Source organism: Cherax quadricarinatus, unplaced genomic scaffold, assembly GCF_038502225.1.
Source record: "Cherax quadricarinatus isolate ZL_2023a unplaced genomic scaffold, ASM3850222v1 Contig10, whole genome shotgun sequence".
NCBI lineage: Eukaryota > Metazoa > Arthropoda > Malacostraca > Decapoda > Parastacidae > Cherax > Cherax quadricarinatus.
In genome coordinates, this window is record NW_027195036.1 from 873327 (window position 1) to 945415 (window position 72089).

At 42.6% G+C, this 72089-nt stretch overlaps 1 protein-coding gene across 2 annotated transcripts; it reads right to left on the minus strand.

The window, feature by feature from the left end:
• Positions 1 to 8704: 8704 nt before the first annotated feature.
• On the minus strand, positions 8705 to 45768 carry LOC138851134 (zinc finger protein 84-like). 2 transcript variants are annotated; one of them, XM_070079736.1, is made up of 2 exons: positions 45640 to 45768; positions 8705 to 13101 (listed from the first exon to the last, which is right to left on the minus strand). In XM_070079736.1, the coding sequence occupies exon 2, from the start codon at positions 10881 to 10883 to the stop codon at positions 9471 to 9473; it is 1413 nt and encodes a 470-aa protein (XP_069935837.1). In that variant the 5' UTR covers positions 10884 to 13101; positions 45640 to 45768; the 3' UTR covers positions 8705 to 9470. The 2 variants fall into 2 exon arrangements, with proteins under 2 accessions (XP_069935837.1, XP_069935838.1); XM_070079737.1 differs by having other exon boundaries at positions 45674 to 45766.
• Between the last annotated feature and the right edge of the window lie 26321 nt (positions 45769 to 72089).

Below are 72089 nucleotides of genomic sequence, written 5' to 3' on the forward strand. Positions count from 1 at the left end.
AAAGGTAATGAATTCTGTAGAATGGTTACTTACGTTTATACTTTGGCTACAATCATAAACAAATTATAGAGTAATGAGCAATTCACACTTCCACACCCGGTCACAACTGTAATGAGTTATTGGTGCAAATATTGATTGTTGAGTCACACACACACACACACACACACACACACACACACACACACACACACACACACACACACACACACACACACACACACACACACACACACACACACACACACACACACACTTTAGTTTAATATCTTTATGCACCCCATACCCATCCTGTGGGCGGTAGTCAACAACATAAAAAGTAAAGTAAAAAATGAAATACCAAAATACAACAATAAAATAAAATCATTACAAAAATGTGATGTTGATATTCAGTAGTAAGGTTTGAGTTACGTCCACTTCGACTTATGACCGGTTTGTCGGAACTGAACTTGGTCGTAAGTCGGATGATACTTGTATATATGTATATACACCTACCATCCGACTTACGACCTGCTCAACTTATGACCATATTTTTTATGCCAAATTTCCAGGAAATAAACAAGTGTTTGTGTTGTACACAGTGTTTATCCTAAACCTTACAGTATAAAATACAGTACAAACAGCATAAAAAGTAAAGTAAAACATGAAATACCAAAATAAAACAATAAAATAAAGTCATTACAAAAATGGTATGTTGATATTCAGTAGTAAAGTTCGACTTATGACCATTTTGACTTACGACCGGTTTCTCGGAACCGAACTCGGTCGTAAACCGGATGGTAGGTGTATATATATATATAGTGGACCCCAGTTATTGGCCTTAATCCGTTCCAGAAGGTTGGCTGAAATCCAAAATGGCCGAAAACCAAAGTAATATTTCCCATAAGAAATAATGTAAATCCAATTACAGTGGACCCTCCGTTATCATCGATCTCCATTATTGCCGATTTCGGTCTTGGCCGACTTTTTTTTGTCGATTTTTGGCTTCCATTTCCATTGATTACCTCCGTTTTCGTCGCTCATAGTGTTGTGCAGTCCATTATTTATGAAAAGGTAAGGCACTTGCATGAGAATCTCATAAAGAAACTGCCTGAAACAAGTGGTGATGAAGGTAAATTCAAGGCCAGCAAAGGGTGGGTCGAAAAATTCAAGAAGCGAATAGGCATATACAGTGTTATAAGACACTGTGAGGGTGCCAATTCTGACAAACAAGCGGCTGAAAAATTCGTGAGGGAATTCAAATGTTATGTATAGTCTGAAAAATTCCAGCTCCAACAAGTGCTCAATTGTGACAAAACAGGCCTCTTTTGGAAGAAAATGCCAGAGGACCTACATCACGCAGGAGGAAAATTCACTGCCAGGACACGAGCCTATGAAAGACAGGCTAACTGGTGTATCACTCTGAAAATCCCAGAGTGTTCAAGAAAACAGCATTGTGAAGAGTAAACTGTGTGTGATGGGGAAGGCAAACAGTAGGGCATGGGTCACCAGGGAAATTTTCCTGGAATGGTTTAATGAAGTTTTTGGCCCAGTGTGACAAAATACCTCCTAGATAATAAATTGCCACTCCAGTGCCTCCTCTTAATGGACAATGCTCCTGCTCATTCTCCAAACTTGGAAGACCAATTGTCTAAGGAATTCAGCTTTGTAACAGTGAAGTTCTTGCCTCCTTACACCACTCCTCTCATCCAACCCATGGACCAGCAGATCATTGCAAACTTCAAAAAGCTGTACACCAAAGTAATATTTCAAAGGTGCTTTGACATAACCTCGGATTCTGAATTGACCCTAAGAGAGTTCTGAAGAATCACTTCAATATCTTCCACTGCATAGGCCTTATAAATAAGGCTTGGCAGGGAGTGACTTCCAGGACGATGAACTCTGCTTGGGGAAAATTGTGGCCTGATTGTGTCCAAAAGAAGGGTTTTGAAGGGTTTGAAGCTGATGCTGTCGACCCTACACCTGTTGTGCAATTAACTGTGGCATTGGGGAATTCTATGGGGTTGGATGTGAGTGGCTACGATGTGGAAGAGTTGGTGGAGGACCACAATGAAGAGCTAACCACTGATGAGCTGCAAGAGCTTCATCTGTAACAGCAACAGACCACAACACAGGAAACTGATGCAGAGAAGCAGGAAGAGAGATGGAAGCAGGCACCTTCTTCAGAGATTAAGGAGATTTGTGCAATGTGGACTAGAGTGCATTCATTTGTGGAGCAACATCACCCTGAGAAAGCTGTTGCAATCAGTACTGGCAACTTTTACAATGACAATGCCATGTCCCATTTTAGGGAAGTTTTAAAGTGACTCCAGAAACAGACTTATCTAGACAGATATTTTGTGCGACAGGGGTCCAGTGAGACTCAAGCTGGTCCTAGTGGCATTAAAAAACAAAGGAGGGAAGTGACCTACAGTCCATATGGAGGGGATTTCCCTTCCAAAGAATAACCTGTCTTTCCTCTCCCCTCCTCCCTTCCTTCCTTACCTTCAATAAAGGTAAGTGTCATGTTTAATGTTCATTCTTTTGTACATGTAAATCTGTATTTAAGGTAAAAAAAAATTTTTCGGTTAATACTTCTGGGTGTCTGGAATGGATTAATTCCATTTACATTATTTCTTATGGGGAACATGGTTTCGGTTTTGGCTGATTTCAGTTTTGGCCGATGGCTCTGGAACGGGTTAAACACGAAAACCGAGGGTCCACTGTAATCCATTCCAGACACCCAAAAATATTAACAAAAAATACATACAGAAAAAATACATACAGAAAAAAATGCATACAGAAAAAAAATACATACAGAAAAAAATACATACAGAAAACAATGAGAGATATATAAAGCACTAATTTTAATGATAAATGAACATTACATACCTTTACTGAAGACTCTTGCTGGCATATGGAAGAAGGCAAGGAGGGGAGAGGGAGGAGAGTTTATTGTTTGGAAGGGGAATCCCCCTCCATAAGGACTTCAGGTATGAAAGCCCTCTCTGGGGTTACTTCCCTTCTTTGTCTTCTACTGCCACTAGGACCAACTTGAGTCACTGCATCCCTGTCGCACAAAACATCTGTCCAGAGAGCTCTGTTTCTGGCCTCTCTGTAAGATTTGCTTAAAATGGGACAAGACATGGCTTGCAACAGTTTTGTTAGGGTGATAATTCTCCACAAAATTTTGCAACTCGCTCCACTTTGCACATATGTCCTTAATAGCATTAAGGCACATTCTCCCCCCTCTCTTCCTCCTCTGCTGAGGTTTGTTGCTGTTCCAGTTGAAGGTGTTGCAGGTTTTCAGTGGTTAGCTCTTCCCAGTGGTCCTCCACCAACTCTTCCACATCCTCGCCACTCGCATCCAACCCCATGGACTTCCCCAGACACAATACATTCCACAATAGGCAGAGGGTCGTCAGGGTCAGCCTCAAGGACTTCAAATTCCTTCTCAAGGACACGATCTGGCCACAATTTTCTCCAAGCAAAGTTCAAAGTCCTGGAGGTCACTCCCTGCCAAGCCTTATCTATAAGGCTTATGCATTTGAGGATATTGAAGTGATTCCTCCAGAAATCCCTAAGGGTCAGTTCAGTGTCTGAGGTCACTTCAAAGCACCTTTGAAACACTGCTTTGGTTTACAGTTTTTTGAAGTTTGAAATGACCTGCTGGTCCACGGGCTGGATGAGAGGAGCATTATTAGGGGACAAGAACTTCACTGTGATGAAATTACACTCCTTAAAACAATAGGTCTTCCAAGTCTGGAGGATGAGCAGGAGCATTGTCCATTACCAGGAGGCACTTAAGTGGCAATTTGTTTTCCAGGAGGTATTTCTTCACACTTGAGCCAAACACTTCATTGACCCACTCATTGAAAATTAGCCTTGTGACCCATGCCTTATTGTTAGCCTTTGACATCACACACAATTTACTCTTCGTGACATTGTTTTTCTTGAACACTCGAGGATTTTCAGAATGATACACGAGTAAAGGCTTCACTTTGAAATCCCCACTAGCGTTACCACAGGACAAAAGAGTTAACCTATCCTTCATAGGCTTGTGTCCTGGCAGTGCTTTTTCTTCCTGCATGATGTAGGTCCTCTTTTGCATTTTCTTCCATAATAGGCCTGTTTCATCACAATTGAACACTTGTTGGGGGAGGAATCCTTCAGCCTCTACATATCCCATGAATTCATCAATGAATGCTGTGGCTGCACATTTGTCAGAACCTGCAGCCTCGCTATGCCTTACCACACTGTGTACGCCACTTCGCTTCTTGAATCTGTCAAACCAGCCTTTGCTGGCCTTAAATTCACTAACAGCAGCACTCATTCTCGGCATTTTCTTTACAAGATCCACACGCAACTGCCTTGCTTTTTCACAAATTATCCCCTCTGAAACACTATCTCCCGCTGTTTCTCGTTTATCCAAACCAACAACAACTTATCCATATCCTCGATGACAAAGTTAGACTTTTTCACTGAAGAGGACCCTGAAACAGTGTCTAGAGTAGCTGATGCCTTACCATCAGTTGTATAATGTACTGCAGGGTAAAATAGAACAGAATTTAAGCACACTCCAGTACAACCATTGGCTTCAGTACCAGAACCTCTACCATCCAACTCAGCCCAGTAGTGCCACAACATAACTCTCCACTCTTTTCACAATCATGGACTAACACCAGCACCCACAATTTAATGTAAGAAATACTATTATTATTTCTGTTGCAGTAAAACAACAACATAATACATCACGACAATAAACTACAATTATATATTCACTTTTATTTTTGTAAGATCTAGAGGTCTAAAAAAAAGTTGTTTGATGGGGAAGCTTACATCCTGAATTTTTGCTCATATCCAGAAACAAAAAATCAACTGGGCAACTGCTTGTATCCTGAAAAACTCGTATGGTGGGGCACTCATAAGCCAAGGTTCCACTGGATATACAGTGGAACCCCGAGTCTCGAACATATTAATTATCGAGCTTTTTGAGTTTAGAACGCTTTTTTCAAACCAATTTTGTCCTGATTACTGAACGCACCCTGTCTTTCAAACTGCCGGGCACCTGACCTGTCCACCAGCCCGCTCTGTCCGCGTCCCCGCACAGGCGTCGTGAGCTTGTCTGGCTTCGTTGATACTTGAGTGAACATTAACCTGCGTGCTCATTCAAATATTTCACTATTAATTCACTGTGTTTAGTGCTTGTGCGACTGTGAAATGAGCTACCGTGGGCCCGAAGAAACTTGCTAGTGGTACCCCTGTGGTAAAGAAAGTGAGAAACACCATAGATGTGAAGAAGAAAATAATACAAAAATATGAGAATGATGTGAGAATTGCTGAGCTTGCCAGGAAGTATGAGAAAAACAAGTCAACCATGGCTTCTATCCTATCAAAGAAAGAACAAATCAAGGAAGCTGATGTTGTGAAAGGTGTTGATATGCTAACCAAAAAAAGACCACAGACAGTCGATCAGGTTGAAAAGTTGTTGCTGGTGTGGATCAAGGATAGAGAGGGCAGGTGATAGTGTTTCAGAGACGATTATTTGTGAAAAGGTAAGGAAGTTGCATGCCGATTTGGTAGAGAAAACTCCTGGAGCCAGTGCTGATAGTGAATTTAAGGCCAGCAGAGGCTGGTTTGACAGATTTAAGAAGCATATTGGCATACACAGTGTTGTAAGGCATGGTGAGGCAGCCAGTTCAGACAAACGGGCGGCTGAGAAGTTTGTACAGGAGTGTAAGGGATACATAGACCTGAAAAATTCAAACCCCCAACAAGTGTTCAATTGTGACAAAACAGGCCTGTTTTGGAAGCAAATGCTGAAGAGGACCTACATCACACAGGAGGAAAAGGCACTCCCAGGACACAAGCCTATGAAAGACAGACTAACTCTTTTGTTGTGTGCTAATGCTAGTGGTGATTTTAAAGTGAAGCCTTTACTTGTGTATCATTTAGATAATCAAAGAGTGTTTAAGAAAAACAATGTCATTAAGAACAAATTGTGTGTCTTGTGGAAAGCAAATAATAAGGCATGGGTCACAAGGCAAATTTTCAAAGAGTGGGTCCTTGAAGTGTTTGGCCCCAGTGTGAGAAAATACCTCCTAGAAAATAATTTGCCACTCCAGTGCCTCCTGTTACTGGACAGTGCTCCTGCACATCCTCCAAACTTGGTAGACCTACTGTCTAGGGACTACAGTTTCATCACAGTGAAGTTCTTGCCTCCTAACAACCACTCCTCTTCTCCAGCCCATGGACCAGCAGGTCATTTCTAACTTCAAAAAACTCTACACAAAAGCAGTTTGAAAAGTGGTTTGAAGTGACCACAGACACTAAGTTGACCCTAAGAGAGTTCTGGAGGAAGCACTTCAATATCTACAGCTCCATAAGCCTTATAGATAAGGCTTGGGAGGGAGTGACTTCCAGGACTTTGAACTCTGCTTGGAGACAATTGTGGCCAGATTGTGTCCAAAAGAGGGATTTTGAAGGGTTTGAGGCTGACCCTGACCCTGCTGACCCTCTGCCTGTTGTGGACTCTATTGTGGCATTGGGGAACACCCTGGGGCTGGAAGTGAGTGGAGAGGATGTGGAAGAGTTGGTGGAGGACCACAGGGAAGAGCTAACCACTGAAGAGCTGGAAGAGCTTCATCTGGAGCAGTATCAGACCACAGCTGAGGAACTTGCTTCAGAGGAGGAGGAGGAGGAAGAGAGTGGATGAGGTGCCTTCTTCAGTGATTAAGGACATGTGTGCAAGGTGGAATGAGTTGCAAACTTTTGTTGACAAGTATCACCCTGACCAAGCTGAAACATGCCATCTCTGCAACAAGTTCAGTGACAGAACTATGTCCCACTTCAGGGAAATGTTAGAGGCACCAGCAACAGAGGACTGTGGACAGTTATTTTGTGAGACAGGGGTCCAGTGACTCAAGCTGGTCCTAGTGGCATTAAAAGACAGAAAAGGGAAGTAACCCCATAGAGGGCTTTGATACCTGAAGTCCTCATGGAGGAGGATTCTCCTTCCAAACACTAACCCCAACTCCCTCTCTCCTCCTCCTTATCTTCCAGATGACATCACCAATCTTCAATAAAGGTAAGAAAATGTTATTTTATGTTTATTCAAATTTATTACTAATTGTACTATGTATGCTTGTTGTATGTAAAACTATAATGTAATCTCTATAAAATGCATTTTTTGTGAATATTTTGGGAAATATTGGTTCGACTTTCGAACATTTCAGCTTTAAAACTAGCTCCTGGAATGGATTAAGTTCAAAACTTGACCCCTCAAGGAAGGTTCCTTGATGTTGGTGAGGGGCTCTTGATTTAGGGAATTGGATCTGTGCTCCAGTTCCCCGAATTAACCCCTTCAGGGTCCAAGGCCCAAATCTGAAGTGGTGCCAGTGTCCAAGAATTTTCAAAAAAAAAATTTGTTATTTTTTCTTATGAAATGGTAGAGAATCTTTTTGTGAAGGTAATAAAACAAAAAGTACGAAATTTGATGGAACATTGACGAAATTATGCTCTCGCGAATTTTGATGTGTCAGCGATATTTACGAATCGGCGATTTTGCCGACTTTGACTCTCATTTTAGGCAAATTACATTATTCCAGTCAACCAAATTCTTAGCTATTTCACTAGTATTACTTCTATTCTATTGATTGAGCACAAGAAATCGCCAAGTCAACTGTTTCAACTACAAATTAAAGTGATCGGAAATTGTTAATTTGGCCAATTTAACACAAAGTTCAAGATATTCCAATTTCAAAATAGGGTCCAGAATAAACAATGTAGGTATTCCTGGAACTAAACTAACATTTCCTCTGTTCATTAGTTACGTTTTGAGGCTTTACAAATAAATTCCATTTTGATTTTTTATTCACATAATGAATTTTTATTCACACCAAAAAATAGAAGATTTACTGTTATGCAATACTGTAATAATTGTATAAATATCATCACCATATTTGTGAATGTATATTAGATCCACCAGCTGGTGTGTATTAGATGTGTGAGGTCGTTTGTTTACTCTTGAATATCGGCAAAAATTTAACATTTCTGCTACTTTGAGCTCAGTTTCAAGCCATTTCCAGTGCTAAAACCAATCAAAATCATCTCTATTTCTGTAATATGTCTTCCATTCTATCAAATGAGACCAAGAAATCGCAAATAGAACTATAAAAAACATACGAAAAAACACTGCAAAGTCGCTGTTTTAATCAAAAAATCATGATTTCAGTTTTTTTTCTCTCATTACACACAATGTGCTGCAGGATCTGTTTTATGTGGTGCACACATACCACATAGATGTATTCTCTCATATCTAGGCCCAAATGTACCACTCACAGTTTATCAGAGTGAGCTGAGCTCATGACGTAGATCTACGGTTTGGACCCTGAACGTAAAGCCGTAGATCTACGGGACGGGTTAAGCCTGAACGCCTTCCACATCCCCCCCCCAGGCGCTGTATAATCCTCCAGGTTTAACGCTTCCCCCTTCCACTGTATATATTTTATAAAGATGCTAACTAGCAAGAACAATATCTACAATCATAACCTTAATTTTGAAAGTGTTGGACGAGGTAGGCCAGCGGAAGGCCTCTGTCAGATAACCAAAAACTCCAGTAGTGGGTCATCAAATGATTACAACCAAAGTCAGGAAACACTTGTCCTGTTTCCTTACAAACCTTATTTAACCTAAGGATTAGCAGTAAGTTTTAACTTCAAACACTCTCATGACTCAAGATCTTTATTAAAACCAGACAGAGTAGTTTTCTATGTACATTTTAAGAACCAATTTTTCTTTCATTAAAAATCTTATCCCTTATGTGAAAGTAACAGAATTACACTAAAATACATAAACATTAGCAGCATACAAATCTTGGTAAATAGCATCATACAATATCTTGTATAGTCTAGTTGAAATTACAGGTTCATACATTTTACCTCTGCAAACAGAAGCCTTCATAATTAAAACTGTTTTGAAGTGGTAAAAAAAAAAAAAAAATCATCAGTCCAATTATAAAAAAATGGGATTAGCGCTTCTTTTTTATTATTATAATAATAATAATAATAATATAAAAAAATGGGTTTTTATTATAATCAACTAGAAAAACAAATTTCCGGACATACTGAAGATGCAGCCATCCTACACCACTACCAGAAAACTTCACATTATTTGTCATGAAGTTTTACTGACAATGAGAAAAGATATACTTTTTTTTTTATGTTTACCTGTGCTTCTATTTTAGATTTGCACAAATGATTTTTTTCCATACCTGGAAGACTGATCCAACTTTCCTCGGGTAACACTGCTGTATCTTCTAATCACATTTCATGCTGCCAAGGTTTCCCTCTGAAGTAACTAACCTCTAAGTTACAGCAAATTAGATTATTATAAGAAGTCTTTCAGAAACTGATCACTGATATATCCTGTAACACTGAATTCTCATGTAACCAGTATTATATTTAAGTTTTTAAGAGTGTGTGATCGGGTTCCCTTCAAGGATGAACTATCATGTGATCTATTAAACGACATTTCTGAGAAAAGTCTTTCAGACACTTTGAACATTGATACAGTTTCTCTCCAGTATGAATTCTCATGTGTCTTTTCAAATTAGATTTATCTGAAAAATCTTTTAGACACACTGAACACTGATGTGGTTTTTTTCCTGTATGTACTCCCATGTGATTTCTTAAATGGGACTTTTGTGAAAAGCCTTTCTGACACACTGAACACTGATATGGTTTTTCTCCACTATGAATTCTCATGTGTATTATTAAATTCTTCTTCCCAGCAAAATCTTTCAGACACACTGAACATTCATACTTCCTTATAAAATGAACTCTCATGTGACTTATTAAATAATGTTTTTGGGAAAAGGCTTTTCGACACTCCGAACATTGGTATGGCTTCTCTCCAGTGTGAATTCTCACTTGTCTTAATCTAATTTTGGGGGAAAGTGTTTTTGGACATTCTGAATACTGGAATGGTTTCTCTTGTGTATGAATTCTCACCTGTCTTAATGAATTACTTTTTTGGGGAAAGTCTTTTGGGCCCTCTGAACACTTGTATATTTTCCCTCCAGAATGAGTTTTCATGTGATTTTTTAAATAAAGATTTTGAGAGAAATATCTGTGACATACTGAACACTTGTGTGGTTTCTCTTCCCTGTGAATTCTTGCATGTAATATTAAACTAACTTTTTTGTTAAAGACTTTTAGACATTCTAAACACTTGAATGGTTTCTCTTCATTGTGAGTTTTCATGTGCTTTATAAACACAGATTTTAAGGAAAATTCTTCTAGACACACTGAGCACTTATGTGATTTCTCTCTAGTACGAATTTTCTCTCTAGCGTGAATTTTCATGTGATTTTTTAAGAGAGAATTTTTTGAGAAGTCTTTGAAACACACTGGACACTTACGAGGTTTCTCTTTAGCATGAATTTTAATGTGCCTTTTTAAATTTGATTTATCAGAAAAATCTTTCAGACACACTGGACACTGATGAGGTTTCTCTCCTGTATGAATTCTCATGTGAATTTTCAAATGAGGCTTTTGGGAAAACTCTTTCTGACACACCGAGCACTGAAATGGCTTCTCCTTGGTATGAGTCCTCATGTGATTTTGTAAGTGAGGTTTTTGAGTGAAGTCCTTTTGACACACTGAACACTGATATGGCTTCTCTCCGCTGTGAATCCTCATGTGCGAGACTAAAGCAGATTCTTTGAAAAAATCTTTCAGACATACTGAACATGAATATGTCTTTTTGCCTTTAAATCTCAAATGTGATACATGCTGAGATTTTTGTGATAAATCCTTTATACATTCTGAATATTCATATAAATTATTTCCTGAGTGAACTATGATTTGTTTTCCCTGATCACACTCAATTTCCAGTATTTTAGACATGATGAAAACAATGATGTAACAACTTTCAAAGTGAATTATAAAGTGCCAAAGAAAAATAAATTTTTTGCCAATGTTGGTTTACAGTGAAAACCAGTAATTCTCTAATTCTATATTCTTACAAGCATGGGCAAGCACTAAACCTGTATGGGTTATAATTGCCTTGGAATGGAAGAGGTGTTTGAGGAATGGTAAGAGGGATCTAATTTCTTGAAGATTTCTGAATATAATAATAGTGTATATAAAATTCATAAATTTCTCACTACAGTTTTGTGGCGAGGCAGTGTTGTGAACCCTGGCGAGGCAGTGTTGTGAACCCTGGCGAGGCAGTGTTGTGAACCCTGGCGAGGCAGTGTTGTGAACCCTGGCGAGGCAGTGTTGTGAACCCTGGCGAGGCAGTGTTGTGAGCCCTGGCAAGGCAGTGTTGTGAACCCTGGCGAGGCAGTGTTGTGAACCCTGGCGAGGCAGTGTTGTGAACCCTGGCGAGGCAGTGTTGTGAACCCTGGCGAGGCAGTGTTGTGAACCCTGGTGAGGCAGTGTTGTGAACCCTGGTGAGGCAGTGCTGTGAACCCTGGTGAGGCAGTGCTGTGAACCCTGGCAAGGCAGTGTTGTGAACCCTGGTGAAGCAGTGTTGTGAACCCTGGTCCCTGGTGAAGCAGTGTTATGAACCCTGGTGAGGCAGTGCTATAAACCCTGGTGAAGCAGTGTTATGAACCCTGGCGAGGCAGTGCTATAAACCCTGGTGAAGCAGTGTTATGAACCCTGGCGAGGCAGTGCTATAAACCCTGGTGAGGCAATGTTATGAACCCTGGCGAGGCAGTGCTATAAACCCTGGCGAGGCAATGTTATAAACCCTGGTGTGAGGCAGTGCTAAAGCTACCAACTAAGTGTTTTCACCACTTAACCACATAAATATAATGATACAAGTTTTACTGCACAGAAACTGTAACACATGTCACTAAAGTACTTTTACAATAACCTTCAGCTTACAAAATATTGAGCTGTTTTCTCTAATACAGTGTACATGCTTCCAATACTCTCAACTTATTGCTACAACAGTCACTCTACTTCCAATGCACTCAAATTATTGCTACAATCTTTGCTACAATCTCTACAACAATCCCTGGTGTCATTATCACCCTACATCGCATAAAACTGACTTAAAACATGCACACAGTATGTATTTTGTAACACGCACACAAACAGGGCATTTTTGTTTAAATTCTGTATATCAATGAGTACTGAATGCAGGAATGAATCAAGTTGTCATCAACAATATCAGGTCTTCGTATACATCATTTTGATTACTGACATAGTATGTAGCTCAAATATAATTATTTATATAAAAACTGGAACTTTAACAGGTGTCAGACACATTATTGTTCAGTGTTTTTTAAGTAGGGGGAAATTAGATTGATAAAATCATATTAATTCAGAAGGTTATATCTGGGAGTGCTGCATGAGCCTTGTGGGTTTAGTGCTTGTTATAACTGTAATAATAATAATATCTGGAGCACTAAGTTAATATAGGTATCTGACAGTGAGAGAAAACAGAGGAATAAAGTAAGTTAGAGGAGCAAGAGACTCAAAATTTACCTTATACAGTGCAGTCATTTATATTACCACTGCACAATAATCACATAAATACTAACTTACTCATAATACCCACTTATACACTTTACTATTGCACAATAGTCACATAAATAGTATATTACCCATAATACCTAGTGATACACTTTACTATTGCATAATAGTCACAAACAGTACATTACCCATAATACCTAATTATACACTTTACTATTGCACAATAGTCACATAAATAGGATGTTACCCATAACACTCAGTTATATACTTACTACTATTGCACAATAGCCACATGTTTAATAATCTATAAGAAAAACATCTTGCTACATCAGAGGTGATGCTGTACATAAAATCTAAATGAGAAGAATGGTTGTCAACAGTTTGTTATGTTGAAAGTTTAACAGTCACTACATGGCTGCAGTACTGTTACCACTGTAATGTTGTAACACTACTTAGTGTCAACTACTTAAGTTATACCATACAGCTGTTGTCTAACACTGCTTACAGTGTCATCTGCATAAGTTGTAGCATACTGCTGTTGTCACTGCATATATTTTCAGTATTTGTGCCTCTTACACGAACTTTCTGACACTGAATCCTGGTAAAACAGGTGAAATTTCTCCGGTGTCCCGATGACCTGAAAAAAATACCAAAAACAAAAAGAACATTAACACATTGTCTATATAATAACATTAAGTATAATTGTTATTTAAAGTTTAACTTCAAGAATATTCACATTAAGAAGTGTAACTATGTTGTGGAATATGTGTAGTGAAAAATGTAATCTGACTGATTCTTATATAATTATCATTATTATAGTATAACGTTAACAATAACTGCTAAATATGTAATGTGTTATTCACTATTATTTTTTTTTTTTTTTTGAGATCTTTCACTCTGGTGTTCACAGTATCTTTCACTCTGGTGTTGACAATATCTTTCACTCTGGTGTTCACAGTATCTTTCACTCTGGTGTTGACAATATCTTTCACTCTGGTGTTGACAATATCTTTCACTCTGGTGTTGACAATATCTTTCACTCTGGTGTTGACAATATCTTTCACTCTGGTGTTGACAATATCTTTCACTCTGGTGTTCACAGTATCTTTCACTCTGGTGTTGACAATATCTTTCACTCTGGTGTTGACAATATCTTTCACTCTGGTGTTGACAATATCTTTCACTCTGGTGTTGACAATATCTTTCACTCTGGTGTTGACAATATCTTTCACTCTGGTGTTGACAATAAAACTTCCACCAAAAACTCACACTCTGGAGAGGACCTTTATGATGACGCTCTATTCGTCCTTGATCACTGTCAAGTCTAAACTGTGACAAGAAAAGTAGAGAATGCCAGAAGGCAGTATTGGGAGGGGACAGGACAAGGAGCAGGAATAATAATGTGGTGGTGGTGGTCATAGAATTAGTGGAAGTGGTGTAGTGGTAGTAACAGTGGTGTAGTGGTAGTAACAGTGGTGGTAGTGTTAGTAACAGTGGTGTAGTGGTAGTAACAGTGGTGGTAGTGTTAGTAACAGTGGTGGTAGTGTTAGTAACAGTGGTGGTAGTGTTAGTAACAGTGGTGGTAGTGGTAGTAACAGTGGTGTAGTGTTAGTAACAGTGGTGGTAGTGGTAGTAACAGTGGTGTAGTGTTAGTAACAGTGGTGGTAGTGGTAGTAACAGTGGTGTAGTGTTAGTAACAGTGGTGGTAGTGTTAGTAACAGTGGTGGTAGTGTTAGTAACAGTGGTGGTAGTGTTAGTAACAGTGGTGGTAGTGGTAGTAACAGTGGTGGTAGTGTTAGTAACAGTGGTGGTAGTGTTAGTAACAGTGGTGGTAGTGGTAGTAACAGTGGTGTAGTGTTAGTAACAGTGGTGGTAGTGGTAGTAACAGTGGTGTAGTGTTAGTAACAGTGGTGGTAGTGGTAGTAACAGTGGTGTAGTGTTAGTAACAGTGGTGGTAGTGTTAGTAACAGTGGTGGTAGTGTTAGTAACAGTGGTGGTAGTGTTAGTAACAGTGGTGGTAGTGGTAGTAACAGTGGTGGTAGTGGTAGTAACAGTGGTGTAGTGTTAGTAACAGTGGTGGTAGTGGTAGTAACAGTGGTGTAGTGTTAGTAACAGTGGTGGTAGTGGTCGTACCAGTGGTGGTAGGTAGTAACAGTGGTGGTAGTGTTAGTAACAGTGGTGTAGTGTTAGTAACAGTGGTGGTAGTGTTAGTAACAGTGGTGGTAGTGTTAGTAACAGTAGTAACAGTGGGTAGTGTTAGTAACAGTGGTGGTAGTGTTAGTAACAGTGGTGTAGTGTTAGTAACAGTGGTGGTAGTGGTAGTAACAGTGGTGGTAGTGTTAGTAACAGTGGTGGTAGTGGTAGTAACAGTAGTTAGTAACAGTGGTGGTAGTGGTTAGTAACAGTGGTGGTAGTGGTAGTAACAGTGGTGTAGTGTTAGTAACAGTGGTGGTAGTGGTAGTAACAGTGGTGTAGTGTTAGTAACAGTGGTGGTAGTGGTAGTAACAGTGGTGTAGTGTTAGTAACAGTGGTGTAGTGGTAGTAACAGTGGTGGTAGTGGTAGTAACAGTGGTGGTAGTGGTAGTAACAGTGGTGGTAGTGTTAGTAACAGTGGTAGTGGTAGTAACAGTAGTTAGTAACAGTGGTGGTAGTGTTAGTAACAGTGGTGGTAGTGTAGTAACAGTGGTGGTAGTGGTAGTAACAGTGGTGGTAGTGTTAGTAACAGTGGTGGTAGTGGTAGTAACAGTGGTGGTAGTGGTAGTAACAGTGGTGGTAGTGTTAGTAACAGTGGTGGTAGTGGTAGTAACAGTGGTGGTAGTGGTAGTAACAGTGGTGTAGTGTTAGTAACAGTGGTGTAGTGGTAGTAACAGTGGTGGTAGTGGTAGTAACAGTGGTGGTAGTGGTAGTAACAGTGGTGGTAGTGTTAGTAACAGTGGTGGTAGTGTTAGTAACAGTGGTGGTAGTGTTAGTAACAGTGGTGGTAGTGTTAGTAACAGTGGTGGTAGTGGTAGTAACAGTGGTGGTAGTGGTAGTAACAGTGGTGGTAGTGTTAGTAACAGTGGTGGTAGTGGTAGTAACAGTGGTGGTAGTGGTAGTAACAGTGGTGGTAGTGTTAGTAACAGTGGTGGTAGTGTTAGTAACAGTGGTGGTAGTGGTAGTAACAGTGGTGGTAGTATTAGTAACAGTGGTGGTAGTGGTAGTAACAGTGGTGGTAGTGGTAGTAACAGTGGTGGTAGTGTTAGTAACAGTGGTGGTAGTGTTAGTAACAGTGGTGGTAGTGTTAGTAACAGTGGTGGTAGTGTTAGTAACAGTGGTGGTAGTGGTAGTAACAGTGGTGGTAGTGGTAGTAACAGTGGTGGTAGTGTTAGTAACAGTGGTGGTAGTGTTAGTAACAGTGGTGGTAGTGGTAGTAACAGTGGTGGTAGTGGTAGTAACAGTGGTGGTAGTGTTAGTAACAGTGGTGGTAGTGTTAGTAACAGTGGTGGTAGTGGTAGTAACAGTGGTGGTAGTGTAGTAACAGTGCTGGTAGAGTTAGTAAGAGTGGTGGTAGTGGTAGTAACAGTAGTGGTAGTAGTAGTAACAGTAGTGGTGGTAGTAGTAGTAACAGTAGTGGTAGTAGTAGTAACAGTAGTGGTAGTAACAGTAGTGGTAGTAGTAGTAACAGTAGTGGTAGTATTAGCAACAGTAGTGGTAGTATTAGTAACAGTAGTGGTAGTATTAGTAACAGTAGTGGTAGTATTAGTAACAGTAGTGGTAGTATTAGTAATAGTGGTAGTATTAGTAATAGTAGTGGTAGTATTAGTAATAGTAGTGGTAGTGTTAGTAACAGTGGTGGTAGTGTTAGTAACAGTGGTGGTAGTGTTAGTAACAGTGGTGGTAGTGTTAGTAACAGTGGTGGTAGTGTTAGTAACAGTGGTGGTAGTGTTAGTAACAGTGGTGGTAGTGTTAGTAACAGTGTAGTGTTAGTAACAGTAGTTAGTAACAGTGGTGGTAGTGTTAGTAACAGTGGTGGTAGTGTTAGTAACAGTGGTGGTAGTGTTAGTAACAGTGGTGGTAGTGTTAGTAACAGTGGTGGTAGTGTTAGTAACAGTGGTGGTAGTGTTAGTAACAGTGGTGGTAGTGTTAGTAACAGTGGTGGTAGTGTTAGTAACAGTGGTGGTAGTGTTAGTAACAGTGGTGGTAGTGTTAGTAACAGTGGTGGTAGTGTTAGTAACAGTGGTGGTAGTGTTAGTAACAGTGGTGGTAGTGGTAGTAACAGTGGTGGTAGTGTTAGTAACAGTGGTGGTAGTGTTAGTAACAGTGGTGGTAGTGTTAGTAACAGTGGTGGTAGTGTTAGTAACAGTGGTGGTAGTGTTAGTAACAGTGGTGGTAGTGTTAGTAACAGTGGTGGTAGTGTTAGTAACAGTGGTGGTAGTGTTAGTAACAGTGGTGGTAGTGTTAGTAACAGTGGTGGTAGTGTTAGTAACAGTGGTGGTAGTGTTAGTAACAGTGGTGGTAGTGTTAGTAACAGTGGTGGTAGTGTTAGTAACAGTGGTGGTAGTGTTAGTAACAGTGGTGGTAGTGTTAGTAACAGTGTTAGTAACAGTGGTGGTAGTGTTAGTAACAGTGGTGGTAGTTAGTAACAGTGGTGGTAGTGTTAGTAACAGTGGTGGTAGTGTTAGTAACAGTGGTGGTAGTGTTAGTAACAGTGGTGGTAGTGTTAGTAACAGTGGTGGTAGTGTTAGTAACAGTGGTGGTAGTGTTAGTAACAGTGGTGGTAGTGTTAGTAACAGTGGTGGTAGTGTTAGTAACAGTGGTGGTAGTGTTAGTAACAGTGGTGGTAGTGTAGTAACAGTGGTGGTAGTGTTAGTGTAGTAGTAACAGTGGTGGTAGTGTTAGTAACAGTGGTGGTAGTGTTAGTAACAGTGGTGGTAGTGTTAGTAACAGTGGTGGTAGTGTTAGTAACAGTGGTGGTAGTGTTAGTAACAGTGGTGGTAGTGTTAGTAACAGTGGTGGTAGTGTTAGTAACAGTGGTGGTGGTGTTAGTAACAGTGGTGGTAGTGTTAGTAACAGTGGTGGTAGTGTTAGTAACAGTGGTGGTAGTGTTAGTAACAGTGGTGGTAGTGTTAGTAACAGTGGTGTTAGGTGTGGTAGTAACAGTGGTGGTAGTGTTAGTAACAGTGGTGGTAGTGTTAGTAACAGTGGTGGTAGTGTTAGTAACAGTGGTGGTAGTGTTAGTAACAGTGGTGGTAGTGTTAGTAACAGTGGTGTAGTAACAGTGGTGGTAGTGTTAGTAACAGTTGTGGTAGTGTTAGTAACAGTGGTGGTAGTGTTAGTAACAGTGGTGGTAGTAACAGTGGTGGTAGTGTTAGTAACAGTGGTGGTAGTGTTAGTAACAGTGGTGGTAGTGTTAGTAACAGTGGTGGTAGTGTTAGTAACAGTGGTGGTAGTGTTAGTAACAGTGGTGGTAGTGGTAGTAACAGTGGTGGTAGTGGTAGTAACAGTGGTGGTAGTGGTAGTAACAGTGGTGGTAGTGTTAGTAACAGTGGTGGTAGTGTTAGTAACAGTGGTGGTAGTGTTAGTAACAGTGGTGGTAGTGGTAGTAACAGTGGTGGTAGTGTTAGTAACAGTGGTGGTAGTGTTAGTAACAGTGGTGGTAGTGGTAGTAACAGTGGTGGTAGTGTTAGTAACAGTGGTGGTAGTGTTAGTAACAGTGGTGGTAGTGTTAGTAACAGTGGTGGTAGTGGTAGTAACAGTGGTGGTAGTGTTAGTAACAGTGGTGGTAGTGTTAGTAACAGTGGTGGTAGTGTTAGTAACAGTGGTGGTAGTGTTAGTAACAGTGGTGGTAGTGGTAGTAACAGTGGTGGTAGTGGTAGTAACAGTGGTGGTAGTGGTAGTAACAGTGGTGGTAGTGGTAGTAACAGTGGTGGTAGTGTTAGTAACAGTGGTGGTAGTGTTAGTAACAGTGGTGGTAGTGGTAGTAACAGTGGTGGTAGTGTTAGTAACAGTGGTGGTAGTGTAGTAACAGTGGTGGTAGTGGTAGTAACAGTGGTGGTAGTGGTAGTAACAGTGGTGGTAGTGTTAGTAACAGTGGTGGTAGTGTTAGTAACAGTGGTGGTAGTGTTAGTAACAGTGGTGGTAGTGGTAGTAACAGTGGTGGTAGTGGTAGTAACAGTGGTGGTAGTGTTAGTAACAGTGGTGGTAGTGTTAGTAACAGTGGTGGTAGTGGTAGTAACAGTGGTGGTAGTGGTAGTAACAGTGGTGGTAGTGGTAGTAACAGTGGTGGTAGTGTTAGTAACAGTGGTGGTAGTGGTAGTAACAGTGGTGGTAGTGGTAGTAACAGTGGTGGTAGTGGTAGTAACAGTGGTGGTAGTGTTAGTAACAGTGGTGGTAGTGTTAGTAACAGTGGTGGTAGTGGTAGTAACAGTGGTGGTAGTGTTAGTAACAGTGGTGGTAGTGTTAGTAACAGTGGTGGTAGTGGTAGTAACAGTGGTGGTAGTGTTAGTAACAGTGGTGGTAGTGTTAGTAACAGTGGTGGTAGTGGTAGTAACAGTGGTGGTAGTGGTAGTAACAGTGGTGGTAGTGTTAGTAACAGTGGTGGTAGTGTTAGTAACAGTGGTGGTAGTGTTAGTAACAGTGGTGGTAGTGTTAGTAACAGTGGTGGTAGTGGTAGTAACAGTGGTGGTAGTGTTAGTAACAGTGGTGTAGTGGTAGTAACAGTGGTGGTAGTGTTAGTAACAGTGGTGGTAGTGGTAGTAACAGTGGTGGTAGTGTTAGTAACAGTGGTGGTAGTGTTAGTAACAGTGGTGGTAGTAACAGTGGTGGTAGTGTTAGTAACAGTGGTGGTAGTGTTAGTAACAGTGGTGGTAGTGGTAGTAACAGTGGTGGTAGTGTTAGTAACAGTGGTGGTAGTGGTAGTAACAGTGGTGTAGTGTTAGTAACAGTGGTGGTAGTGTTAGTAACAGTGGTGGTAGTGTTAGTAACAGTGGTGGTAGTGTTAGTAACAGTGGTGGTAGTGTAACAGTGGTGGTAGTGTTAGTAACAGTGGTGGTAGTGTTAGTAACAGTGGTGGTAGTGTTAGTATTAATGGTAGAAGTAATAGAATGGAGTGTAATAGAAATAATAGTGAAAAATTTGTATTAGAAGAAGATAAGAGCAATAGAACAAAGGAGTACAGCAGGTCAACTGGTCCACCCCAGGCTGGACTAGCCCGGCCTCTTCTTTTGTTCTTCTGTACTACTACACTATACAGTGGAACCTCAGTACTCAAACAGCTCCCTACTTGAACAATTTGGTATTCGAACGCTTTGTTTGGTAAAAAATCACTTGGTAGTCAACCATTTACTCGGCATTCAACCAAACAAACACAACCTGCCAGAACTTTGCTAAAAACTATTTTGCATTTCTAATCATTTTTTGATGTTTTTTTTATTGTATAATTTACTCTTTCAGAGTCAACAGGCCCTCTCCCAGACTTGTTCTCAGGGTCGCCCAAATTTAAAAAAAAAAAAAATTTCTTATGAAAAGATAGAGAATCTTTTCCCGATCATAATGACACCAAAAGTATGAAATTTGATGGAAAACTTATGGAATTATGCTCTCGCGAAGTTAGCAGTCTCGATGATGTTTACTCATCAGCGATTTTGCCCACTTTGAGCCCTATTTTCGGCCAATTCCAGTGTACTTGTCGACGAAACCCCTCAGGGAAGGTTCCTTGATGTTGGCAAGGGGCTCTTGATTTAGGGAATTGGAACTGTGCTCTAGTTCCCCGAATTAAGCCTGAATGCCTTCCACATCCCCCCCAAGGCGCTGTATAATCCTACGGGTTTAGCGCTTCCCCCTTGATTATAATAATAATTGTCGACGAAATTCATAACTATTTTGCTAGAACTCCATTTTTTCTATCGAATGAGTACAAGAAACCACCCACTTACCGATTTCAACTATCCAATACAATGGTCAGAATTTAGCAATTTTGCCAATTTCACACAAATTTCAAAAGATGCCAATTTCTGAATAGGGTCCACAATAAACAAGAAAGACATTTCTGGGACTAAAATAACATTTCCTCTGTTCATTAGTCATGTCCCCAGGCCCCTCTTACATTCTTTTGCTTTCCACTTTGAATTTTTATTCTTACAAAAAAATAGAAGATTTACTGTCATGCAGACTACTGCATTGGTGTAGAAATGGTATAAATAATATCAGCGCAATTGTGAAAGAATATTAGACTCACCAGTTGACGTGTATTGGACGCATAGCATGATTTGTTTACTTTTGAAATTTGGTAAAAATCGAACATTTCTGCTACTTTGAGCTCAATTTCAAGGTACTTTTCTTTGTACAACCAGTCAAAATCATCCCAATTTCTGTAATATGTATTCCATTCTATAAAATGAGACCAGGAAAACTAGAATACAACAATAAATACCATATGAAAATACAGTGCAAAGTCAGTGTTTTAATCCAAAAACACGGTCAAAGTTTTTTTTTTCTCATTACACACTGTGTGCTGCAGGATTTTTTTTTTATACTGCACACACTGACCACATAGACCCATTCTTTCATATGTAGGCCTACCAGCTTTCTCTCACTAGACTTGAGGGCGCTAGAATTTAGGCATAATAGTACGTCAAAAACCCTGGTGCGTAAGCCGTACTAGTATGGCCGAAACCCTGAAAGGGTTAAGTCTCCATGGGACCTAAGAAGATTAGTGACAACAGCCAACCAAACAGAAAATTGGTTTGGAAAAATTCATTTGGTACTCGAACAGATCAGCACTTGAACAGCCTCCTGACTAAATTAAGTTCAAGTACCGAGGTACTACTGTACTATTACTTCTACCAATACTACTACTACAACCACTGCTATTACTTTTACCACTATTACTGTTGTTAATTCTATGACTACCACCACCTCTACTGCTTCTACAACTACCACAACTGCTACTACCACTCCCTTCCTGACTCCTCCCACAGTGTCACCCAAACTGCCAACTTTGTGCCTGCGAAATACTGTAAGCATTCCATCAAATTTTGCATTTTTGGTGTCATTACTTCAAAAAAAAAAAAAAAAAATTACCATTTCAGAACGTTTTTAAACAGCAACACTCAGCATTTTTAAGTTTAGTGGCTGCAACATAGAAAAGCTTAACTAAACACAATACATAGAATTTATTTTAGAAGCTGCACCCCTCCTTTTAACTCTCCCTTCTATTTAGAGTATACAGTGGTACCTCAGGATATGAAATTAATTAGTTCCAGAAGGCTGTTTTAGTGCCGATACCGAACGAATTTGTTCCCATAAGGAATTATGCAGAGTAGATTAATCCGTTTCAGACCCCCAAAAATACAATTACAAGAGCATTACATAAATACACTTACATGATTGTTCGAGTTTTGAGCTGTTCATATACCAAGGTACCACTGTACTTGTATGATATAGAGTGGGACGTAGTCAGGGGCAATGCTTGAACTACAATACTGGAGAACTTAGTAATGACTTCCTGCTTGGTAGGAGAGGCTAGACTTGTTCTGAAGCAGCATTATTATTATTGATTTTATTTGATAGCTTTGAGGGCTGCACCTCCCCCCACCCCATCCTCTCTCCTCATCAACGTTCAATGTAATATTTTTTCTGTCTTCCTCTACCTTCACCTTCCTTGTAACATTTTACTTCTTTCATTAACTGCAAATTTTATTTGCTCCAAAGGTTTTCTCAGTTTATTAATTGCTCTCTTGACCCTTTGACTGTCGGTGTCGTATAAATACATCTTACAAGCCAGTCTTTTTGACATATTAAAATGCCAATATTCTAGCGGCTTCATATCATGTGGGAGAAAGCTGGTAGGCCCATATGTGAGAGAATGGGTCTGTGCGGTCAGAGTGTGCAGTATAAAAAAAAATCCTGCAGCACATAGTGCATAATGAAATAAAAAAAAATCCGACCGTGTTTTTGGATTAAAATGCCAACATTGAGGTGTATTTTCGTATGGTATTTACGCTGTATTCTCGTTTTCTTGGTCTCATTTGATAGAATGGAAGACATATTACAGATAGAGAGATGATTTTCATTGGTTTCATGATGAAAAAACCTTGAAATTGAACTCGTTGCAGATGTTCAAGGGTAAACAAATGACGTCACCATCCAATAATTGTCCAACTAGCCATTCTAATACACAATCACAAATGGGTTGACATTATTTATGCAATTATTACAATAATGCAGTAGTCTGCATAACAGTAAATCCTCTATTTTTTGTGTGAATAAAAATTCAAAATAGAAAGCAAGAGGGGGGCCTGAAGACATGACTAATGAAGAGAGAAAATGTTGTTTTAGTGCCAGGAATGTCTGCATTGTTTATTCTGGACCCTATTTTAAAATTGGCATCCTTTTTAACCCTTTGACTGTTTCAGGCCCCTCTCTGAAACTGTCATTCTATGTCGCTCAATTTTTGAAAAAAAAAAAAATTATTTTTTCTTATGAAATGATAGAGAATCTTTTCCCGATGGTAATGACACCAAAAGTTCGAAATTTGGTCGAAAACTCGTGGAATTATGCTCCCGCGAAGTTAGCGGTCTCGGCGACATGTACGTATCGGCGATTTCGCCGACTTTGAGCCCAATTTTCAGCCAATTCCATTGCTCCAGTTGACCAAACTCATAGCTATTTCTTTAGAACTCCATTTTATCTATCAGCTGAGTACAAGAAACCTCCCATTTACTAATTTGGACTACCCAATATGGTGGTCAGAAATTGGCAATTTGGCCAATTTCACGCAAAATAAAAAAGATGCCAATTTCAAAATAGGGTCCAGAATAAACAAGGTAGACATTCGTGGCACTAAAATAACATATGCTCTGTTCATTAGTCACATCTCTAGGCCCCTCTTATATTATTATTGCTTTCTGTTTTGATTTTTTATTCATACAAAAAAATACAAAATTTACTGTTATGCAGACGACTGCATTATTGTAAAAATGGTATAAATAATATCAGTGCACTAGTGAAAGAATATTAGACTCCCCAGTTGACGTGTATTGGACGTGTGGTGTGATTTATTTACTCTTGAACATTGGTAAAAATCGAACATTTCCGCTACTTTGAGCTCAGTTTCAAGGTCGTTTTCATCGTAAAATTAATGAAAATCATCTCTATTTCTGTAATATGTTTTCCATTTTATCAACTAAGACCATGAAAACGCGAATACAATGATAAATACTATACGAAAATACACCTCAAAGTCGGCGTTTTATTCCAAAAAAACGATCAGAGTTTTTTTTTTCTCATTACGCAATGTGTGCTGCAGGATTTTTTTTATGTGGTGCACACTGACCACACAGACCCATTCTCTCACATGTGGGCCTACCAGCTTTCTCCCACTTGATTTGAAGCCGCTAGAATTATTGAGTATATATACGTCAGAAACATTGGCTCGTAAGACGTATTTATACGTCGAAAACAGTCAAAGGGTTAATTAGCATAAAATTGGCCAAATTGTGCCAATTTCTGACCACTTTATTGGGTAGTTGAAATCAGTAAATGGGGGGTTTCTTGTACTCAATCGATAGAACAAATGGAGTTCTAAAGAAATAGTTATGAGTTTGTCCAACTGGAACAATGGAACTGGCCAAAAATAGGGCTCAAAATGGGCGAAATCACAGAGGTGTATATATCACTGAGAACTCTAACTTCGCAAGAGTGTAATTCCGTAAGTTTTCCATCAAATTTCGTACTTTTGGTGTCATTACCATCAGGAAAAGCTTCTCTATCATTTTACAAGTTTTTTTTTTTTAATAATTTGCGACACAGAGACACTTCAGGACTTGGGGTGTTGACAGTCAAAGGGTTAACAAATTTCACTGATAAAGTCTCCCCCATTTTCTCTTTTACTCTCCTTTTGCATTCTCTTACCATTTGTTAAACTTTCTTTTTTTCTCCATATACTGTGTTCCTTCATAGGTGTATCATTTTTATGTTGTAAAAATCCTTCATGCTAATTTTTCCCTACTGCCGCACACTTCACCTCATTATTCCACCAGCCATTCCTCTTCCCACCTGTACTCACTCTTCTATAACCACAGACCCCTGCAGTGCACTCTTGTGCTGGATTCTGAAATCTACCCCATACTTCCTCAACCTTCACTTCCTTACACTGTGTTCTCTAAAGCCTGCTTTTCTTGCAATAGTAATTTATACCTGCCACTAGCTACCCCTTCTTTAGTTCATCAGCTCTCACTTTTCTCCTACCACTGACATCATTCTCTTTTTATACCTTCTGCCTCTTACCCTTATTGTACCTGCCACTACATTATGAGCTTGCACAGCAATCACTCCTCTAAAAATATCCATCATTGGAAGTCTGTTATTCAACTTTCACTTCACTATGGAAAAACAGACACAAATGCAGTATAATGCAATCCTTTATTGACCATATTTTGCCCCACAGTGGGCTTTATAAAGTCACAAACAGATCTACCCGAGCAGAGAGTACATACAGGAAGCACAGCGATGTGAAGAGTCAGGTGGGAGAATGCTGAGAACAGGTTGGATTTGAGAAATATCATTCATCTCTTTCACTCCACTAATATACAGTTTAGCAAGATGCTGTCAATGCTTCATTTCTCATACACTTAGGATTTTTTCTTAAAATAAGCAGGGGTGACCTTGCTCAATGAACGATCACAGAATTTAATTTTGGATAACAAATGGAAAAAATATTCTGTATCTATTTAATGATCATTTACCCTACTCATGCAATGACCTCATGCCAGGTGGCTGTCACTAACAAGCAAATACAGGAGGGCTTTGCTTATACATCATATTAGGTTCTGGCTTATTGCTGTACAGGAGGGCCCTGCTTATACAGCAGGTTAGGTTCCAGCCTACTGCTGTACAGGAGGGCCCTGCTTATACAGCAGGTTAGGTTCTGGCCTACTGCTGTACAGGAGGGCCCTGCTTATACAGCAGGTTAGGTTCTGGCCTACTGCTGTACAGGAGGGCCCTGCTTATATAGCAGGTTAGGTTCCAGCCTACGGTGCCTCATGGCCTGGTGGCAAAATCTCTTGCTTCACATGGTGAAGGAAGGACCGGGTTTGATTTCCAATGATGGGGTGAAAACATTGGATGTGTTTCCTTACACCAGTTGTCTATGTTCACCCATCAGTAAAATGGGTACCTGAGTGTTAGTGGACTGGTGTGGGTTGCATCCTGGGACAAAACTGACCTAATTTGCTCGAAATGCTCTGCCTAACAAGCGGCTTTCTATATAGTAGTATGTCACTGATGTCAGCTAGGCCTGTATACCTTGTATATGTACTTGTAGTAAATAAAGATATATTATTATTATTATTATTATTATTATTATTATTATGATACTGCTGTACAGGATGGCCCTGCTTATACAGCAGGATAGGTTCCGGCCTATGGTTGTACAGGAGGGCCCCACTTATACAACGGGTTAGGTTCCAGGCTACTGCTGTACAGGAGGGCCTGTACACAAATAACCCACAAATAGAAGAAAGGAGCTTACAACAACCTTTCAGTCTGACTTGGACCATTTACAAAGTCACACTAACGAGAAGTAGAGCAGGAAGGGTATATATAAGCAGGAAGTGGTGGTGGTAATAATAGTAGTAGTAGTGGTGGTGGTGGCGGCGGTAGTAGTAGTAGTAGAAGAAGAGGTGGAAGGAGTAGTAGTGGGGAAGTAAGGAGGAGGAGGAACGGGTTATTTGTGTATCGTTCCAGTCACGGTATTGTGCCTTTTTTTTGTTATTCAGGAGGGCCTGCTTATACAGCAGGTTAGGTTCTGGGCTACTGTTGTAAAGCAAAAATCACTGTAAAGTGAAATATTGCCTTTTTTCACTTTCAAATGCATATAAAAGCTTAATAATATGTTTATACAATCATATATTAACCCTTTGACTGTCGCGGCCGTATATATACGTTTACGAGGTACCGTGTTTGACGTATATATACTCATAAATTCTAGCGGCTTCAAATCAGGCAGGAGAAAGCTGGTAGGCCCACTTGTGAGAGAATGGGTCTGTGTGGTCAGTGTGCACCATATAAAAAAAATCCTGGAGCACGCAGTGCATGAGAAAAAAAAACTCCGACCGTTTTTTTTAATTAAAATGCCGACTTTGTGGTCTATTTTCGTATAGTATTTGTGGTTGTATTCTCGTTTTCTTGGTCTCATTTGATAGAATGAAAACTATATTATAGAAATAGAGGTGTTTTTGATTAATTTTACTATAAAAAGAACCTGGAAATGGAGCTCAAAGTACGGGAAATGTTTGATTTTTGCCAATGTTCAAAAGTAAACAAATGATGTCATTGTCCAATAAATGTCCAAATAGTCATTCTAATATGCAGTCATGAATGGGTTGATGTAATTTTTACAATTATTACAATATTGCAGTAGTCTGCATAACAGTAAATCTTCTATTTTTTGTTTGAATAAAATTTCAAAATAGAAAGCAAGAGTAATATCACAGGAGCCTGGAGACATGACTGATGAACAAAGAAAATGTTATTTTAGAGCCAGGAATGTCTGCATTGTTCATTCTGGTCCTTATTTTGAAATTGTCATATTTTTTAATTTTCGTGAAATTGGCCAAATTGCAAATTTCTGACCATGTTATTGGGTAGTTGAAATCGGTAAATAGGCAGTTTCTTGTACTCAATCGATGGAAAAAATGGAGTTCTGAAGAAATAGCTATGAGTTTGGTTGACTGGAATAATGGAATTAGCCAAAAATAGGGCTCAAAGTGGGCGAAATCGCCGATTTGTAAATATCGCCGAGGTCGCTAACTTCGCGAGAGCATAATTCCGTCAGTTTTCCATCAAATTTTGTTTTTTTTTTGGTGTCTTTACAATCGGGAAAAGATTCTCTATCATTTCATAAGAAAAAATAATTTTTTTTTTTTAAATTTTGCGACGCCAGGAGACACCTCAGGATTGGGGGTTGCGACAGTCAAAGGGTTAAGTAAGCAATACAGCTAGGCCTAAAAAACGCATATACAGTACACACATTACTTACTGTAAAATATTTTCATCCTTATCTTATAGTGAGTAGTGAAAATATTTATTGTAGGAAGTCTGAATAAATGAAGAATGGGTATAATTGAAAACCACTGCGTTAGCAGTATACATCTGATATACCTATGATGAGTTCCGAGAGATTTTCTACTCCCAGACCCCAGCCTTGGGTCAGGCTCTTCTGGTGCTTGCCAAGTCAACCAGGCTGTTCTTGCCAGTAGCCAGAGCATCTGTTTTGACTTATGAAATTCACAAAAAACAAAAAATGAGCACAATGAGCCATGCCACATGTTTTATTGCTTGTCCCAGATGTCTAAAGCACATGGTATCTTTTACCTAAATTAATATGAACACTAAAAGACCACCACTAAGTGGTAAAGATTCCAATGGTGCAAAGGTTAACCCTTAAACTGTCCAAACGTACATCTACGTTCATATGCGTAGCTCTCCGACCTTTATTTTCCCCATTTGAAAGCATGTAAAAAAAATGTAGATCTACGTACAGAGCCCCTCGCACGTGAACGTAGATCTACGTTCGGAGCCCCTTGCACATGAACGTAGATCTACGTTTGGAGCCCCTAGCACGTGAACGTAGATCTACGTTCGGAGCCCCTTGCACATGAACGTAGATCTACGTTTGGAGCCCCTAGCACGTGAACGTAGATCTACGTTCGGAGCCCCTCACACGTGAACGTAGATCTACATTTAGACAGTTTAAGGGTTAAGGGAAAGAGCATTACTCTAGATACCAAAGTGAATATTTTTTAGCATGCTGATACTGGTGAGAAGGAATGTGATGTTATGAAATATTTTAGACTAAGTAAATCTCCAGAAGTAGTTACATTTAACTGTGATAGTAGAGGGTACAGTTAAGGCAGAGAGGCACAGTGAATATAAGGAAGTACAGTGAATATAAGGAAGCACAGTGAATATAGGGAGGCACAGTGAATATAAGGAAGCACAGTGAATATAAGGAAGCACAGTGAATATAAGGAAGCACAGTGAATATAGGGAGGCACAGTGAATATAAGGAAGCACAGTGAATATAGGGAGGCACAGTAAATATAAGGAAGCACAGTGAATATATGGAAGCACAGTGAATATAGGGAGGCACAGTGAATATATGGAAGTACAGGAGGGCCCCGCTTTACGGCGTTCCGCTTTACGGCGTTCCGCTAATACGGACATTTCAAATTATGACCAAAACTCACTATACGGCTCCCCCCACCTGACTTTCTAATACGGTCACCGTGCCCCACCCTGTTTGTTTACATTCTCCATGAGCTCAGTAAGCACTAAGTCTCTCCATTTTGTCTGGAAACTCCAAAATTTCAAATGTTTTTAAAAGTTATTTCATATTTTATATATACTCTGATAATTATACTTATGTATACCTGTACCTAAATAAACTTACATACATCAAGTCATTTAAATGTCGTATATTACGTTAATATACACATTTTCATTAATCCATCCATGATATTTTTTTCAAAATTATATAATAAACACGATGCATAACATATAAATAAGATAAATACACCCCACAGTAGAATAAATAAACATAAATGTGAGCTGTGTAGCAGACGACTTCCACAAGTGGTGATAATAACAATACTGAGTCTCATTAAATGTCGTATATTACGGTAATATACACATTTTCATTAATCCATCCATGATATTTTTTTCAAAATTATATAATAAACACGATACATAACATAAAAAGATGATAAATACACCCCACAATAGAATAAATAAACATAAATATAAGATGTGGGAGCCTGGTATAAATAAAGACAATAGAACAGGTCAGCAAACAAAGGGGGACAGCAGAGGGCAGCAAGGGACTAGCTCCCTTAAGGTTTACTATACTAATAGCAGGAGTGTTAGAAATAAGATAGATGAGCTAAGATTAATTGCAAGTGCAGGAAACATAGATATTATTGCTATAACAGAGACCTGGCTCAATCTGAAAGACAGAGAGATGCCCTCTGAATGTCACATACAAGGCTATAAATTATTCCACACTGACAGGGTCAACAGGAAAGGTGGTGGAGTAGCGATGTATGTCAGAGACAATTTAAATTGTTGTGTTAAAGATATTAAATTAGAAGCGTCAGCCACTGAATCTGTTTGGTTACAGCTTCTCGAGGGCCGAGAAAAACTAATTTTGGGTGTGATTTACAGGGCCCCAAATCTTGATAGGGAGTGCAGTAAACTTCTATGGGACGAAATTCGTAAGGCATCTACATACGAAAATGTTGTGCTAATGGGAGATTTCAACTATAGACAGATTGACTGGAGCAATTTGACAGGAAATTTAGAGTCGGGTGACTTTCTTGATACGATCCAGGATTGTTTTTTAAAACAGTTTGTGACAGAGCCAACTAGGGGAAATAACCTCCTTGACTTGGTTCTTGCCAGTAGGGAAACACTAATTAATAATCTTGAGGTTAATGATGAGCTTGGGGAGAGTGATCACAAATCACTCAGTTTTAACATATCATGGAATTCCCCTAATAATGGCAATCAAGTCTCCGTCCCTGACTTTCGCTTGGCTGATTTCATAGGACTGAAAAATTACTTAGGTGGGCTGAACTGGAATGACCTGACTAGGGGTCAGGTAGGTGGTGATGGTTGCCGATATGATGCTTTCCAGGGCATAGTTCTAGCTGCTCAGTCAAATTATGTTCCAAATAGGGAAATCAGATCAAACAAAAATGATCCTAAATGGATGAACAATAGATTAAAATATCTGATTGGTCAAAAGAGAGGCATATATAGGCAAATCAAAAGAGGAGAGGGGCAATTAAGAAATCGATATATTCAGTTAAAGAGAGAAATAAAAAAGGGAATTAGAAAAGCAAATAGAGATTATGAGGTTAAAGTTGCAAGAGAATCGAAGACTAACCCAAAAGGATTCTTTCAGGTATACAGAAGTAAGATCAGGGACAAGATAGGCCCACTCAAAAGTTCCTCGGGTCAGCTCACTGACAGTGATAAGGAAATGTGTAGAATTTTTAACACATACTTCCTCTCAGTTTTTACACAGGAGGATACCAGCGATATTCCAGTAATGATAAATTATGTAGAACAGGACGATAATAAACTGTGCACTATTAGGGTCACAAGTGACATGGTCCTTAGGCAAATAGATAAATTAAAACCTAACAAATCCCCAGGCCCTGATGAACTGTATGCAAGGGTTCTAAAGGAATGTAAAGAGGAGCTTAGCACACCTTTGGCTAATCTTTTCAACATATCACTACAAACAGGCATGGTGCCAGATAAGTGGAAAATGGCAAATGTGATACCTATTTTCAAAACAGGTGACAAGTCCTTAGCTTCGAACTATAGACCAATAAGCTTAACCTCCATAGTGGGAAAATTTATGGAATCAATAATTGCCGAGGCAGTTCGTAGCCACCTTGAAAAGCATAAATTAATCAACGAATCTCAGCATGGTTTTACAAAGGGGCGTTCCTGCCTTACGAATTTATTAACTTTTTTCACTAAGGTATTTGAGGAGGTAGATCATGGTAATGAATATGATATTGTGTATATGGACTTCAGTAAGGCTTTTGACAGGGTCCCACATCAGAGACTATTGAGGAAAATTAAAGCACATGGAATAGGAGGAGAAATTTTTTCCTGGATAGAGGCATGGTTGACAAATAGGCAGCAGAGAGTTTGCATAAATGGGGAGAAATCAGAGTGGGGAAGCGTCACGAGCGGTGTTCCACAGGGGTCAGTGTTGGGCCCCCTGCTGTTCACAATCTACATAAACGACATAGATGAGGGCATAAAGAGCGACATCGGCAAGTTTGCCGATGACACCAAAATAGGCCGTCGAATTCATTCTGACGAGGACATTCGAGCACTCCAGGAAGATTTGAATAGACTGATGCAGTGGTCGGAGAAGTGGCAGATGCAGTTTAATATAGACAAATGCAAAGTTCTAAATGTTGGACAGGACAATAACCATGCCACATATAAACTAAATAATGTAGATCTTAATATTACGGATTGCGAAAAAGATTTAGGAGTTCTGGTTAGCAGTAATCTGAAACCAAGACAACAGTGCATAAGTGTTCGCAATAAAGCTAATAGAATCCTTGGCTTCATATCAAGAAGCATAAATAATAGGAGTCCTCAGGTTGTTCTTCAACTCTATACATCCTTGGTTAGGCCTCATTTAGATTATGCTGCACAGTTTTGGTCACCGTATTACAGAATGGATATAAATTCTCTGGAAAATGTACAAAGGAGGATGACAAGGATGATCCCATGTATCAGAAACCTTCCCTATGAGGATAGACTAAGGGCCCTGAAACTGCACTCTCTAGAAAGACGTAGAATTAGGGGGGATATGATTGAGGTTTATAAGTGGAAGACAGGAATAAATAAAGGGGATGTAAATAGTGTGCTGAAAATATCTAGCCTAGACAGGACTCGCAGCAATGGTTTTAAGTTGGAAAAATTCAGATTCAGGAGGGATATAGGAAAGTACTGGTTTGGTAATAGAGTTGTGGATGAGTGGAACAAACTCCCAAGTACCGTTATAGAGGCCAGAACGTTGTGTAGCTTTAAAAATAGGTTGGATAAATACATGAGTAGATGTGGGTGGGTGTGAGTTGGACCTGATAGCTTGTGCTAACAGGTCGGTTGCCGTGTTCCTCCCTTAAGTCAATGTGACCTGACCTGACTAGGTTGGGTGCATTGGCTTAAGCCGGTAGGGACTTGGACCTGCCTCGCATGGGCCAGTAGGCCTTCTGCAGTGTTCCTTCGTTCTTATGTTCTTATGTTCTTAAATATTTTAAGGTAAGTAATGAGTGAACTGTATATACATTTTATCGCTCTGGGATGCTTAAATATCATAGAATAGTATGTGTGGGTGGGGTGGCCTGGTGAAATAGCCTGCCTATTACAATACATACCACACTTGATTTCTTACAATAAATACTACTTGTCTCACCCTAGATTAAGACTATAAATATTTTAAGGTAAGTAATGAGTGCACTATGTGTGTATTGTACCTTTTTATTGTTTTTTGATGCCTGGTTCTATTGCTAACTTAATATATGTTAGTGTAAACTTGTTATCTAGTGTTTGTATGCATTTATAAGTGGAAAAAAAGGGTGTTCCACTTTACGGCGATTTCCGCTTTACGGCGGTAGCCTGGAACCTAACCCGCCGTATAAGTGGGGCCTTCCTGTACAGTGAATATTAGGAAGCACAGTGAATATAAGGAAGCACAGTGAATATAGGGAGGCACAGTGAATATAGGGAGGCACAGTGAATACAGGGAGGTATAATGAATGTAAGAAGGCACATTGAATACAGGGAGGCACAGTGAATATTGAGATGCACAGTGAATATAATGAATGATAATGTGCTTACAATTCTTTTCAGGCTGCTGTTTAAAAAGACAGCTGCAACAAAACCAACAGCTTCAAAGAATAGGAAAAATGAGAGACGAATGTAATGTGTTCAATACGAAGTGGACTAATGATGTTTTTTGAGATACGTAAAGAAAAAGTTATCTGCTTGATATACAAAGAAAGCATGTGTATTTTTATGAAGTATAATGTTAACCCTTTGACTGTTTCAGCCGTATATATACACCTTACGAGACAGTGTTTTGGATGTATATACACTCAAAAATTCTAGCAGCTTCAAATGAAATGGGAGAAAGCTGGTAGGCCCACATGTGAGAGAATTGGTCAGTGTGGTCAGTGTGCACTGTACAAAAAAAATCTTGCAGTATGCAGTGCATGAGAAAAAAAATCTCTGACCGTGTTTTTGGATTAAAACGCTGACTTTGAGGTGTATTTTTGTATAGTATTTATGGATGTATTCTCATTTTCTTGGTCTCATTTGATAGAATGGTAAACATATTATAGAAATAGAGATGATTTTGATTAGTTTCACGGTGAAAACGACCTTGTAATTGAGCTCAAAGTAGCAGAAATGTTTGATTTTTGCCAATGTTCAAGAGTAAACAAATCACGCCACGTGCCCAATACACGTCAACTAGTGAGTCTAATATTCTTTTACAACTGCACTGATATTACTTATACAATTTTTACAATAATGCAGTAATCTGCATAACAGTAAATCTTCTATTTTTTGTGTGAATAAAAAATCAAACCGGAAAACAAGAGTAATATAAGAGGGGCTGGAGACATGACTAATGAACAGAGGAAATGTTATTTTAGTGCCAGGAATGTTTGCATTGTTTATTCTGGACCCTATTTCGAAATTTGCATCTCTTTGAATTTGCTGAAATTGGCCAAATTGCCAATTTCTTACCACTTTATTGGGTAATTGAAATCAGTAAATGGGCGGTTTCTTGTACTCAATTGATAGAACAAATGGAGTTTTCAAGAAATAGCTATGAGTTTCGCTGACTGGAACAATGGAATTGGCCGAAAATAGGGCTCAGAGTCGGCGAAATTGCTGATGCGTAACTACTGCTGAAATTGTTAACTTCGCGAGAGTGTAATTCCATAAGTTTTCCATCAAATTTCGTACTTATGGTGTCATTAGCATCGGAAAAAGATTCTCTATCATTTCATAGGATAAAATATTTTTTTTTTTTTTTAAATTTTGCAACATAGAATGACAGTTTCAGAAATGGGCTTGCAACAGTCAAAGGGTTAAAGAGTATCATGAATCACAAGAATTGCTCATTGTTTCAAGGAGAAAAAGCATGAAGAAATGAGATCAGTTCCCTCAAAATGTCAATGTCTCAAAATATCTTCAAAAGGTTTATTGGGGAAGATGTACCTGTAGTGCAAGCAAGCTTTCATGAGTGAGACCAGAGTGAAAGATCATTTACAAGTGGGCAGTTGTGAGGTAGTAGTGTCTGGGGAAAAATAATGGAGGAAAAGTGCCCGAACAACATTATGATGAATTAAGACAAGTGCAACATCTGGGTATCTTGTAAATGTTTCACCATCCAGTGGCTTTATCACTATATGGACATAACAGCAAATAGTAGAAGATGAGGTAATCAGTTGCTCAGCCTAGGAGCAGGTGATGAACATATCAAAAGAAGTGACGGCCATCTCACAGATCAATATACAGCCTCTCCTCACTTGACGCTGGAGTTGCGATCCTAAGACCACGTCGGTCAATGAATTCATCACCAAGCAAGGAGCATACTATAATGGTTGTGGATTTGTGTCAACCATCTTTGATATTGTTTTAATGTCACCTTTGAACCATTTACAGTCTCTCCTCACTTACCAATGAAGTTCCGTTCCTAAGACCATATCAGTAAACGAATTCATCGCTAATCAAGGAATCACCCCTTATTGATACTTCAAAAATGTCACCACCCAAAATTAAAACATTCAGTTTTATGTTTGCAGTGAAAATCTTTTCATTTACTTTTATTTTATTAGCACATCGGCCATTTCCCACCAAGGCAGGGTGACCCAAAAAAGAAAAACTTTCATCATTCACTCCATCACTGTCTTGTCAGAGGCATGCCTATACTACAGTTATAAAACTGCAACATTAACACCCCTCCTTCAGAGTGCAGACACTGTACTTCCCTCCTTCAGAGTGCAGACACTGTACTTCCCTCCTTCAGAGTGCAGACACTGTACTTCCCTCCTTCAGAGTGCAGACACTGTACTTCCCTCCTTCAGAGTGCAGACACTGTACTTCCCTCCTTCAGAGTGCAGACACTGTACTTCCCTCCTTCAGAGTGCAGACACTATACTTCCCATCTCCAGGACTCAAGTCCAGCCTGCCGGTTTCCCTGAATCCTTCATAAATGTTACCTTGCTTACACTCCAACAGCACGTCAAGCCCTAAAAACCATTTCTCTCCATCCACTCCTGTCTCATATGCTCATGCATGCTTGCTGGAAGTTCAAGCCTCTCACACACAAAACAACCTTTACCCCCTCCCTCCAACCTTTCCAAGGCCGACCCCTACCCCGCCTTCCATCCTTTCAATCTGTTCATTATTAATGATGATACGACATGAAATAAGTCAATAGCTTACTTCCAAGATATTCCAGGGAACATGCGCATAGCTGATTACTTGGGAAAAATAAATTTCGAGAAAATCGTACATTTTTCAGTGTTTGCATAAGATAAAAGTGATCTATAGCTACCCTTCAGGCGCATAACACACAACGTTTTCTGTAATGGTTGCAGTCACTTTTTTTTTGTCCCTCCCCACCCTCCCGCTGCCCACCCTACAGTACAAGATGAAGTTAGAAGTGCAGCAGCACTTGGAAGAGGAAAATGGAAGAAGTACAAAAGAAGTTCACAGTAAAGGGATTAGCTGGTGTGTTTGTCTGTGTTAACATTCTCTGGGTCTCTTGTGGCATCTTAATTAATGATTAAACTCAGTGAACAAGGTATGTCAATGGTGGTGGTAATAATAATAATAATAATAATAACAATCACTCTGGAGTGCTTTAAATGTCAGCTACCAAACCTATAGGAAATATCCATGACATTTAACCCTTTGAGGGTCGACAGGCCCTCTCCGAGACTCATTCTCAGGGCCGGCCAAATTAAAAAAAAAAAAATAATAATTTTTTCTTATGAAAAGATAGAGAATCTTTTCCCAATCATAATGACACCAAAAGTATGAAATTTGATGGAAAACTTACAGAATTATGCTCTCGCAAAGTTAGCGGTCTCGGCAATGTTTACGCATTGGCAATTTTACCCACTTTGAGTCCCATTTTCGGCCAATTCCACTGTACTAGTCGACAAAAAACATGAATATTTCGCTAGAACTCCATTTTTTTCTATCGAATGAGTGCAAGAAACCACCCATTTACCGATTTCAACAATCCAGTACAGTGGTCAGAATTTAGCAATTTTGCCAATTTCACACAAATTTCAAAAGATGCCAATTTCCAAATAGGGTCCAGAATAAACAAGAAAGACATTCCTGGAACTAAAATGACATTTCCTCTGTTCATTAGTCACATCTCAAGGCCCCTCTTACATTCTTTTGCTTTCCACTTCGAATTTTTATTCTCACAAAAAATAGAAGATTTACTGTTATGCAGACTATTGCATTAGTGTAGAAATGGTATAAATAATATCAGCGCACTTGTGAAAGAATATTAGACTCACCAGTTGACGTGTATTGGACGCTTGGCATGATATGTTTACTTTTGAACTTTGGTAAAAATTGAACATTTCTGCTACTTTGAGCTCAATTTCAAGGTACTTTTCATTGTAAAACCAGTCAAAATCATCTCAATTTCTGTAATATGTCTTCCATTCTATAAAATGAGACCAAGAAAACTAAAATACAACAATAAATACCATACGAAAATACAATGCAAAGTCGCTGTTTTATTCCAAAAAAACGATCAAAGTTTTTTTTTCTCATTATGCACTGTGTGCTGCAGGATTTTTTTTAGACTGTGCACACTGACCACATAGACCCATTCTTTCATATGTAGGCCTACCAGATTTCTTCCATAAGATTTGAGGGCGCTAGAATTTAGGCGTACTAGAATGTCAAAAACCCTGGGTTGTAAGCCGTACTAGTACGGCCGAAACCCTCAAAGGGTTAAAGCACTCCAGAGCAATTATTATTATTACTATTATTATAATTATTATTATTACTACCATCGACATACCTTTTTCACTGAGTTTAATAATTTCTTAAGATGCTACAAGAGACACAGAGAATATAAACACAGACAAACACATCAGCTAACCCCTTTACCGTGAATTTCTTTTGTACTTCTTCCATTTTCCTCTTCCAAGTGCTGCTACACTTCTATCTTGCACTATGGGGTGCACGATATAGGACAAATTTGTACAAATTTTGAGACTTTGAAAGCTAGTGTACTGAGTGGCTGTAGGAAGGAGATTGAGATGGCGCTAAGATACTGCGCTGCCCGTTTCCATGGCCCAAGTTCTCGTACAGCATACTATACCAACTCATCGGGGAGAGCCCATCCTAACTCTGAGTTGTCGGTAAACAAGTACATTAGTAAGTAAAGAGAGGCTGTATAACATTTTTAGCAAATTTTTAAATACACCTACCATCCGACTTACGACCTGCTCGACTTACAACCACTCGACTTACGACTGTGTTTTTTTATGCCAAATTTCTGGGAAATAAACAACTATTTGTGTTGTACACAGTGTTTATCCTAAACCTTACAGTATAAAATATAGTACTAACAGCATAAAAAGTAAAGTAAAACATGAAATGCCAAAATAAAACAATAAAATAAAGTCATTACAAAAATGTTTTGTTAATATTCAGTAGTAAAGTTCGACTTACGACCATTTCATCTTACGACCAGTTTCTTGGAACCGAACTCAGTCGTAAGTCGGATGGTAGGTGTATTTATACAGTAGTGTACTGCATATCGTAATAAACAGAATAGAGGGAATCAGGTCTATTTACGTATGTATTCTGAGTCGTCGGTATATGAGTATGTTGGTAAATGAGGAGAGGCTGTCCTTGCATTAAGAGGGAGCTTAACCCTTTCAGAGTTTCAGATGTACTAGTACAGCTTATGCACCAGGGTTTTTGACGTACTAGTATGCCTAAATTCTAGCGCCCTCAAATCTAGCGAGAGAAAGCTGGTAGTCCTGCATATGAAAGAATGGGTCTATGTGGTCAGTGTGCGCAGTATAAAAAAAAATCCTGCAGCACACAGTGCGTAATGAGAAAAAAAAACTTTGACCGTGTTTTTGGATTAAAACAGCGACTTTGCACTATATTTTCGTATAGTATTTATTGTTGTATTCTAGTTTTCCTAGTCTCATTTTATAGAATGGAAGACATATTACAGAAATTGGGATGATTTTGACTGGTTTTACAATGAAAAATACCTTGAAATTGAGTTCAAATTAGCAGAAATGTTCGATTTTTACCAAAGTTCAAAAGTAAACAAATCATGCTAAGTGTCCAATACACGTCAAATGGTGAGTCTAATATTCTTTCACAAGTGCGCTGATATTATTTATACCATTTCTACACTAATGCAATAGTCTGCATAACAGTAAATCTTCTATTTTTTGTGAGAATAAAAATTCAAAGTAGAAAGCAAAAGAATGTAAGAGGGGCCTTGAGACGTGACTAATGAACAGAAAAAATGTTATTTTAGTGCCAGGAATGTCTTTCTTGTGTATTCTGAAACCTATTCAGAAATTGGCATCTTTTGAAATTTGTGTGAAATTGGCAAAATTGCTAAATTCTGATCACTGTATTGGATAGTTGAAATCGGTAAATGGGTGGTTTCTTGTACTCATTCAATAGAAAAAATGGAGTTCTAGCAAAATAGTTTTGAATTTTTTTTGACTAGTACACTGGAATTGGCCGAAAATAGGGCTCAAAGTGGGCAAAATCGCCAATGCGTAAACATCGTCGAGACCGCTAACTTCACGAGAGAATAATTCCGTAAGTTTTCCATCAAATTTCATACTTTTGGTGTCATTATGATCAGAAAAAGATTCTCTATCTTTTCATAAGAAAAAATAATTTTTTTTTTTAAATTTGGGCGACCCTGAGAACAAGTCTGGGAGAGGGCCGGAGGACCCTGAAAGGGTTAAAAAAAGGATAAGAAAAGCTAAACAAGACTATGAAAGTAAAGTGTCAAATGATTCAAAAACAAACCCTAAAGGCTTTTCTCCAGGCACAGCAGGTCCTCGAATAATGTTTCGTTCAACATCGTTTCGTTATAACGATGAGGAAAAAACTGAATGAATACAATGAATACAAATTATTGTAAAATAAAAATTCATACACTATACTATAATCATACAAATGCATGACAATAAACAATGTGGTACGAAAGTACTCAGCAAGTCTGCCATATTTGTTATTGTGTGATGGAAGGTGGTTCTCCTTACAATTTTCACTTTGCAAACATTTATTTCTTGATTTAACCCTAATGCAATGAGTGCTAAAGGTACACTGTGCACCCTTGATGTTTGTGGCCACAAAAAAAAAAAAAAAAAAGAGAAAAAGTGTGACATCAGAAACAAAACCAGAAGTGTTAAAGAGGTCTGACGATGGACAGCAAGGTAAGGTTCCGTAATACTTTGTTTCAGTTAAAGTTGCAGTTTCCAAGAACCTAAAGACAATATTAAGTGAGGACTTACTGTATAGAGAACAAAAGTTGAATACCACTGATATATAACCTGACAAGATTGCTTATAAGTTTATCTGCATCTACAATCATGAGGAACACTGATGACATGGAAGAGACGTATAGCATGTTGACTGACAACTCAATATAATTTAAGCATTTCTCTCTGGCACTGGATTAAAGGACAACCTCGTACACATTGCTTAATTTCTAATTTTTACAAGGAAATTATTCTAATTTTGAAATAAGGGGGAAGTTGTGTTCACTGCAGAGTACTATGAAAAAAACATTACTGCAGAAAATGCTTTCATAATGATGTATGAATCTGTGAGCAAATTTAAAGTAAACTGCAAAAAATGCCTGAGATGTAAAGTATTTCTGTATGATTGCCTACTGACTCACCAATTTTAAACTTCACTTTTCCACTTGGCTTAACACATTACTGCAGGTGACATTACTCACTTATTTCTACACCTCAATTCTCTCCACTACACATATGCTCTGTCCACCTATCTCTGTGTGAACTGACAAAGATACAAGATGCAATTTAACAAAACAAGTAGTAGAGTATAGCGGTGCCAACACTCTGGTATAGTGTTGGCACCAATATAGTATGTATATAGGCTAGGTATACAGCCTAACATAAAGACATGATGAATTCAAATCCTGTGAAGAAATATTAAGGATATCCTAAGTCATCATAATGTCACATCTATATACATGTATCCCTTGTCTTCACGGACAATATGAAACATGTGTGACACTGAATGAACAATTTTTCTGTATGCTAAACTCATTTTTTTCCCTAGCTTGCTCATGAACGGTTACCAGCCCCTTAAATTATTTATAAAGCTATACATACGGAAGCCCGTAGCCTGGTGGCTAAAGCTTTCGCCTCCCACAGTGAGGTTCCGGGTTCAATTCCCAGCAAAAAGTGAAAGGATTGGGCATGTTTCCTTACACCTGTTGTCCCTGTTCACCCATCAGTAATAATGGGTACCTGGGTGTTAACCGACTGGTGTGGGTCGCATCCTGGGACAAAATTGACCTAATTTGCCTGAAATGCTCTGTATACCAAGTGGCTTTCTATAGTAGTATGTTATTAATGTCAGTTAGGTCTGTACACCTTGTACTTGTAAAAATAAAATTATTATTATTATTATTATTATTATTATTATTATTATTATTATTATACATACATGTACCATCCGGCTTACGACTTGCTCGACATACAACCACTCGTACTTACAACTGTACATCTGGCAGCAGACATATACAGTAGTAAATTATTTAGTAAAAAGTAGCATACGATATTACGTAGGCACTTTATATGGCAAAGGTTTGACATTATGCTCTACCCAGTATGTCGGCAATTTTTTAAGGTTCGACTTGCATCCATTTTGACTTACGACCAAGTGGTCAGAACCAAGCTCAGCCGTAAATCGGACAGTACTTGTACATACACACACACTATTACTATAGTAGCAGCAGTAGTAGTAGTAGGAACAGCTAATCATGGAGGAACACTTTAACCCTTTCAGGGTCCGTCCCGTAGATCTACGGCTGGTCGGTGAGTGTCCAAACCGTAGATCTACGCCAAAATTCTAGCGCCGTCAAATTTAGCGCGAAAGCGCTCATAGGCCTACATATGAGAGAATGGGTCTGCGCGGTGGGTGTGCGCCATAAACAAAAAATCTAGGCGCCTGCATAGCATTGTGGGAACGCCGGCTCAGTTTCCCTTGTTCACCATGTCTCGTCGCAAGTCAGCTCTCACTCCCCGGAAAATTGGGACTCTCCTCTTCCTGTCTGATAGTTCTGACACTGATGGAAGTGGAAATGAAGACGAATTCTACGGCTTTGATGAGTTAGTGACCGAAAATAATGACCAGGATATCGATAATAGTGCAGAAAACCCCGACGATCCTCGACCTTCTACCTCTGGTGTGGGCACTCGTGACTCACGGTCGGTTGTTCCTAAACGTAAGAGAAAACTAATATTTTCCCGTGGCCTGGCCTCTGACTTCAGTAATGACGATGATTCTGACGTGGATTGTGATTTTATTGCGCTCGACGATCATTCGAGTAGTGATAGTGAGGAAACATATTCACCAGTGAAGCGTCGGTATGTGCGCCGCCGCATGCGCTCGGGTAGTGTACCCTATGCTATGCCCAGGGGACGGAGTACATCCCGTAGTACATCCCGGAGTACATCCCGTGGCCCTACACCCGTTTTAGGTAGTGATAGTGAGGATGATGTGGCTACACTTGGCATGGATGGGCCACAGACATCAGTGGATGGTGTTAGTGGGGCTGGTGGTGGTAGTGGCACCGCCATGCGTGACTCGCTGTGCCACGCGGGAACCCACGCTGCTGACTCGTCAGTTCAAGGACAAAGCGGAGCGTCACCCACCAGCCCGCCACAACCACCCGTACAACCAGCCTATGATGTCCAGTATCCACCAGCAAACCGTATCTGGGATTGGCAGCAAAATCCCAATTTTGTTCCCAGCCCTCACCACTTTGATGACTCGCAAAGTGGAATTCTACCTACCTGTCCCCTTGGAACCACGGCCAATGAACTGGAATTCTTTGAATTATTCTTTGACCAGCCATTGATGGAAACTATTGTCAGGGAAAGTAATAAGTATTTTCAGTACACCATGGCAAATACGATCTTATCACCACAGTCAAGACTACACAGGTGGAAAGAGACGACTGTTGCAGAAATGTATTTGCTTTTTGCAACAATAATGCTTATGCCTCACGTCTATAAGCATAATATAAAAGCATACTGGTCCACAGATCGGCTAATTTGTACCCCATCCTTCAGTGAAATAATACCAGTGAACAGGTTTATCTTACTCTTACGTATGTTGCACTTCTCTGACAAAACCAGGCCTGACAGAAGTGACAGGTTATACAAGATTAGAAATGTTTTCATGTATCTCAAACAAAAGTTCAGGATGTACTTTTATCCATTCAAGAATCTTGTAATTGACGAGTCTTTGATTTTGTTCAAAGGTAGACTGTCATTCAAGCAGTATATACCGAGCAAGAGGAACCGCTTTGGTATAAAATTGTTTGTACTCTGTGATTGTGACAGTGGCCTGGTGTTGGATATTGTTGTATACACGGGTAGTAAAACATTGAAAGATACCAAGATGTTATTGGGTATATCAGGTGACGTAGTGAGAAACATGATGGCACCTTATCTTGGTAAGGGCCATACATTATATACCGATAACTGGTACACAAGCCCATTACTCAGTGATTTCATGCGAGTGAACAAGACAGATGTGTGTGGCACAGTGCGTTCTAATCGTAAACATATGCCCAGGCTCAACGCAGGTGTTCGTGGTGATGACGTGCAGGTGTTTACTGCCAATGACATCATGGCATTACGGTGGCATGACAAACGAGATGTCACATTGTTGACAACCATTCACCGTAATGAAATGCAAGACAGTGGCAAAGTTGATCGAGTGACTAATGAACGTATTCGAAAACCAGTGACAGTGATTGATTATACACAAAACATGCGCTTGGTTGACAAGTGTGACATGCAGATTGGTTTTGTTGACTGTGTTCGTAAGAGTTACAAGTGGTACATGAAACTTTTCTTCCATCTCATGGACATTTCAATGCTGAATGCATATAATATGTACCAAATAAAGACTGGTAACAGACCACCGTATGGTGAATTTTGTTTGTCTGTTGTCAGACAACTCATAATGAAGTACCAGGTAACAACACCTGCAATACAACATGGTCCTCGAATTCATCACAATATACCCAAGCGTTTGAGAAGAGAAGGTGATCATTTCATAATACAGCTTCCTTCAACTCAAAAGAAATTTGCTCAGAAGAGATGCATTGTCTGTGCACAAACAAAACGACGGCAACAAAGACGCAAAGACACTCGGTTTATGTGTGAGGAATGTAAGGTGCCTCTGTGCATGGTGCCTTGTTTCAAGGAGTTCCACAAGCTCCAGCAGTTCTAAAACCATGTCCAGTGATTGTAAATATGTAAATATATGATAGAACATTAGTATTATACAATATTTGTGCATGTTTATTGTAATAAACAACAGTGGTAAACAATAATATGATAATAACTTTAGTGCGGTTATTGTGTTCAATACAGTGAGTTTATATATATAAATTATATACAGTATTGGTCTCTCAGGCCCCAAATGTTAGTAGGAATAGAAAAAAATTGGAAAAGAAAAGAAAAAACAACTAAAACAACAAAATAATCTAATACGCGTATGTGGAATTCGTCGATGTTGCCACCACCACATCATTTTCTACAAACTTCTTGGCACTGTATCTCGGTAAGTACTGATCAGATTCTAATTTTTTTTGTTTTATTACCTTCACAAAAATATGCTCTTTAATTCTGTAAGAAAAAATAATTTTTTTTTTTTTCAAAATTTCTTGGACACTGGTGCGTGACTTCAGATTTTGGCCTTGGACCCTGAAAGGGTTAAGCCTACTGGCCCATGCTAGGCATTTCCAACACTTTTCAACCATACATACATGTGTACAACAGTGTCAACGTGACTCTTCACTTCATGATTTTTATATACGCTTGACCTTTCTCTCAAGGTATATCTCCCTTGATAAAGCAGATATACCTAAATGAGTACAAATAAGAAGTGTGTTCATCAAGCATTCAGCAGACGGAGGATCAAGCCTCCACCATGTCTTGTGTCAACTGACCCACACGGGTTTAGTGCTTACCATGGATTAAAGGGGAAAAAAAATGATGAAGCTAACTGTATGGGTTGAAACACCATCAATAAAGGTAAGCATTGCATTGTGTTTCTTTTTCTCCCCATACGAGCCTGGCCCATGGCCGGGCTCAGAGAGTAGATTGTTATTATAATCAAAAGGAAGCGCTAAACCACAAAGTCAGAGTAGAGAAGCTCTTGAAACTCTAAAAAGGTATATATCGAAGGTAAATTGTATCAAAGTGGAGACCTGATAATGGTCCAGGACCATTGTGGAGCCACCTGGCAAATTTCATGACCACCTGGCAGGTTTCACGACCACCTGGCAGGTTTCACGACCACCTGGCAGGTTTCATGACCATCTGGCAGGTTTCATGACCACCTGGCTGGTTTCACGACCACCTGGCTGGTTTCAGGACCACCTGGCTGGTTTCACGACCACCTGGCAGGTTTCACGACCACCTGGCAGGTTTCATGACAACCTATCAGGTTTCACGACCACCTGGCAGGTTTTACGACCACCTGGCAGGTTTTACGACCACCTGGCAGGTTTCATGACCACCTGGCAGGTTTTACGACCACCTGGCAGGTTTCACGACCACCTGGCAGGTTTTACGACCACCTGGCAGGTTTCACGACCACCTGGCAGGTTTCACGACCACCTGGCAGGTTTTACGACCACCTGGCAGGTTTGACGACCACCTGGCAGGTTTGACGACCACCTGGCAGGTTTGACGACCACCTGGCAGGTTTGACGACCACCTGGCAGGTTTGACGACCACCTGGCAGGTTTGACGACCACCTGGCAGGTTTGACGACCACCTGGCAGGTTTGACGACCACCTGGCAGGTTTTACGACCACCTGGCAGGTTTCACGACCATCTGGCAGGTTTCACGACCACCTGGCAGGTTTGACGACCACCTGGCAGGTTTGACGACCACCTGGCAGGTTTGACGACCACCTGGCAGGTTTGACGACCACCTGGCAGGTTTGACGACCACCTGGCAGGTTTGACGACCACCTGGCAGGTTTGACGACCACCTGGCAGGTTTCACGACCACCTGGCAGGTTTTACGACTACCTAGCAGGTTTCACGACCACCTGGCAGGTTTCACGACCACCTGGCAGGTTTTACGACCACCTAGCAGGTTTCACGACCACCTGGCAGGTTTTACGACCACCTAGCAGGTTTCACGACCACCTGGCAGTTTTTACGACCACCTGGCAGGTTTGACGACCACCTGGCAGGTTTCACGACCATCTGGCAGGTTTTATGCGCCATCTGGGAGGTTTTACCCAATAAAAACCTGTTTCTATCATACTTACATAACCAACAGGTAACAGGTTCACTGTTATATACCGTTAACTGTTAACATAGCGGCGTTAACCGTTGTTAAATAACAGGTGACAACAGGAGACGCCAGCACCACTGTTGTTGTTGGGGCGATAAGGGCGGCTGGTACTGTGAGCCGTACTGAACCCTGGTGTCTGCTGTCCCGGGTGTGAGCCGTACTGAACCCTGGTGTCTGCTGTCCCGGGTGTGATGTACTGAACCCTGGTGTCTGCTGTCCCGGGTGTGATGTACTGAACCCTGGTGTCTGCTGTCCCGGGTGTGAGCCGTACTGAACCCTGGTGTCTGCTGTCCCGGGTGTGATGTACTGAACCCTGGTGTCTGCTGTCCCGGGTGTGATGTACTGAACCCTGGTGTCTGCTGTCCCGGGTGTGATGTACTGAACCCTGGTGTCTGCTGTCCCGGGTGTGATGTACTGAACCCTGGTGTCTGCTGTCCCGGGTGTGATGTACTGAACCCTGGTGTCTGCTGTCCCGGGTGTGATGTACTGAACCCTGGTGTCTGCTGTCCCGGGTGTGAGCCGTGCTGAGCTCTGGTGTCTGCTGTCCCGGGTGTGATGTACTGAACCCTGGTGTCTGCTGTCCCGGGTGTGATGTACTGAACCCTGGTGTCTGCTGTCCCGGGTGTGAGCCGTGCTGAGCTCTGGTGTCTGCTGTCCTGGGTGTGATGTACTGAACCCTGGTGTCTGCTGTCCCGGGTGTGATGTACTGAACCCTGGTGTCTGCTGTCCCGGGTGTGATGTACTGAACCCTGGTGTCTGCTGTCCCGGGTGTGATGTACTGAACCCTGGTGTCTGCTGTCCCGGGTGTGAGCCGTACTGAACCCTGGTGTCTGCTGTCCCGGGTGTGAGCCGTACTGAACCCTGGTGTCTGCTGTCCCGGGTGTGATGTACTGAACCCTGGTGTCTGCTGTCCCGGGTGTGATGTACTGAACCCTGGTGTCTGCTGTCCCGGGTGTGATGTACTGAACCCTGGTGTCTGCTGTCCCGGGTGTGATGTACTGAACCCTGGTGTCTGCTGTCCCGGGTGTGATGTACTGAACCCTGGTGTCTGCTGTCCCGGGTGTGATGTACTGAACCCTGGTGTCTGCTGTCCCGGGTGTGATGTACTGAACCCTGGTGTCTGCTGTCCCGGGTGTGATGTACTGAACCCTGGTGTCTGCTGTCCCGGGTGTGATGTACTGAACCCTGGTGTCTGCTGTCCCGGGTGTGATGTACTGAACCCTGGTGTCTGCTGTCCCGGGTGTGATGTACTGAACCCTGGTGTCTGCTGTCCCGGGTGTGATGTACTGAACCCTGGTGTCTGCTGTCCCGGGTGTGAGCCGTGCTGAGCTCTGGTGTCTGCTGTCCCGGGTGTGATGTACTGAACCCTGGTGTCTGCTGTCCCGGGTGTGATGTACTGAACCCTGGTGTCTGCTGTCCCGGGTGTGAGCCGTGCTGAGCTCTGGTGTCTGCTGTCCCGGGTGTGATGTACTGAACCCTGGTGTCTGCTGTCCCGGGTGTGATGTACTGAACCCTGGTGTCTGCTGTCCCGGGTGTGATGTACTGAACCCTGGTGTCTGCTGTCCCGGGTGTGATGTACTGAACCCTGGTGTCTGCTGTCCCGGGTGTGATGTACTGAACCCTGGTGTCTGCTGTCCCGGGTGTGAGCCGTGCTGAGCTCTGGTGTCTGCTGTCCCGGGTGTGATGTACTGAACCCTGGTGTCTGCTGTCCCGGGTGTGATGTACTGAACCCTGGTGTCTGCTGTCCCGGGTGTGAGCCGTGCTGAGCTCTGGTGTCTGCTGTCCCGGGTGTGATGTACTGAACCCTGGTGTCTGCTGTCCCTGGTGTGATGTACTGAACCCTGGTGTCTGCTGTCCCGGGTGTGATGTACTGAACTCTGGTGTCTGCTGTCCCGGGTGTGATGTACTGAACCCTGGTGTCTGCTGTCCCGGGTGTGATGTACTGAACCCTGGTGTCTGCTGTCCCGGGTGTGATGTACTGAACCCTGGTGTCTGCTGTCCCGGGTGTGATGTACTGAACCCTGGTGTCTGCTGTCCCGGGTGTGATGTACTGAACCCTGGTGTCTGCTGTCCCGGGTGTGATGTACTGAACCCTGGTGTCTGCTGTCCCGGGTGTGATGTACTGAACCCTGGTGTCTGCTGTCCCGGGTGTGATGTACTGAACCCTGGTGTCTGCTGTCCCGGGTGTGATGTACTGAACCCTGGTGTCTGCTGTCCCGGGTGTGATGTACTGAACCCTGGTGTCTGCTGTCCCGGGTGTGATGTACTGAACCCTGGTGTCTGCTGTCCCGGGTGTGATGTACTGAACCCTGGTGTCTGCTGTCCTGGGTGTGATGTACTGAACCCTGGTGTCTGCTGTCCCGGGTGTGATGTACTGAACCCTGGTGTCTGCTGTCCCGGGTGTGATGTACTGAACCCTGGTGTCTGCTGTCCCGGGTGCGATGTACTGAACCCTGGTGTCTGCTGTCCCGGGTGCGATGTACTGAACCCTGGTGTCTGCTGTCCCGGGTGAGATGTACTGAACCCTGGTGTCTGCTGTCCCGGGTGCGATGTACTGAACCCTGGTGTCTGCTGTCCCGGGTGCAATGTACTGAACCCTGGTGTCTGCTGTCCCGGGTGCGATGTACTGAACCCTGGTGTCTGCTGTCCCGGGTGCGATGTACTGAACCCTGGTGTCTGCTGTCCCGGGTGCGATGTACTGAACCCTGGTGTCTGCTGTCCCGGGTGTGATGTACTGAACCCTGGTGTCTGCTGTCCCGGGTGTGAGCCGTGCTGAACCCTGGTGTCTGCTGTCCTGGGTGTGAGCTACACTGAACCCTGGTGCCTGCTGTCCCGGGTGTGAGCCATACTGAACCCTGGTGCCTGCTGTCCCGGGTGTGAGCTATACTGAACCCTGGTGTCTGCTGTCCCGGGTGTGAGCCGTACTGAACCCTGGTGTCTGCTGTCCCAGGTGTGAGCCGTACTGAACCCTGGTATTACAACCCAGGATTCCAAATGGCCTGTTACCCCGGGTGTAATGGGAGCAAATAAACACAGTAGAAAAAGTTTACTTATATTATCCTTCACCAATTTATAACAGCAATATGTACACTATGTACAGTGATAAGTATAGTGCACTCCACGGTAAGCAAAGCAGAAATAGAAGCCACAAGATAGCAGACCGTGCTTCAACCAGCTCTAGAATGGGAATGACAAGGGCAGACAGGAGAGCGGTACCCACATAACCTCTGCGATTGCCAAAACCATCTTATTGGCTAGAACCTGGTCACTAGTTGAACGACGGGGCCCCATCATCAACTCTTAGCAACCTGGTTCGCTGGTTGGGGGAGATAGCCTGTAAACGAGGGTGTGTACATGCGCCGAATAAGGGTTACGTACTCTTTGCATGCCACACCCCCACCCCGAGAAGGCTCAGGATTAGGCTGCCACCTCCCAGTGGTAACCGTGCCGCCATGGCACAAAATAATGGGACCGCCTTTCCTCTCCACCATCCAACTCTTAGAGCTCAGCTTTTCTAGTGACCAAAAGCCAAACCCTAAACTTAGAGTGAGACAGCAGTCAAGACAGGCTAGCATAGGTCCAAGATACAGGCGGACGGTAGCCCGCATCCCCTCACTAAAAAAAAAACCCACACCAGGGGAAGAGCATGAAAAGGGGTTACCACAAATGACATCCTAACCTAAATAAATTAAAATTTTTAGACTCTAGATAAAGAGTCTGCCAACATATTTTCACTAAACATTGACAAAACCTACTTCATTCAGTTTGGTAACAGAGCTACAGATGTCCCTCTTAACATAATGATAAATGGATCACCTATCACAAAACTAACAGAGGGAAAATTCTTAGGAATCCACCTTGATAATAGACTCAAATTTCATACACATATACATCAAATTTCTAAGAAAATTTCCAAGACTGTAGGCATACTATCGAAGATACGGTACTATGTTCCACAGTCAGCCCTCCTGGCCCTATATCACTCTCTTATTTACCCCTATCTCACCTATGGAATTTGTGCATGGGGCTCAACAACAATTAACCATCTCAGACCACTAATTACCCAACAAAAGGCTGCAGTTAGAATGATAACAAATTCTCACTACAGGCAGCACACTCCACCAATATTCAATACACTATACCTACTCACCATACAAAACATCCATACTTATTACTGCACCTATTACATACAAAGAACACTTAACTCTGATATTAACCCTCCCCTCAAACATCTCCTTGCCAACCTCAACAGAACACATGACCATAACACAAGGCACAGATCACTCTTTGATGTTCCTCGTGTCCATCTCACACTATGCAAAAACTCAATGCACATAAAAGGCCCTAAAATCTGGAATTCATTACCTGTAAATATAAAACACAACCTGTTTATAAATTCAAGTCTCTTCTCAAAGATTACTTACTCACCCAAAACCAAATAAATACTGAATAACTGAACATTATAAATTGTATATCTTAAATGTTTCTCACAATTATATCACATAAATGTTAAACCTAAAACCCAATCTTACTTTATTATTTTTTAAATACACTACCTAACAGAATCACTACCTAACTGAATGCAACCATATGACCTGTCTTTGTAATACTCACTTGTGCTTTATAGTTATCTGTTTACATTAATGTTTTATCACTGATTTCATCATTGCTTAGTAGCAGCGCTGTATAGTCCTTGTGGCTTAGCGCTTCTTTTTGATTATAATAATAATAATCATTGCTTAGTTAATCTTAAGTTAATTTTAAGCCAGCCCGTAATGCTATGCATAGTATAAGTGGCTTTGGCATACTGCTCTTATCTGTATTTTTTTTGTACCTCTGTATGTGTGCACAAATATATTTAATTGAATTATATGGCTGCAGCCTTAGCGTCCAGCGCATAAGCCTTGTGTTGTGGTTCTTCATGGCTTGGAGATATACTAGAGGATTGTGATCACTGTAGACTGTGACCACCTGCGATGTCTGGCCCACATAAACATCGAAATGCTCCAAAGCCAGTACCAGCGCGAGGGCTTCTTTTTCAATGGTAGAATAAGCCCTCTGATGTGGCTGGAACTTTGCTGAAAAGTATGCTACAGGCTGTAACTCCTTGTTCCCGATTTGTAATAGTACTGCCCCAACCCCAGACTCACAAGCATCAACCTGTAATGAAAAAAGGTTTGGAGAAGTCTGGAGACAAGAGAATGGGTGCAGTACACAATCTTTTTGCTTTATTAAAAGCAGTGTTACAGTCTGAGGTCCAATTAAAGGGAACTTTTTGACTGGTAAGAGAGGTAAGAGGGGCTACAATATCTGAGAAATTCTTACAGAATCTTCTGTAAAATCCTATCATGCCTAGGAAACGTTGAAGAGACTTCCTATCATGAGGAACTGGATAATCTTTAATAGCAAGAACTTTAGCAAGTTTAGGTGCAACTTTACCACTACCTACTTCATGGCCTAGAAAAGTGACAGTGGCCTGGCCAAAGGAAGATTTAGATAAATTAACTGTTAAATGGGAACTCTTAAAAGGTCTCAAACAGAGCCTTAAGTCTAAGTAGGTGTTGATCCCAAGTATCAGACACCACAACAATATCTAGGTACGCTGCCGTGCCTTCAAGTCCTTTAATAGCCTGATGGATAAGTTTCTGGAATGAAGAGGGGGAATTTTTCATTCCGAAGGGGGTAACTATTGATAATGACCTCCTGGAATTACGAAGGCAGAGATTTCCTTCGCCTAATCTGTCAAAGGTACCTGATAGTAGCCTTTAAGGAGATCTAATTTGGACACAAAAGTAGCCTTACCCACAAAGTCAATTACGTCATCCAGACGAGGAAGAGGGTAAGCATCTGTAATTGTGACCTCGTTCACTTTACGGTAGTCTGTACACATACGAAACCCTCCATCAGCCTTCTTCACAATGATGCACGGTGAAGCCCATGGACTAAATCACTTCCACTAAACCATGCTTTAACAAATTCTACTTCCTGCTGAAGTAGCCTTTGGTTTTCAGGATTAGCTCTGTAGGGGGAGAGTTTAATTGGTTTAGAGTTTCCCACATCTACATCATGGTAACCTAATGTACATTTTTTCGGCACATCCGAAAAAATATTAGGATATTACTGTAGAAGCTCAGTTAAATTTGTTGCTTGCATTTCAGATAATCCCTCCATTAAAGGGCTAGGATCCTTGGACAGAATTTGAAAGTTTAATATTAATTTCAGAGATAGAGTTGTCCTCAGAGGTAGAGGACAGTCATTACTGGGACTTTATCTGGTGTATGAAAGGCCTTTATTTGATTAATGTGGTAAGTTAGTTTTTGAGGTCTTATCAATGGGAGCTACCACATAATTTACATCAGATAATCTACTTACAATCTGCATAGGTCCCGTAAATCTAGCTTTCAAGGTGTGGCCAGGTATAGGTTCCTGCACCAACACCTTGTCTCCTGGATGGAAGGAGCGGAATTGTGCACTCTGTCATACCTCTGTTTCATCTTGCTTTGAGCTGTCTTTAGGTTAGCCTTGGCTAACTGACGTGCCACCTGCAACCTTGAAGACTGATTGTAGTGTTGAGCTAACGTCTTCTCCCATCCATCCTTCTTTCTTTGAGCACCCGAAGAGGACCTCGTACATTGTGCCCAAAGATCAGCTCAAAAGGACTATACCCTGTAGAGACTTGCACAGTTTCTCGTACTGAGAACAGCAACAAAGGTAGTGATTCATCCCAGTCTGTAGGAAAGTGCATGCAAAAACTTATCATCGTTTTTAATGTCTGGTGGAATCTTTCCAAGGCGCCTTGGGACTGAGGATGATAGGCAGTGGATAAGTTGTGGATTTTCCCTAACCAAGTAATACTTCCCTAAATGCTTTGGCAGTGAAGTTAGTACCTTGATCACTTTGAATAGTTTTAGGAATGCCAAAACAAGAAATGAATTTTGTTAAAGCTTTGAGAATAGCTTAGTATTAATACTACGCATGGGAATTGCTTCAGGATATCTGGTTACTTTATCCATAATCGTAAATATTGATTTCCAGACTTTGACCTAGGTAGTGGACCTACACAATCTATAATTAAATCTGCAAAAGGTTCTCCATCAGCAGGTATAGGTTGGAGAGGTGCAGGTTTAACGGAATGTCCAGGTTTTCCAACTTGCTGACATTCTCGGCAACACCTAATATGATTCTTCACATCTTTCTTTAATTTTGGCCAATAAAATTCTTTTGTGATTCTATATAAGGTTTTTGTAATTCCTAAGTGATCTCCTAATGACGTATTATGAGCTATATTTAATATTTGAGCTCTATACTTTGTTGGAACCACTAACCTGTCATACAATTGCCGGCCCTCTATCTCCTTACCAGTCTCAGTGCAGATCAAATAATCGTTTTTAACTTCATACTTGACCGGATGACCCAAAGAGGATTTACCCATGGCTGCCTCAAAAGCGAATTTTAAAGAAGGGTCCTTTCGTTGTTCCTCCCGGAAGGACAGTCCCTCGGGCATGGAAACAGACATCTGGCAATCCTGCAACCTGGGAATAGGAAGGCTTGATCGGGGTCTGTTCACTTTATTTACGAGGTTCCGGCCGGTGTGCCTCATAAAACAACGTGGCTATTCCGAGATCGGAGTCGTCCAAGGATAGGTCAACATTCTCTCCAGACAACCCTTGGGATGTTGCCCGAGTTATGGCCAACACCGGAGAAGAATCAATCATAGGTTCAGGACACGAACTAACAGTAGTAATGTTATTACCCAGTAATAACATTGCATCTTTCATGGGGAATCCTTTTGAGACACCTACAGTCAAGTACCCAGTGTAATATTTGCACTTTACATAAATTTAATGCAAAGGAACAGAAAATATAGCTCCTCCAAATGCTTCCAATAAAACAGGAATTCAAAGTATTCTCTGAAAGGGGTAATATTCCCTCTTACAAGTGAGCAATATGCTCCAGTATCTCTAAAGGTCTTTACTTTAGTTGTTTGAGTTTTCCTGAAGGGAAATAAGACTTGCAATAATAAGGGGCCATACCTTTTTCTACTTCTCTAGGAGACATGTTGCTGTATAGCCCTTGTGGCTTAGCGCTTCTTTTTTGATTATAATAATAATAATAATAATAATAATAATAATAATAGGAGACATGTTACTAGGGATATTAGAGATTTTCCCAATGGGTTGGGGTTTATGGGGGCAGTTGGGACTGATGTGACCTACTTTATTGCACCTGAAGCAGACAGGCTTGCCCTTTACTCCCTGTTGACGTTGCAAATGGTGTCGTCCTGGCTGGTGTCTCTCCGGATACTGTTGTCGAGATGCACCATGAGTAGTTTGCCTCTCCGCAGGTGGACCATATGTTGAGAAGCGTGGCTCACCAGGTGACTTAGTTGGCTGACGTAGACGTTCTCCCTCCGGCTGGCACTTCATTCTCCAAGGTTGACGATCTCTGCTCATGCCAGGCTGTTGAAAAGAGACGGGACCGCTCGGACAAGGAGCGGTTAGTTTCGAAGGTATCAGCCAACCTGGCTGCCTCCAATGCAGTGGTTAAGTCACGATCCTGCAGAAAGACTAACCTCTGGTCCCACAGACTCCAGCAGGTTATCAATCAGAATAAGCTGCACCAGCTCCTCAAAGGTAGAGACACCACTTGCTTTATACCAGCTGGTAAAGGCTTTGGTTTGCTGTCTCACAAAGTCCACTAGGGATTGACGAAGCTGCCGCCTGCTTAATTTAAATGTTTCTGTATTTGGCTGGGATACATGTATATGCTCCCAACACTGTGGTCTTCACTACTTGATAATCAGAATTCAGCGTCATTTAATACTGACGTAAATTCCTGTGCCTTACCCAATAATGCTGTATGAACCAACGATGCCCAATGCTGTTCCGGCCACCTCAAGGCTCGAGCCTGATTTTCGAAGCTTTCGAAAAATTGCTCTGGTTCGGCCTCATTGAAGCAGGGAACAAACTGTACTGCTTTTTGAAGGCAAAAATCATTTACAGAATGCGAAAACTGCCTCCTCTCTCTTTCCCTATCAAATTCTTCCCTTGCGAATGCTCTCTGTTCCCTAGTTTGCTCAAGATTGATTTTTGCCAGCTCAAGTGCCAACGACGCTGATTCACCTTGAGACAACCCAGCTGCACTATACCGACCATTTTGCTCCGTAGGTGTATCATCTTCCTCCTGCGAGAACATAGTAGTTTTTGCCCTAGCTCCCGTAGAGGGAGGAGTCTGATGTGCCATCTCTTCTTCTATAAGTTTGTCAGCAATCAGTGAACGCAGTTGTGCAGCTGTGAGAGTGCGTTTGTATTTAATGCCAATGGAACGAGCAATTTGCCAACAACGCTGTAGGGACAATTTAGGTAGGTTATGCAAAGTATATGCCGACACCAGACGTCTGACTCGTCTAGGTGGCATAAGTTATTCGCTATGCACAGTACGATTGCAGAATACCCCAACGAAACAAGTTAATTTGCAGAACACGCTTAGCTATGCACAGTACGATTGAATAATACGCACACAAGCAAAGCTGACTGCAAAATTCTCCACACCGAACAGGCTAGTAACAACTGACACGCAACATTTGTAAAGCAATGCCAGACAGCAAGCTGCACAATGTTATTGCTACGAGCTTCACCCTAAGCTCAACCGTTTCTCTAAGTCCAGCTCAACTCTCGGACAGGCTACCCATATTACAACCCAGGATTCCAAATGGCCTGTTACCCCGGGTGTAATGGGAGCAAATAAACACAGTAGAAAAAGTTTAGACTTATATTATCCTTCACCAATTTAGAACAGTAATATGTACAGTGATAAGTATAGTGCACTCCACGGTAAGCAAAGCAGAAATAGAAGCCACAAGATAACAGACCGTGCTTCAACCAGCTCTAGAATGGGAATGACAAGGGCAGACAGGAGAGCGGTACCCACATAACCTCTGCGATTGCCAAAACCATCTTCTTATTGGCTAGAACCTAGTCACTAGTTGAACGACGGGTCCCCATCATCAACTCTTAGCAACCTGGTTTGCTGGTTGGGGGAGATAGCCTGTAAATGAGGGTGTGTACATGCGCCGAATAAGGGTTACGTACTCTTTGCATGCTACACCTGGTGTCTGCTGTCCCGGGTGTGAGCCGTACTGAACCCTGGTGTCTGCTGTCCCGGGTGTGAGCCGTACTGAACCCTGGTGTCTGCTGTCCCGGGTGTGAGCCGTACTGAACCCTGCTGTCTGCTGTATTGGGTGTGATGTACTGAACCCTGGTGTCTGCTGTCCCGGGTGTGAGCCGTATTGAACCCTGCTGTCTGCTGTCCTGGGTGTGATGTACTGAACCCTGGTGTCTGCTGTCCTGGGTGTGATGTACTGAACCCTGGTGTCTGCTGTCCCGGGTGTGAGCCGTACTGAAACCTGGTGTCTGCTGTCCCGGGTGTGAGCCGTACTGAACCCTGGTGTCTGCTGTCCCGGGTGTGAGCCGTACTGAACCCTGGTGTCTGCTGTCCCGGGTGTGAGCCGTACTGAACCCTGGTGTCTGCTGTCCCGGGTGTGAGCCGTACTGAACCCTGCTGTCTGCTGTCCTGGGTGTGATGTACTGAACCCTGGTGTCTGCTGTCCTGGGTGTGATGAACTGAACCCTGGTGTCTGCTGTCCCGGGTGTGATGTACTGAACCCTGGTGTCTGCTGTCCTGGGTGTGAAGTACTGAACCCTGGTGTCTGCTGTCCCGGGTGTGATGTACTGAACCCTGGTGTCTGCTGTCCTGGGTGTGATGTACTGAACTCTGGTGTCTGCTGTCCCGGGTGTGAGCCGTACTGAACGCTGCTGTCTGCTGTCCTGGGTGTGATGTACTGAACCCTGGTGTCTGCTGTCCCGGGTGTGAGCCGTACTGAACCTTGGTGTCTGCTGTCCTGGGTGTGATGTACTGAACCCTGGTGTCTGCTGTCCTGGGTGTGATGTACTGAACCCTGGTGTCTGCTGTCCCGGGTGTGAGCCATACTGAACCCTGGTGTCTGCTGTCCAGGGTGTGAGCCATACTGAACTCTGGTGTCTGCTGTCCCGGGTGTGATGTACTGAACCCTGGTGTCTGCTGGCCTGGGTGTGATGTACTGAACCCTGCTGTCTGCTGTCCTGGGTGTGATGTACTGAACCCTGCTGTCTGCTGTCCTGGTTGTGATGTACTGAACCCTGGTGTCTGCTGTCCCGGGTGTGATGTACTGAACCCTGGTGTCCGCTGTCCCGGGTGTGATGTACTGAAACCTGGTGTCTGCTGTCCCGGGTGTGAGCCGTACTGAACCCTGGTGTCTGCTGTCCTGGGTGTGAGCCATACTGAACCCTGGTGTCTGCTGTCCCGGGTGTGAGCCGTACTGAACCCTGGTGTCTGCTGTCCCGGGTGTGAGCCGTACTGAACCCTGGTGTCTGCTGTCCCGGGTGTGAGCCGTACTGAACCCTGGTGTCTGCTGTCCCGGGTGTGAGCCGTACTGAACCCTGGTGTCTGCTGTCCCGGGTGTGAGCCGTACTGAACCCTGGTGTCTGCTGTCCCGGGTGTGAGCCGTTCTGAACCCTGCTGTCTGCTGTCCCGGGTGTGATGTACTGAACCCTGGTGTCTGCTGTCCCGGGTGTGAGCCGTACCGAACCCTGCTGTCTGCTGTCCTGGGTGTGATGTACTGAACCCTGGTGTCTGCTGTCCTGGGTGTGATGAACTGAACCCTGGTGTCTGCTGTCCAGGGTGTGATGTACTGAACCCTGGTGTCTGCTGTCCTGGGTGTGATGTACTGAACCCTGGTGTCTGCTGTCCTGGGTGTGATGTACTGAACTCTGGTGTCTGCTGTCCCGGGTGTGAGCCGTACTGAACGCTGCTGTCTGCTGTCCTGGGTGTGATGTACTGAACCCTGGTGTCTGCTGTCCCGGGTGTGAGCCGTACTGAACCTTGGTGTCTGCTGTCCTGGGTGTGATGTACTGAACCCTGGTGTCTGCTGTCCTGGGTGTGATGTACTGAACCCTGGTGTCTGCTGTCCCGGGTGTGAGCCATACTGAACCCTGGTGTCTGCTGTCCCGGGTGTGAGCCGTACTGAACCCTGGTGTCTGCTGTCCCGGGTGTGAGCCGTACTGAACCTTGCTGTCTGCTGTCCTGGGTGTGATGTACTGAACCCTGGTGTCTGCTGTCCTGGGTGTGATGTACTGAACTCTGGTGTCTGCTGTCCCGGGTGTGATGTACTGAACCCTGGTGTCTGCTGGCCTGGGTGTGATGTACTGAACCCTGCTGTCTGCTGTCCTGGGTGTGATGTACTGAACCCTGCTGTCTGCTGTCCTGGTTGTGATGTACTGAACCCTGGTGTCTGCTGTCCCGGGTGTGATGTACTGAACCCTGGTGTCCGCTGTCCCGGGTGTGATGTACTGAAACCTGGTGTCTGCTGTCCCGGGTGTGAGCCGTACTGAACCCTGGTGTCTGCTGTCCCGGGTGTGAGCCATACTGAACCCTGGTGTCTGCTGTCCCGGGTGTGAGCCGTACTGAACCCTGGTGTCTGCTGTCCCGGGTGTGAGCCGTACTGAACCCTGGTGTCTGCTGTCCCGGGTGTGAGCCGTACTGAACCCTGGTGTCTGCTGTCCCGGGTGTGAGCCGTACTGAACCCTGGTGTCTGCTGTCCCGGGTGTGAGCCGTACTGAACCCTGGTGTGTGCTGTCCCGGGTGTGAGCCGTTCTGAACCCTGCTGTCTGCTGTCCCGGGTGTGATGTACTGAACCCTGGTGTCTGCTGTCCCGGGTGTGAGCCGTACCGAACCCTGCTGTCTGCTGTCCTGGGTGTGATGTACTGAACCCTGGTGTCTGCTGTCCTGGGTGTGATGAACTGAACCCTGGTGTCTGCTGTCCCGGGTGTGATGTACTGAACCCTGGTGTCTGCTGTCCTGGGTGTGATGTACTGAACCCTGGTGTCTGCTGTCCCCGGTGTGATGTACTGAACCCTGGTGTCTGCTGTCCCTGGTGTGATGTACTGAACCCTGGTGTCTGCTGTCCTGGGTGTGATGTACTGAACTCTGGTGTCTGCTGTCCCGGGTGTGATGTACTGAACCCTGGTGTCTGCTGGCCTGGGTGTGATGTACTGAACCCTGCTGTCTGCTGTCCTGGGTGTGATGTACTGAACCCTGCTGTCTGCTGTCCTGGTTGTGATGTACTGAACCCTGGTGTCTGCTGTCCTGGGTGTGATGTACTGAACCCTGGTGTCCGCTGTCCCGGGTGTGATGTACTGAACCCTGGTGTCTGCTGTCCCGGGTGTGAGCCGTACAGAACCCTGGTGTCTGCTGTCCCGGGTGTGAGCCATACTGAACCCTGGTGTCTGCTGTCCCGGGTGTGAGCCGTACTGAACCCTGGTGTCTGCTGTCCCGGGTGTGAGCCGTACTGAACCCTGGTGTCTGCTGTCCCGGGTGTGAGCCGTACTGAACCCTGGTGTCTGCTGTCCCGGGTGTGAGCCGTACTGAACCCTGGTGTCTGCTGTCCCGGGTGTGAGCCGTACTGAACCCTGGTGTCTGCTGTCCCGGGTGTGAGCCGTACTGAACCCTGGTGTCTGCTGTCCCGGGTGTGAGCCGTACTGAACCCTGCTGTCTGCTGTCCCGGGTGTGATGTACTGAACCCTGGTGTCTGCTGTCCCGGGTGTGATGTACTGAACCCTGGTGTCTGCTGTCCTGGGTGTGATGAACTGAACCCTGGTGTCTGCTGTCCCGGGTGTGATGTACTGAACCCTGGTGTCTGCTGTCCTGGGTGTGATGTACTGAACCCTGGTGTCTGCTGTCCCCGGTGTGATGTACTGAACCCTGGTGTCTGCTGTCCCTGGTGTGATGTACTGAACCCTGGTGTCTGCTGACCCCGGTGTGATGTACTGAACTCTGGTGTCTGCTGTCCCGGGTGTGAGCCGTACTGAATCCTGGTGTCTGCTGTCCCGGGTGTGATGTACTGAACCCTGGTGTCTGCTGTCCTGGGTGTGATGTACTGAACCCTGATGTCTGCTGTCCCAGGTGTGATGTACTGAACCCTGCTGTCTGCTGTCCCAGGTGCGATGTACTGTACCCTGGTGTCTGCTGTCCTGGGTGTGATGTACTGAACCCTGGTGTCTGCTGTCGCGGGTGTGATGTACTGAACCCTGGTGTCTGCTGTCCCGGGTGTGATGTACTGAACTCTGGTGTCTGCTGTCCCGGTGTGATGTACTGAGCCCTTGTGTCTGCTGTCCCGGGTGTGATGTACTGAACCCTGGTGTCTCCTGTCCCGGGTGTGAGCCATACTGAACCCTGATGTCTGCTCTCCCTGGTGTGATGCACTGAACCCAGGTGTCTGCTGTCCCGGGTGTGATGTACTGAACCCTGCTGTTTCCTGTCCCGGTTGTGATGTACTGAACCCTGCTGTCTGCTGTCCCGGGTGTGATGTACTGAACCCTGGTATCTGCTGTCCCGGGTGTGAGCCGTACTGAACCCTGGTGTCTGCTGTCCCGGGTGTGAGGCGTACTGAACCCTGGTGTCTGCTGTACCGGGTGTGAGCCGTACTGATCCCTGCTGTCTGCTGTCCCGGGTGTGAGCCGTACTGAACCCTGCTGTCTGCTGTCCCGGGTGTGAGCCGTACTGAACCCTGCTGTCTGCTGTCCCGGGTGTGAGCCGTACTGAACCCTGGTGTCTGCTGTCCCGGGTGTGATGTACTGAACCCTGGTGTCTGATGTCCCGGGTGTGAGCTGTACTGAACCCTGGTGTCTGCTGTCCCGGGTGTGAGCCGCACTGAACCCTGCTGTCTGCTGTCCCTGGTGTGAGCCGTACTGAACCCTGCTGTCTGCTGTCCCGGGTGTGAGCCGTACTGAGCCCTGGTGTCTGCTGTCCCGGGTGTGATGTACTGAACCCTGGTGTCTGCTGTCCCGGGTGTGATGTACTGAACCCTGGTGTCTGCTGTCCCGGGTGTGATGTACTGAACCCTGGTGTCTGCTGTCCCGGGTGTGATGTACTGAACGCTGGTGTCTGCTGTCCCGGGTGTGATGTACTGAACCATGCTGTCTGCTGTTCCAGGTGTGATGTACTGAACCATGGTGTCTGCTGTCATGGGTGCGATGTACTGAACCCTGCTGTCTGCTGTCCCGGGTGTGATGTACTGAATCCTGGTGTCTGCTGTCCAGGGTGTTATGTACTGAACCCTGGTGTCTGCTGTCCCGGGTGTGATGTACTGAACCCTGGTGTCTGCTGTCCCGGGTGTGATGTATTGAACCCTGGTGTCTGCTGTCCCGGGTGTGATGTACTGAACCTTGGTGTCTGCTGTCCCGGGTGTGATGTACTGAACTCTGGTGTCTGCTGTCCCATGTGTGATGTATTGAACCCTGGTGTCTGCTGTCCCGGGTGTGATGTACTGAACCCTGGTGTCTGCTGTCCCGGGTGTGATGTACTGAACCCTGCTGTCTGCTGTCCCAGGTGTTATGTACTGAACCCTGCTGTCTGCTGTCCTCGGTGTGATGTACTGAGTCCTGCTGTCCCGGGTGTGTTGTACTGAACCCTGCTGTCTGCTGTCCCGGGTGTGATGTACTGAACCCTGCTGTCTGCTGTCCCGGGTGTGATGTACTGAACCCTGGTGTCTGCTATCCTGGGTGTGATGTATTGAACCCAGCTGTCTGCTGTCCCAGGCATGATGTACTGAACCCTGCTGCATTCAGTCTGCTTTCTGCAGCCTGCTGTTCCTGGCATGATGTACTGAACCCTGCTGCCTGCTGTCCCTGGCATGATCTACTGAACCCTGCTCTCTGGTTTCCCATGTGTGATGTACCGAACCCTGCTTTCTGCTATTTGCTTTCCCAGGCATGATGTACTGAATCCTGCTGCCTGCTGTCTGCTGTCCCAGGCATGATGTACTGACACCAGTCAGTCCATCTATCATCATTCCATCATGCAGGAGGAGACACATGTCTATGGTGCATGCAACAAGATAAGCAGACTCTTGGATGTCACTACTGTCCGGCTCTGTTTACCTGGAGTTTACCTGGAGAGAGTTTCGGGGGTCAACGCCCCCGCGGCCCGGTCTGTGACCAGGCCTCCTGGTGGATCAGCGCCTGATCAACCAGGCTGTTGCTGCTGGCTGCACGCAAACCAACGTACGAGCCACAGCCCGGCTGATCAGGAACTGCCTTTAGGTGCTTGTCCAGTGCCAGCTTGAAGACTGCCAGGGGTCTGTTGGTAATCCCCCTTATGTGTGCTGGGAGGCAGTTGAACAGTCTCGGTCCCCTGACACTTATTGTATGGTCTCTTAACGTGCTAGTGACACCCCTGCTTTTCATTGGGGGGATGGTGCATCGTCTGCCAAGTCTTTTGCTTTCGTAGTGAGTGATTTTCGTGTGCAAGTTCGGTACTAGTCCCTCTAGGATTTTCCAGGTGTATATAATCATGTATCTCTCCCTCCTGCGTTCCAGGGAATACAGGTTTAGAAACCTCAAGCGCTCCCAGTAATTGAGGTGTTTTATCTCCGTTATGCGCGCCGTGAAAGTTCTCTGTACATTTTCTAGGTCGGCAATTTCACCTGCCTTGAAAGGTGCTGTTAGAGTGCAGCAATATTCCAGCCTAGATAGAACAAGTGACCTGAAGAGTGTCATCATGGGCTTGGCCTCCCTAGTTTTGAAGGTTCTCATTATCCATCCTGTCATTTTTCTAGCAGATGCGATTGATACAATGTTATGGTCCTTGAAGGTGAGATCCTCCGACATAATCACTCCCAGGTCTTTGACGTTGGTGTTTCGCTCTATTTTGTGGCCAGAATTTGTTTTGTACTCTGATGAAGATTTAATTTCCTCATGTTTACCATATCTGAGTAATTGAAATTTCTCATCGTTGAACTTCATATTGTTTTCTGCAGCCCACTGAAAGATTTGGTTGATGTCCGCCTGGAGCCTTGCAGTGTCTGCAATGGAAGACACTGTCATGCAGATTCGGGTGTCATCTGCAAAGGAAGACACGGTGCTGTGGCTGACATCCTTGTCTATGTCGGATATGAGGATGAGGAACAAGATGGGAGCTAGTACTGTGCCTTGTGGAACAGAGCTTTTCACCGTAGCTGCCTCGGACTTTACTCTGTTGACGACTACTCTCTGTGTTCTGTTAGTGAGGAAATTATAGATCCATCGACCAACTTTTCCTGTTATTCCTTTAGCGCGCATTTTGTGCGCTATTACGCCATGGTCACACTTGTCGAAGGCTTTTGCAAAGTCTGTATATATTACATCTGCATTCTTTTTGTCTTCTAGTGCATTTAGGACCTTGTCGTAGTGATCCAGTAGTTGAGACAGACAGGAGCGACCTGTTCTAAACCCATGTTGCCCTGGGTTGTGTAACTGATGGGTTTCTAGATGGGTGGTGATCTTGCTTCTTAGGACCCTTTCAAAGATTTTTATGATATGGGATGTTAGTGCTATTGGTCTGTAGTTCTTTGCTGTTGCTTTACTGCCCCCTTTGTGGAGTGGGGCTATGTCTGTTGTTTTTAGTAACTGAGGGACGACCCCCGTGTCCATGCTCCCTCTCCATAGGATGGAAAAGGCTCGTGATAGGGGCTTCTTGCAGTTCTTGATGAACACAGAGTTCCATGAGTCTGGCCCTGGGGCAGAGTGCATGGGCATGTCATTTATCGCCTGTTCGAAGTCATTTGGCGTCAGGATAACATCGGATAGGCTTGTGTTAATCAAATTTTGTGGCTCTCTCATAAAAAATTCATTTTGATCTTCGACTCTCAGTCTGGTTAGCGGCTTGCTAAAAACTGAGTCATATTGGGACTTGAGTAGCTCACTCATTTCCTTGCTGTCATCTGTGTAGGACCCATCTTGTTTAAGTAGGGGCCCAATACTGGACGTTGTTCTCGATTTTGATTTGGCATAGGAGAAGAAATACTTTGGGTTTCTTTCGATTTCATTTATGGCTTTTAGTTCTTCCCGCGATTCCTGACTCCTAAAGGATTCTTTTAGCTTAAGTTCGATGCTTGCTATTTCTCTGACCAGTGTCTCCCTGCGCATTTCTGATATATTGACCTCTTTTAGCCGCTCTGTTATTCTTTTCCGTCGCCTGTAAAGGGAGCGCCTGTCTCTTTCTATTTTACATCTACTCCTCCTTTTTCTTAGAGGAATAAGCCTTGTGCATACATCGAGTGCCACCGAGTTAATCTGTTCTAGGCATAAGTTTGGGTCTGTGTTGCTTAGTATATCTTCCCAGCTTATATCGGTTAGGACTTGGTTTACTTGGTCCCACTTTATGTTTTTGTTATTGAAGTTGAATTTGGTGAATGCTCCCTCGTGACTAGTCTCATTTTGTCGGTCTGAGGCTCCACGCATACATGTCTGAACCTCAATTATGTTGTGATCTGAGTATATTGTTTTTGATATGGTGACATTTCTTATCAGATCATCATTGTTAGTGAAGATGAGGTCTAGTGTATTCTCCAGTCTAGTAGGCTCTATTATTTGCTGGTTTAAATTGAATTTTGTGCAGAGATTTAAAAGCTCGTGTGAGTGTGAGTTTTCATCAGAGCTGCCTCCTGGTGTTATTACTGCAACAATATTATTTGCTATATTCCTCCATTTTAGGTGCCTTAAGTTGAAATCCCCCAGGAGCAAGATGTTGGGTGCAGGAGCTGGAAGATTTTCCAGACAGTGGTCAATTTTTAACAGCTGTTCCTGGAATTGCTGGGATGTTGCATCCGGAGGCTTGTAGACTACCACAATGACTAGGTTTTGGTTCTCGACCTTTACTGCTAAAACTTCCACTACGTCATTTGAGGCATTAAGCAGTTCTGTGCAAACAAGTGACTCTGCAATGTACAGGCCAACCCCCCCCTTTTGCCTGTTCACTCTGTCACATCTGTATAGGTTGTAACCTGGGATCCATATTTCGTTGTCCAAGTGATCCTTTATGTGGGTCTCAGTGAAAGCCGCGAACATTGCCTTTGCCTCTGCAAGCAGTCCACGGATGAAAGGTATTTTGTTGTTTATTGCTGGCTTTAGACCCTGTATATTTGCAAAGAAGAATGTTATCGGACTGGTGGTATTGTTGGTACTGGGGGGGGATTTTTTTTCCGGCATTAGTATCTGTATCTGTTGGTTTGGAGTGGAGGCCATCGACTGTGGTTCCACTCCAGGAATGACTGGATTTGGTGTACGATTTCTGCCATTTCCTGCCAGTTTTTTTTCCTTCCTGGCACTAAAAAACCTCTCCCTCTTGAGTGGCTGTGGCTACCCAGGTTTTCCCATGGCCTGGATGTTTTGTATCTTTTTGTCCCCTTTAGATGGTATGCCTGGCAATTTAAGTTATAGCACAGTCTTTCCTGTACTGAAGAGGTACACATTTCAGGGTGAAAAAGCTTACAGGAAGGGAGTTTGCATTTTCCTGTTGTCATATGGGCATGACATTTTCTAGGGTGGTCATAGTTGCATGTCCCATCTGTTTTTCCAGATTTCCCATGCCAGCAGATACCAAGTGCATAGTATGTGCACAGGCTTGGTTTCCGTTTGCCTTGGGTTTCTGTGACTGTATTCCCTGTTGGTGCATGTTTCCCTGTCTTATTCCTATCCTCCTTAGCACCAACAATGGAGCTCCCACCAGTTGTTTTTGGTAATTTATCCTCACTATTGCTATTGGAGTCCTCTTGTTTGCTATTTCCTGCGGTATTTCTGGTTTGCAATATTGGTTTTATCTTATCTTTGACTACACTTGTTTCCCTACTATGGCTCCTGTCCTCTATGAGGTCATTTATATGTATTCCTTCCTGCGTATAATTCCCGACTACCTGGACAAAATCTCCAGCTTCACCATTACTGTCTACCAGGACAGTATCTCCAGCTTCACCATTTCTGTCTCCCAGGACAGCACCTCCAGCTTCACCATTACTGTCTCCCAGGACAGTATCTCCAGCTTCACCATTACTGTCTCCCAGGACAGCACCTCCAGCTTCACCATTACTGTCTCCCAGGACAGCACTATCAGCCCTACATTTACTGACTACCAGGACATCACCTCCAGCCTTACAGTTTGTGACTACATGGCCAGTATCAAGGGCAGTACCATTCAGCCCGGACTTTTTATGTTCCCATCTGTTGTAGAAAGCTTCCAGGTTTTCTATGAAAGCAGCTTTGATGTTATCCTCTTTTAATACCCTTGTGATTTTAGTCCACAGATTTTCCTCATTTGGGCATACCCAAAAACACTTCTCTGTTTTAATACTGCTTGTAGCTAGTTCTGGGATATCTGCACAAGGAGCGTGACACCAATTTCCACAAAAATGACAATTTATCCATGTGGTAGCCCGTTTGTTTGACTGACCACAGACTACACACAGCTTCATAATGATTTGAATGGTTGATTTACTGCAAGTCTACTAGCAACCTCTTGAATATTATATTAATAACCTTAAATGAAGCTCTAGCTATTTGTATTTCTGTTTCTAACTCTTTTTGTATATTGGACAGCTTACCGTCACGTTCCTGATTTTTAATGTTTGTGTTTATAAGGGCGCCTACAAACCCATCCGTTTACAGTCTGCTTTATTGTCCAACGAAACTGTTTGAAACCAGTCCCGGGTTCGGACCAGTCAAGGGTTCGGACCAGTCGATCTGCTCTGATCAGTGGGTCACTTATTTAAAACATACTGGTCGGTGATTTGAGCTAACACATGAAGGATCTACTGGAAATTATCTACCCGAGTAATATGTGATTTGACTGATACAAAAGTATAACTTGCGTGTTGAAGAGCCGGTGATATCTGGCAGCTCCTACAATGACGTACAGTCGACCTCTTTGTTTATCAATCGCTGTATCTGGCTTTTCTATTTTTGTTTTTCCGTCTCCACCACAATAAATGCTATATTATCACTATAGTTGACTGGTGCAAATTTTGGAGGAAGGACGCTTTTTCTGTAGTAATAATTGCTTCTCGTTGTGTATATTGCGACCGCTGGTAACTACAGGTTATATGAAATTCACAGTAACGTCTCGTATTTCAAGAAAATGAAACTAATGAAAGTCACTCCACTCCACTAAGTACCATTATAATACTGGTTAGTTGCTACTACAACACTGTATTCTGCTATTCACTGGTATCACTAGATTATATGCGAGTACACTAGCAGGCCAGGAAGATTATTAAAAACAGCTGACCTGTGGTAAGTTTCTGGCGACTTCTGGCACCTGCCTCTATAGGCTTATCACTTCATTTACAAATTCACCTGTTTTCAAATGACACTTTAGCCTTTATCATCAATATACTAGGGAGCCACTGTAGTATACACTATACACTATGTATACTCAATGCTTTCAGGGAGACTTTCTTTCCTCTGACACAACGTTCAATTATTATTATTTTTTTCACACGGGAAACAGGCCTATGATTCCCCTCTGGCAGTAAACTCTGCTAGGTAATGCACACTAATTCTCCTTTTTTGACTCAGTATATAATGTTTTCCGCCCAAGATTGGTTCCAGGCGCTAGAGGGATGTATCGTATAGGATTGATGACACAAATTAAAGTTCTAGCACGTAAGAGCGACCGTGAAAACACCAGAAAGCCGGGGCGAGCAGATGTGGTTGCAGGGGTCAAGACTCAGCTCCTGACCTCGCCTCTCCACTGATTGCTACTGGGTCCTCCCTCTCCCTGCTCCATGAGCTTTATCATACTGCGTCTTAAAGCTATGTATGGTTCCTGCCTCCAGTACATCACTTGCCAGACTATTCCACATCCTAACAACTCTGTGACTAAAGAAATACTTCCTAACATCCCTTTGACTCATCTGAGTCTTCAGTTTCCAATTGTGACCCCTTGTTTCTGTGTCCCATCTCTGGAACATTCTGTCTCTGTCCACCTTATCTAGTCCACGCAGTATTTTGTATGTCGCTATCATGTCTCCCCTGACCCTCCTATCCTCCAGTGTCGTCAGGCCTATTTCCCTTAAGCTTCCATCGTAGGACATTCCCCTTAGCTCTGGAACCAGCCTTGTTGCAAGCTTTTGCACTTTCTATAATTTCTTGATGTGCTTGACCAGGTGTGAGTTCTGTGGAGAAATTTTCTCCAGGAGGGGGTATCATTCCCCTTCATCCCCTTTCAGCACTTTCAGCCCTCTTCCAGATGCAGTACGAGCGTGTGTCACAGTCGTGCGACTCCTTGCGAGAGACCAGTATTGCCAGTAGTGTAGTTTAATGAGAGACAATCTCTTACCTTAGCAGAACAATTAAAGAAAATCCTGCACCCACTTTATTATCATGTTAAAGATAGTGTACATTGTTGTCTATGCCCAGACAGCAAGAATTAACCATTCTGCATTGCTTCATGGTGGAAGTTTGGCAAGGAAGGGAAATTTGATTGAATCAGTTTTTTTTTTTTGTGTGGCTAGAGCAGTGGCAGCGTAAGGACTGTGGCGTCTTCGGATTGCAATATATAATGGTGCAGTAAAGTCTCATACTTCACGCTAAGAACGAACGAAGGAAGTGAATTGTGCGTTGCTGTATCTCAGACAATCTCCATAATAACCACAAACCTATTACCACAAACCTTGTGAAACATAGTGTACCACTGTGCATATTCCTAGACTGTGGAAGACGTGTACATCCAAGGACACTTCAACTTCTATCAATTATCTATTCTGAATTATCTATTCTGTAATAATCCCTTTTTTCTTTCAAATTTTTACAAGTTTTAGATTAATCACGGAGTCTTAGTCATAAGTCTAGTTGTAGATTCAATATAACTCTTATATCATTTTACTCTGAAAATCTTGCTTGTAAAATTACTCTCATCCTATGATTACAGGAATAGATCCTGATGTAAACTTTTTACATAATGATTTACACGAATCAACCAGTAACAGAACACAGAGAGTAGTCGTCAACAGAGTAAAGTCCGAGGCAGCTACGGTGAAAAGCTCTGTTCCACAAGGCACAGTACTCGCTCCCATCTTGTTCCTCATCCTTATATCCGACATAGACAAGGATGTCAGCCACAGCACCGTGTCTTCCTTTGCAGATGACACCCGAATCTGCATGACAGTGTCTTCCATTGCAGACACTGCAAAGCTCCAGGCAGACATCAACCAAATCTTTCAGTGGGCTGCAGAAAACAATATGAAGTTCAACGATGAGAAATTTCAATTACTCAGATATGGTAAACATGAGGAAATTAAATCTTCATCAGAGTACAAAACAAATTCTGGCCACAAAATAGAGCGAAACACCAACGTCAAAGACCTGGGAGTGATCATGTCGGAGGATCTCACCTTCAAGGACCATAACATTGTATCAATCGCATCTGCTAGAAAAATGACAGGATGGATAATGAGAACCTTCAAAACTAGGGAGGCCAAGCCCATGATGACACTCTTCAGGTCACTTGTTCTATCTAGGCTGGAATATTGCTGCACACTAACAGCACCTTTCAAGGGAGGTGAAATTGCCGACCTAGAAAATGTGCAGAGAACTTTCACGGCGCGCATAATGGAGATAAAACACCTCAATTATTGGGAGCGCTTGAGGTTCCTAAACCTGTATTCCCTGGAACGCAGGAGGGAGAGATACATGATTATATACACCTGGAAAATCCTAGAGGGACTAGTACCGAACTTGCACACGAAAATCACCCACTACGAAAGCAAAAGACTTGGCAGACGATGCACCATCCCCCCAATGAAAAGCAGGGGTGTCACTAGCACGTTAAGAGACCATACAATAAGTGTCAGGGGCCCGAGACTGTTCAACTGCCTCCCAGCACACATAAGGGGGATTACCAACAGACCCCTGGCAGTCTTCAAGCTGGCACTGGACAAGCACCTAAAGCAAAGATGTTGGTTTGCGTGCAGCCAGCAGCAACATTAGGCTCTGATCCACCAGTGCAAACAATAACATAACCAGTGCAAACAATAACATAACCGTCTTTAACTACAATGTCAGATCCTTGAGCAAACATTACGATGACCTCACAGCATTACTCAGTTCCTTTCATTCCAATATAACAATCATCACACTCACAGAAACCTGGCTTAAGCCTGATATTACAGATGTCTATACCATTCCTGGCTACATGGCCATACACAACTGTAGAACAGACCAGCAAGGGGCAGGAACAGCTATATACTATTCAAATCAACTCGAATGTATCAATAAATCTTGCACAAGGGATGAACATGGAGAATATATCATAGCCAAATTTAAATCAAAAGACCTGCAAAAACCCCTCACAGTTATAAACATCTACGGAGTACCACAGTCAAACATTTATCACTTTAGTGAAAAACAAAGAAACGTGATTACTGATGCACACATGAATAAAGACCACCTACTACTAACAGGTGATTTCAACATAAACATACTACACAACCAGGATCCACAAGTAACCAAATTCACAAACACAATGAGTAACTGCCTGTTGCTACCAGCAATATCTAAACCTACAAGAATCACCGAGACAAGCATCTCCTTAATAGACCACATCTGGATAAACACAATATCCCCTTTAAAATCAGGCATAATCACAGACAACACTACAGACCACTACCCAACCTTTCTCATAACTAATCTGGGCAAACTGCCACAAGACATTACTAAAGTTAGTAATGTCTTGTGGCAGTTTGCCACAACTTTATAGCAGCTATGAATAACATCGATTGGCAAAATGAGCTTGAAACATATACAGATATGAATGAATGTATAAATAATTTTCTAAAAAAAGCCCAATGCCTCTATAATAGACATTGTCCCAGAAAAACTAAACAGATCACAGCAAAGAGACTGAATAATCCCTGGCTAACACCCAGCATCCTCAAATCCATTAACACAAAGCATAAATACGAAAAACAGTATAGAATGGGTTAAATAACTAGAGAACAGTCTAAACGTTACTCATCAGCACTTACCAGCCTGATAAGATCTAAAAAATTGTATTATGAAAATAGATTACATAACATCAAAGGTGATATGAAAAAAACCTGGAAAAAACTATCTGAAATTCTTGGAACTAAAAAGTTATCCAAAAACAAAGCAATCAAACTAACAAAATCAGATGAACCCCAACTCACTCCAACCGAAACAGCAAACAGACTTAATGTTTTCTTCTCCACCATAGGAAAAAATCTAGCAAACAAAATACCAAGCACAAACACCCATCCATCAGACTACCTCATAGGTACCTACCCAAATACGCTATTCCTAGCTCCAACCAACCCAACAGATACAGATACTAATGCCGGAAAAAAATCCCCCCCAGTACCAACAATACCACCAGTCCGATGACATTCTTCTTTGCAAATATACAGGGTCTAAAGCCAGCAACAAACAACAAAATACCTTTCATCCGTGGACTGCTTGCAGAGGCAAAGGCAATGTTCGCGGCTTTCACTGAGACCCACATAAAGGATCACTTGGACAACGAAATATGGATCCCAGGTTACAACCTATACAGATGTGACAGAGTGAACAGGCAAAAGGGGGGGGGGTTGGCCTGTACATTGCTGAGTCACTTGTTTGCACAGAACTGTTTAATGCCTCAAATGATGTAGTGGAAGTTTCAGCAGTAAAGGTCGAGAACCAAAACCTAGTCATTGTGATAGTCTACAAGCCTCCGGATGCAACATCCCAGCAATTCCAGGAACAGCTGTTAAAAATTGACCACTGTCTGGAAAATCTTCCAGCTCCTGCACCCAACATCTTGCTCCTGGAGGATTTCAACTTAAGGCACCTAAAATGGAGGAATATAGCAAATAATATTGTTGCAGTAATAACACCAGGAGGCAGCTCTGATGAAAACTCACACTCACACGAGCTTTTAAATCTCTGCACAAAATTCAATTTAAACCAGCAAATAATAGAGCCTACTAGACTGGAGAATACACTAGACCTCATCTCCACTAACAATGATGATCTGATAAGAAATGTCACCATATCAAAAACAATATACTCAGATCACAACATAATTGAGGTTCAGACATGTATGCGTGGAGCCCCAGACCGACATAATGAGACTAGTCACGAGGGAGCATTCACCAAATTCAACTTCAAATAACAAAAACATAAAGTGGGACCAAGTAAACCAAGTCCTAACCGATATAAGCTGGGAAGATATACTAAGCAACACAGACCCCAACTTATGCCTAGAACAGATTAACTCGGTGGCACTCGATGTATGCACAAGGCTTATTCCTCTAAGAAAAAGGAGGAGTAGATGTAAAATAGAAAGAGACAGGCGCTCCCTCCAACCCTTGGAGTTAATGCAAAATGAAGCTCTCAGGACTATTCTTGGCTGTCCCAGATCTACAAAAATTCTTAACATGAGGAAGGAGCTTGGTATTTCTAGTATCAGTGATAGGATTGTTGAAATTAACACTGTACTCGGTATTAGAATGTTGAGAAACGAACCAGACACTGTCACAGTGAATCTTACCAAGTGTCTAGAGGTAAATACACACAGATC

Excerpts from the sequence above, each read along its gene's own strand:
- LOC138851134 (XM_070079736.1), bottom strand. The coding sequence starts at position 10,883 with ATGTCTAAAATACTGGAAATTGAGTGTGATCAGGGAAAACAAATCATA.